Source organism: Pristiophorus japonicus, chromosome 12, assembly GCF_044704955.1.
Source record: "Pristiophorus japonicus isolate sPriJap1 chromosome 12, sPriJap1.hap1, whole genome shotgun sequence".
Lineage (NCBI taxonomy): Eukaryota > Metazoa > Chordata > Chondrichthyes > Pristiophoridae > Pristiophorus > Pristiophorus japonicus.
In genome coordinates, this window is record NC_091988.1 from 203,222,802 (window position 1) to 203,294,286 (window position 71,485).

Below are 71,485 nucleotides of genomic sequence, written 5' to 3' on the forward strand. Positions count from 1 at the left end.
ACTATACCCGGGTGTGTGCTGTGGAGATCCGAGATGAACATCTCCCTGCCCTTTTTTGGTAGCACTACACAGTTACCCCACAACAGGCAGTCTGCCTGAATGGACAGCTCGTCCTTTCGCCGCTGGAACGGCTTGATTGAGCCTTGCATTTCAACGGGGATACTGGCCCAGCTCCCATGCAGTACACAGTTTTTTACTCGGGACGGCAGAGGATCCTGGCTGGTCCAAGTCCTAATCTGGCGGGCCGTGACAGGTGATTTATCATTTTCAAACGCTTCCATGACCATCAACAAGTCTGCGGGCTGCGCCACCATCAACAAGTTTGCAGGCTGTGCCATTGCTACCCCCGTGGTGGGCAATGGTAGCCGATAGAGCATCCGCACAGTTCTCGGTGCCTGGACTGTGGCGGGTGGTATAGTTATACGCTGATAGTGCGAGCGCCCACCTTTGTATGAGAGCTGAGGCATTAGTATTTATCCCCTTGTTTTCAGCGAACAAGGATATGAGTGGCTTGTGATCGGTTTCCAGCTCAAATTTGAGGCCAAACAGGTACTGATGCATTTTCTTTACCCCGAACACACACGTTAATGCCTCTTTCTCAATCATGCTGTCGATCCTCTCGGCTTTAGACAAGCTCCTGGAGGCACAGGCGACAGGTTGCAACTTCCCCGCAACATGAGCTTGTTGTAATACACACCCAACTCCGTACGACGACGCATCACATGCTAGCACAAGTCTTTTACACGGGTTATACAATACAAGCAGCTTGTTGGAGCATAAAATGTTTCTGGCTTTCTCAAAAGCAATTACTTGTTTTTTTCCCCATACCCAGTTCTCACCTTTACGCAATAATACACGTAGGGGCTCCAAGAGGGTGCTTAACCCCGGTAGGAAGTTACCAAAATAGTTGAGGAGTCCCAGGAATGACTGCAGCTCCGTGATGTTCTGTGGCCTGGGCGCGTTCCTGATAGCCTCTGTTTTGGCGTCTGTGGGCCGAATGCCGTCCGCCGCGATCTTTCTCCCCAAAAACCCCAGTCGCTGGAGGACCTCCTCCAGGTTTTGTAGGTGCTCGACGGTGTCCCGACCCATGACCAATATGTCATCCTGAAAAACTACCGTGTGTGGTATCGACTTGAGTAGGCTCTCCATGTTTCTCTGGAAGATCGATGCAGCTGACCGAATTCCAAACGGGCATCTGTTGTAGATGAACAGTCCCTTGTGCGTGTTGATGCAGGTGAGGTCCTTCGAAGACTCCTCCAGCTCTTGCATCATGTAGGCCGAGATCAGGTCGAGCTTGGTGAACGTCTTGCCTCCTGCCAGCATCGCAAATAGGTCATCTGCCTTAGGTAGCGGGTATTGGTCCTGTAGCGAGAAACGATTAATAGTTACTTTATAATCGCCGCAAATCCTGACCGTGCCATCACTTTTGAGTACTGGAACAATCGGGCTGGCCCACTCGCTGAATTCCACTGGGGAGATGATGCCCTCGCGTTGCAGCCTGTCCAGCTCAATTTCCACTCTCTCCCTCATCATGTGAGGTACCGCTCGCGCCTTGTGGTGAATGGGTCGTGCCTCTGGGACCAAGTGGATCCGCACCTTCACCCCGGAAAAGTTTCCAATGCCTGGCTCAAAAAGGGAAGGAAATTTGTGAAGAACCTGAGTACATGAGACCTCATCGACATGTGATAGCGCTCAGATGTCATCCTAGTTCTAGCGGATTTTGCCCAGCCAAGCAGTGTGGGGCCATCGCCCGGGACAATCCAGAGTGGCAATTCATGCACCATGCCCTCGTAGGTAACCTTGACCATGGTGCTGCCCAGGACAGTGATAAGCTCTTTGGTGTATGTTCTCAGCTCTGTGTGGATGTTGGGCTCAGGGCTGGTCTGAGTGCCTTGTTGCATCACATTCTCTCAAACATCTTTTTACTCATGATGGATTGGCTAGCGCCAGTGTCCAGTTCCATGGCTGTGGGGTAGCCATTCAATTTTACATTTAGCATTATAGGTGGACATTTCGTCAAAAATGTGTGCACCCCGTGTACTTCAGCATCTGCCTCCTCTCTCTGAGCTTGTCTGCAAGCTCATTGGAGGTGCCCCAATTTTCCACAGCTCTTGCAAACATACCCTTTGAAGCGGCATGAATAGGCTGAATGGAAGCCTCCACAATGCCAACAAAGTGTGAATTGTCTTGCATTCATCCTTTGTTGTGGACTCTGAGTCATCTGGGTCACCTGAGGCCTGCTGGCAGTTGCAGACTCATGGGTTCTGCCCTGTACATTTCTGCTCACAAACACAGTTCCAGTTAATTTATGAACATTGCTAGCACTTGTGTGCTGAGAGATTTGTTTGGAGTTATCACTGGTGGACATAAACGCCTGTGCTATCGAAATGGCCTTACTGAGGGTCAGTGTCTCTACAGTCAAAAGTTTTCGTAGGATGGTCTCGTGGCAAAAGGCCAGTACAAAAAAGTCTCTGTAATTTGCTCCAGGTAGCCATCTAACTCACATTGTCTTGTAAGGGCCTTAGCTCGGCGACGTAGCTCGCCACTTCCTGACCTTCAGATCGCTGGCACGTGTAGAACCGATACCTCGCCATCAGCACGCTCTCCCTCGGGTTAAGATGCTCCCAAACCAGTGTACACAGCTCCTCATACGACTTATCTGTGGGTTTCACCGGAGCCAGAAGATTCTTCATGAGGCTGTAGGTCGGTGCCCCACAGACTGTGAGGAGGACCACTCTCCTTTTTGCAGCGCTTCCTTCTCCGTCCAGCTCGTTGGCTACAAAGTACTGGTCTAGCCGTTCGACATAGGCTTCCCAATCCTCACCCTCCGAGAACTTCTCCAGGATGCCCACAGTTTGCTGCATCTTTGCGTTGGATTCGTATTCTCGTCGCCAGTTATTGTGTTCCTAACACAGATGAGGCTGCACACAGGGAGGTTAAAGTAACAGTGACCTCAGTCTTTATTAAGACACTCCAGAGTGAGGAACAGACCTTCGTGGCCGGCTTATATACAGTGCTCCCAAGGGATGCTGGGATTCCTTGGGACTTCAGGGGATGCACTCCCTGGTGGCGGAACATGGGAGTGCATGCTTTACAGATAAACAACACCCCCTTCCACGCACCCCCCCCCCGCAGCAATAGCTCCTTGATTATCAATTATTGGGATGTTTTTAGTGTCCTCTACCGTGAAGACTGATAAAAAATAGTTGTTCAAAATCTCTGCCATTTCACTGTTTCCCATTATTATTTCTCCAGTCTCATTTTCTAAGTGACCAACGTTTACTTTAGCTACTCATTTCCTTTTTATATACCTGTAGAAGCTCTTGCTGTCAGTTTTTCTATTTCTTGCTAGTTCACTCTCATATGCTATCTTCTCTGTCTTTATCATTTTCTTAGTCATCCTTTGCTGATTTCTAAAAATTTCCCAATCCTCTGGCCTCCCACTGTCCTTCGCAACATTGCATGCCTTTGTTTCCAATTCGATATCAACCTTTACTTCCTTAGTTAACCACGGATGGTTCATCCTTCTCTTATAGTCTTTCTTTCTCACTGAAATAAATCTTTGCTGAGAGTTATGAAATATCTCCTTAAATATTTGCCACTGCATTTCTAGAGTCTTACCCTGTAATATATTTTCCCAGTCTACTTTAACCAACTCTACCTTCGTAACTTTGTAATTCACTTTATTTTAAGTTCAGGACACTATTTTGAGAACTAGCTTTCTCACCCTCAAACTGAATTTGAAATTCTACCACGTTATGATCACTCTTCCCAAGAGGATCCTTCACTACAAGATCATTAATTAATCCAGATTCTTTATGCATTACCAGATCTAAAATAATTGCACTGCACGAGACAACAGTTATTAATTAATCAGCATTCCTTGGAGGTTGTGGAATTATATATTTAATGATTTGAACAGTGAAACATAAAGGCAAAACCGAGCGGAATACATTGAGAGAAAGACGGCTGGCTGCACATGGCTTGTGCCAAGCATCAAGGGGGTGATTTTCAGCAACGTGTTCAGGCACTAAAGAGCCTCCGAAGTGGCCAAGATGGGGGTCATGAGCTGAAATGGTTCAGCCAGCATTTAATGCAGGCTGCCATCTTGGTAAAGGTGTTGAAGCCTGCGCTCGGAACAGCCGCTCGTAAATTGCCTGCGACTTTTCATGAAGGAGGCATTTTGGTGGCAAGCACTTGTCCTGACACCATCTCCTAACAGCGACTGGCTGTTTGGGTGTAAACGCAGCTTTATTGCCGATTTCAAGCGCTACTTAATGGGATACCTCCCGGAGGCACTAATGGGACTATAAAAAAGGGCAATTTTGCCCCATTGGTACTGTGCTGCTCCACCTTATTGGACACCAGGAGCAAGGACGTGCTTGGTCATGGCCATCTTGCTAGGGGTCTACACAAGGAATGAGAGGAGGAGATGAGGCCAGGCAGAGCAGCATCAACTGCTGTAGCCAAGAGGAACAGGAGGGCCCCACCTCCCCTTCCCTGTGAGTACAGGACATCCCTTCTCTTCTGGATCTCCTCCACCGGGACCTCCAGTCCCGCATTCGAGAATCTGTGCGCCCTCTCACTCGATCCCTGAGCCAACCAGTGGAAGTGGGTGCGAGGAGTCCACATATATTGTTCCACCAAAATTGTGGCTAATCAGCACTTGAGTGCTAAATCTTCAGGTTTCTGGTTTAGCGCCTCCCGGCAAGTTCAAACTATGGTAATCACCAATCATGCGCTAAATCCAGATTTTCAAACTGACGTATCTTATTAGCACAGCCCCCATTTAGCGCCTGTTTTCATCCTTTGACGAAGATAACCCCACAAATATATTGACAGAATTTTTTTTAATTCTATATATTCTCGAGATGGCAAGACCGGCATTTATTGCCCATCCCTAATTGCCCCTTGAGAAGGTGGTGGTGAGCTGCCTTCTTGAACCGCTGCAGTCCGTGTGGTGAAGGTGCTCCCACAGTGCTGTTAGGGAGAGAGTTCCAGGATTGTGACCCAGCGGCGATGAAGGAACGGCCGATATATTTCCCAGTCGGGACGGTGTGTGACTGGGAGGGGAACGTGGAGGTGATGGTGTTCCCATGCGCCTGCTGCCCTTGTCCTTCTCGCTGGTAGAGGTCACGGGTTTCAGAGGCGAGCTGTGTTTTTGGAGATGATCTTACACATGGAACATTATTTATATCATTTGGTTTTAAAATGGGCAATTTGCCATTTGTTGAAAGTGTTTTACAGAGAATTACATTGAATGTAACAGCCCAGAAACAGGCCATTGGGCCCCACACTCCGTGCCGGGGTTTATGCTCCACACCAGCCCCCTCCCACCCCTCTCCATCTCACCCCATCACCATATCCCTCTATTCCTTTCTCCCTCATGTGTTTATCCAGCTTCCCCTTCATTGCATCGATACTATTCGCCTCAACCCCTCCCTGTGGCAGCGAGTTCCACATTCTCACCGCTCTCTGGGTAAAGAAGTTTCTCCTGAATTCCCCATTGGATTTATTAGTGACTGTCTGATATTATTGGCTCCTAGTTCTGGTCTCCCCCACAAATGGAAACATCTTCTCTACATCGACCCTATCGAACCCCTTCCTAATTTTAAAGGTCACCCCTCAGCCATGTCTTTTCTAGAGAAACGAGCCCCAGCCTGTTCAGTCTTGATCGTTATAACCTCGCAGTCCTACTATCATCCTTGTAAATGTTTTAAGTGCTGCATTATAAACTTAATACCACAAGTATGTAGCCCACCTTTTTAAAGAGTAAACTGATATCTCCCTTGCCCTCACAATTCTTGCCTTGACCTGGTGACGATGGTCTCAGAGTACTGGGAGGTGACCTAGTGGTGAAGATGTAGAACAGAGCTGGTCTTTCTTCTGTTGGGTCTGTCGAGGTCCATCCTAGCTCACAGCATTCCCGCCATCCAGGGGGGCAAGAAGAGTCCCAGCGTTCCCAGCAGGCAAATGATAATAAAAATCCACAGGAAGATCCGGTCAATCACCATGGCGACGTACTTCCAGTCTTCCTTCACCTGCAAATCAGAGAACGGCATCAGTCCAGATTACAGGAGCAAGCAATGCTTAACACAAGAACCTCCTCCTATGGAGACAGACAAAACCAGGAATATCCCCAGGTCCTGTCCTCCTCAACCGTGTACTGTCTAATCTGAGCTGTGGCAGTGCCAACAGTGAGCGGGTCTGGGCACCATTGGGCTCGGGAACACGGAGTCAATTGGATCAGGGACAAGGGGAATAGGAGGATAAGTTTCAACTAATTCACCAGCCGCTGTACTAGGGGATAATCTATTCAACGAATTCACCAGCCGCTGTACTAGGGGATAATCTATTCAACGAATTCACCAGCCGCTGTACTAGGGGATAATCTATTCAACGAATTCACCAGCCGCTGTACTAGGGGATAATCTATTCAACTAATTCACCAGCCGCTGTACTAGGGGATAATCTATTCAACGAATTCACCAGCCGCTGTACTAGGGGATAATCTATTCAACTAATTCACCAGCCGCTGTACTAGGGGATAATCTATTCAACTAATTCACCAGCCGCTGTACTAGGGGATAATCTATTCAACTAATTCACCAGCCGCTGTACTAGGGGATAATCTATTCAACTAATTCACCAGCCGCTGTACTAGGGGATAATCTATTCAACTAATTCACCAACCACTCCAAAGAGTGTGAAAATAGAACAACTATGGTGAGACCCAGGCTGGGTTGGTGCAGTCTGTGGGGTCACTGCCCTTACTCAATGATGCATCCTTCATCTTGTAATCATACATTTTGTTTTTAGCACCAGAGTATATAACTGCACAGCAAATACTAAATTCCAGTTATTAAAACATAGTTTTAGCTCTTTTAATTCTGCTTTCCCCAAAATATGCTTGATATTAAGTTGAATAGATTGTCCACTGATAAATCTAATCAAGAATTCAGGAGAAACTTCTTTAACCAGAGAGGGGTGAGAATGTGGAACTTGCTGCCACAGGGAGTGGTTGAGGTGAATAGTATCGATGCATTTAAGGGAAGGCTGGATAAACACATGAGGGAGAAGGGAATAGAAGGATATGGTGATGGGGTGAGATGGAGAGGGGTGGGAGGGGGCTGGTGTGGAGCATAAACCCCGGCACGGAGCAGTTGGGCCAAATGGCCTGTTTCTGTGTTGTAAATACTTTGCGATGTGATTCACAAACTTAGATGTCTGCTTTGAACTCTTTGAGAACTGCAGACGGGAGCAAGTGTCTGAGTGTTGTCGAACTGTTGGGGCAGGAACAAGGGGATGACTGGTGGTGGGGCATTCTGGCTATTACATCACAGCCTGTTTGTATCACTGTTATGAACAGAACTGCACACAATCTGAACTTCATTGATAAAACCGGCCAGTACTGACCCATCCCACCATCAACACTCGAACAAACATCAAAGGTCATCCGTGCAAGGTTGTGTTCAAGTGGCGGTTATACGGCAAATATGATCTGATGTAAAACATTACCTGTGCAAAGGTGGGTCAGCTTCTCGAGGGAGGACTATTTCTGGGCACAGGATAATGCATGTGGTCCCTATAAGCACCAGGATTGATGATGTCTCAGTTACATTTGGAAGTGGTTCAGTCCCCATTGGAGGGCGCAGTGAGATCAGTGGATTTTGCCTGGTATTGAGGACTGTCTTGCTCTGACACACTATTACTTTCCCTGGGGGCTGAAGGAAATCCAATATATCTTGCATCCTGTTTAGCACACCATGTCCCTCAACCATTCCCACCTGCCCCACACCCTTTCCTTCCTCCTCCCAGTCTCAACCAACCAGTTGACTTCATTTGTCCCACAAAGAGGGAACAGAATCAGCCTGGGAAACGAGTGTTCCCCAGGAGTGTTAACATCAGGAGGCGAGACATTCGCTAACTTTTAAAAGTTGAAAAGTTCCAGGCACTAACGATTTTTAACAAAAAAAATGTGGTGTTTGCGCTGGAGGAAGGAAGTGCAGCACTAATTCAAGCACTAAATCAAGTTCTCCACACCCTCCTGGGGCGCAACAGACAGCAGGTGGTACAGTGCAGCGTTGCCGCGATCCTGGGCTCCTGCCCTCCTATTGCTGCCGGCTCGGCAAAAGACATACCTTGCCCCCGATCAGCCCGATGCACTGTGGCACAGAGCCAGGCTGATCGATCTGGAGCGAAGAAAAAGGGAAAAAAAGAGTAAGAGCATTTATCTTTTCACCTACCTCGCCTTTAAGCTCCGCCCCCGACGCTCACGGCCTCCCGGTGAACGCCTCCGGCAGCTGTCGGTGTTGTCGCCCGGCGATGCTGCAGGGGGCGGAACCCAAGTTCGGGTCCGGGCAATGGGCATGGCGATGACATCACGATCAGCAGGCGCCGCAAACCTCTCGCCCAAGTTAGCGGGAGTCGGGCCTTTGGTCACGCCTGGACGGTAAGTGGTTAGCCTTCCGTTACCGCCCCTGCCCCCGCCCAGGCGATAACAGAAGATGCAAAGGAGGCCAATTTCTAGGCACAGTTCTCATTACATTGCTTCCTACTCAAACCTATTCTTTCCCCAGGACTTTAAAACTGTGGAACTCCACATCTCCGTCAAGTTTCCCTTCCAACTTCAATTGACAGGCTTCCAAACCCCAAAGATGGCGACATATGGATGTACGTGGGCAGTGGTTGGCACTGAGGGAGTGCTGAGGGAGTGCAGCACTGTTGGAGGAGCAGTGCTGAGGGAGAGCTGCACTATCGGAGGTTCCGTCTTTCGGATGAGACGTTAAACTGAAGCCCCGTCTGCTCTCTCAGGTGGATGTAAAAGATCCCATGTCACTATTCCCCAATGTCCTGGCCAATATTTATCCCTCAACAAACATCACTAAATTATCAGGTCTTCAAAGAAAGTACTTCTGGCTGTAAAGCACTTTGGGACATCCTGAGGTTGTGAAAGGCACTATAGAAATACAAGCCTTTCTTTTCGGTCATTTACTATTGGAAGAGGTGGGGTATGAATCAACGGTGGGGAAAGCAACCTCGGGTCAAATGGTGACCTCAAATGGTCAATCTGGGACCCCAAGATCACTCGCAGACCCTGCTGGGATCTAACTGCACAAGTGGAGAACGGCAGGTCTGCAGGTCTGAAAGTTGGTCCAGCTCCAACTTTATCGGTTCAGATTCATGTTTATCAAAGCACAAGGTAACCTTTGATTGCACAAAGTACCCCCAGCCCCAAGGTAAGCCATTAAAGCCTGAATATGACAGAGTTTCTTCAATCCAACCGTCCTCTCATTTTACATACTGACATAACCCCTTGGTGTACACCCTCAGCGTGTGTGTTGAACACTGACAAGGGGAACGAAACAGGAGATATAAAAATTCCTCAAAGGATTAAGATTTGAGGAACTGGCTTAAAAACGGTCCCTTTTAAAATGACATTTTACATAATTGCTTTGCAGATCCCTGAGGAACAGATTAAAATGTCGGTTTTGCAGCCATCATGCATGCTCCAGTTCCAGTCCAACAGGCTCAGCGTAAATGTCCTTCAGAACCAAGATGTCAACCTTCATGAGGACGTGTGTGATGCAGCACTCAGTGACATACTTCATTCTTTCATTCTTTCATTCTTCTGACACCCTCATACTGACAAAGGAGAGATGACAGGTTGGGAGCAGAAATGTTTTAAGGGCATTTTAATTTATAGAAGAGGAAATCACCTCAGCTGAGTTAAATCAAAGCAACAATGTCTGTAATGTTTGCACCTGTGGGTATGCTCACAGGTTGGTGTAGCTGTTGCATTGTGAGTGGCTTAGCCAGTCACATGATGGTCACAAGACTCAATAAAACCCCAGCCAGTTGGGTTCGGGGGATCCACGATGGGGCAGGTGGTTGTGAGCCTGGTGGATGAACTGGTAATGTGTAGTGTGATTGTTAAACTTTTGCTAATAAACCAACTAGTTCTTAATAGCAATGTGTTGCTATGAATTCTTAAGCTAAGAACCCATGAAGCAAATACATTACTGTGTCCTTTTACTCATTCGAGCAATGTATTGGAATAAAACACGAGAGATTTCCCGTGGACCTTCTCCCGATCCGCTGCCAGTTTTTATTTATTCACTCCTGCAATGTGGGCATCGCTGGCAAGGCCGGCATTTATTGCCCATTCCAAATTGCCCCTTGAGAAGGTGGTGGTGAGCCGCCTTCTTGAACCGCTGCAGTCCGTGTGGTGAAGGTGCTCCCACAGTGCTGTTAGGGAGGGAGTTCCAGGATTGTGACCCAGCGACGATGAAGGAACGGCCGATATATTTCCCAGTCAGGATGGTGTGTGACTGGGAGGGGAACGGAAGCTCCATTTACACATGTAAACAAGCTCTCCCCGAAATTACAGGGACAAAACAGGGCAGGTCAGGTCGGAATGGAACCCTCTCCCATCACAGCCATCTAACTGATAAAGAAAGATCTGCATTTATATAGCGCCTTTCACAACATCAGGACATCCCAATGGGGTACTAAGGGAATGATCAGCCATGATCTTATTGAATGGTGGTGCAGACTCGAAGGGCTGAATGGCCTACTCCTGCACCTATTTTCTATGTTTCTATATTTACAGCCAATGAAGTAATCACAGTTGTAATGTAGGAAATGTGGTAGCCAATACGTGCACAGCAAGCTCCCACAAACAGCAATGTGATAATAACCGGATAATTACTTTTAGTGATGTTGGTTGAGGGATAAATATTTCCTAGGACACCAGGGAGAACTCCCCTGCTCTTCTTCGAAACAGTGCAATAGGATCGCTTACGTCCACCCAAGAGGGCAGACAGGGTCTCAGTTTAACGTCTCATCCATAAGACGGCACCTCCGACACTGCAGCACTCCCTCAGCACTGCACTGGGAGCGTCGGCCTAAATTCTGTACTCAAGTCCCTGGAGTGGTGAAAAGGTGATTTCATTCTCCACACCAGCCCCCTCCCACCCCTCTCCATCTCACCCCATCACCTTATCCTTCTATTCCTTTCTCTCTCATGTGTTTATCCAGCTTCCCCTTAAATGCATCGATACTATTCACCTCAACCCCTCCCTGTGGCAGTGAGCTCCACATTCTCACCCCTCTCTGGGTAAAGAAGTTTCTCCTGAATTCCCCATTGGATTTATTAGTGACTGTCTTATATTGATGGCCCCCAGTTCTGGTCTCCCCCACAAGTGGAAACATCCTCTCTACATCGACCCTGTCAAACTCCTTCAGAATGTTAAAGACCTTTATCAGGTCACCCCTCGGCCTTCTTTTTGAGGGAAAAGAGCCCCGGCCTGCTCAGTCTTTCCTGAAAGTTATAACCTCTCCGTTCTGGGATCATCCCTGTAAATATTTCTTGCACTGTCTCCACTGCTCCCTGTAACCTTTCGGTAATATGGAGACTGGAACTGTGCACAGTGCTCCAAGTGTGGTCTAACCCAGGATCGATTCAAGTTTAACATAACTTCCCGACTTTTCAATTCCATCCCTCCAGGGATGACCCCCAGTGCTGTTTGCCTTTTTATGGCCTTGTTAACCTGCGTCGCCACTTCTAATAATTTGAGAATGTTCAACCCTGGATCTCTTTCCTCTTCTATCCCATTTAGCCGCTTATTTGCCAAGGGGTATGTGATCTCCTGACCCTCCTACCAAAAGGCACACTTACCTATATTGCATTTTTTGGTTGCCGGTTCTGCATCTGAAATATTCCTGCCTCACTCTGGGACTCTGTTCATTGTAAAGTTAGATTGCAAACTCGATGAGCAAAAACGTGTTTGATTTCATGTCAAAATTCCAACTCAGTAAGGTGACCACTTACCGAGAAATCCGCATTCTCTGCCCGCAGGTGGTCGGCTATGTACTGGACACCTCCCAGCGCCTGCTCCATGGCTGGGGTGAGCGGGGCGGCCTGTCGCTGCCTCCGACCCGTGACCTTGGAATCCCGCTTTGTCCCACCGGCTGTTCTGGTCACTTTGTCCGCACGCTTGCCTTTGGGCCGAGAGGAGCTGGGCTGGGTGGGACCACGTTTCTCCTGGCGGCGTTGGGTGGATGGGCATGTGCAATGCCCATCGGCGTGGGGCAGGTCACAGCACTGGATGGTGCGGACACTGGAGCAGGCACTGGGCGCGGTCAGACCCTCCGGCCCGCGGGGGTAGTGAGGACTCTGCCACCTTCCCTCGGGGCGGGCGCTGGGCTGGGCGTTAGCCAGGTGGTAAGGAAGCTGGCTGGGCGCAGGGCACAGGTCCTTGTGTAAAACGCTGCATTGGGTGGATTGTGACCCGCAAAGTGCTTCAGCGTCCCCTTGGTCTTCCTGAAGACAATATTGGGCAGTGGGCGAGGTGTTGGTACTTTGTGGTGTGTCGGGCCACCAGGCCACGCGGTTGGATTGATGCTCAGCTTCAGCCGAGTAATGTGAAGAGTTTGATGGTCGGTGCGGGGAGCCGGCTAGCTTCGTACAGTTTGTGTCCACAGCCGTGGGGCGTCGCATGAAGAGAACCCGAGGGATGAAATCCAGGAAGGAGCTCCGTACCCAGGCAGGCATGGTGTGGGTGTGCGGGGAGCGGTGATGCACATTTAGTACAAAGACTGTGATCACTATGGACAGAGTGACGAATATCATGGTGAAGAGCAGGTACTCCCCGATCAGGGGGATGACGAGGGACGTGGAGGGAATGATCTCGGTTATGAGCAGGAGGAAGACAGTGAGAGAGAGCAGGACGGAGATACAGAGGGTGATCTTCTCCCCACAATCCGAGGGCAGGTAGAACACCAGCACAGTCAAACATGATATCAGCAGGCAGGGAATGATGAGGTTAATGGTGTAGAACAGCGGGAGTCGCCTGATCAGGAAGGAATAGGTAATATCCGAGTAGACCTCTGTACAACACTCATACTTTTTGATGTTGTAGTTCCCAACTGCGCTGATAATGGCCCATTCTCCACTTTCCCAGTAATCCCGCTGGTCCACTTGTCTGTCCATGCTCACCAGGTCTATCTTGGCTTTGTCAAAGGTCCACGATCCAAACTTCATGGTGCAGTTCTGCTGGTCAAAAGGAAAGAAGGTCACATCAATGCTGCAGGAGCTCTTGTAGATGGCCGGAGGCACCCATCTGATCCTGCCGCTGGAGAACAGGTGGGCCTTGGTCAGGTGAGTGACGGCAAAGTCTCCATCCGCACTGCAGGGGGAGAGAGAAAACCCAGCATTGTCATCAGAAGCGGGAGCCCGCCAACAACAGCACCGAGAACAACATGCATTGATACAGAACCTTGTACGTGGTAGAACAACCCAAGGCGCTCCATAGGAGCAATTACCAAACTCAATTGGACACCGAGCCACATGGGGAGATCGGAGGGCAGGTTGGTCAAAGAGATAGGTTTTAAGGAGAGGCTTGAAGGGAGAGAGAGTCAGAGAGGCGGAGAGGTTTAGGGAGGGAATTCCAGAGCTTGGGGCCCAGGCAGCTGGATTCACAGCCCCCAATAATGGGGTGATTACAATTGGGGGTGCGCAAGAGGCCAGAATTTGAGGAGCGCAAAGATCTCGGAGAGTTCTAGCATCTTATATTTATCCAGCACCATTCCTGTAACAAACCATCCCGAGGTGCTTCACAAAGGGAGCTGCGAGAAGCAAGCGGAAATTGTGGGCAGGTGGACAAAAGACCAGGCACACAGCTGCACATTACAGAAAACTTTGGCCATTCGGCCCAACCAGCCCGTGTTGCTGTTTATCCTCCACACCAGCGGTACCCCAATCCCCTGTGCCCGCCTTCCCCTTTTTAAGAACATGAACAGGAGGAGGCCCATTCAGCCCCTCGAGCCTGTTACACAGGAACAGGAGGAGGCCCATTCAGCCCCTCGAGCTTGTTACACAGGAACAGGAGGAGGCCCATTCAGCCCCTCGAGCCTGTTACACAGGAACAGGAGGAGGCTCATTCAGTCCCTCGAGCTTGTTACACAGAACGTAAGAACATAAGAACATAAGAATTAGGAACAGGAGTAGGCCATCTAGCCCCTCGAGCCTGCTCCGCCATTCAACAAGATCATGGCTGATCTGGCCGTGGACTCAGCTCCACTTACCCGCCCGCTCCCCGTAACCCTTAATTCCCTTATTGCTTAAAAATCTCTCTATCTGTGATTTGAATACATTCAATGAGCTAGCCTCAACTGCTTCCTTGGGCAGAGAATTCCACAGATTCACAACCCTCTGGGAGAAGAAATTCCTTCTCAACTCGGTTTTAAATTGGCTCCCCCGTATTTTGAGGCTGTGCCCCCTAGTTCTAGTCTCCCCTACCAGTGGAAACAACCTCTCTGCCTCTATCTTGTCTATCCCTTTCATGATTTTAAATGTTTCTATAAGATCACCCCTCATCCTTCTGAACTCCAACGAGTAAAGACCCAGTCTACTCAATCTATCATCATAAGGTAACCCCCTCATTTCTCGAATCAGCCCAGTGAATCGTCTCTGTACCCCCTCCAAAGCCAGTATATCCTTCCTTAAGTAAGGTGACCAAAACTGCACGCAGTACTCCAGGTGCAGCCTCACCAATACCCTATACAGTTGCAGCAGGACCTCCTTGCTTTTGTACTCCATCCCTTTCGCAATGAAGGCCCAACATTCCATTCACCTTCCTGATTACCTGCTGCACCTGCAAACTAACCTTTTGGGATTCATGCACAAGGACCCCCAGGTCCCTCTGCACCTCAGCATGTTGTAATTTCTCCCCATTCAAATAATATTCCCTTTTACTGTTTTTTTTTCCCCAAGGTGGATGACCTCACACTTTCCGACATTGTATTCCATCTGCCAAACCTTAGCCCATTCGCTTAACCTATCCAAATCTCCTTGCAGCCTCTCTGAGTCCTCTACACAACCCGCTTTCCCACTAATCTTAGTGTCATCTGCAAATTTTGTTGCACTACACTCTGTCCCCTCCTCTAGGTCATCTATGTATATTGTAAACAGTTGTGGTCCCAGCACTGATCCCTGGGGCACACCACTAACCACTGATTTCCAACCGGAAAAGGACCCATTTATCCCGACTCTCTGCTTTCTGTTCGCCAGCCAATTCTCTATCCATGCTAATACATTTCCTCTGACTCCGCGTACCTTTATCTTCTGCAGTAACCTTTTGTGTGGCACCTTATCGAATGCCTTTTGGAAATCTAAATACACCACATCCATCGGTACACCTCTATCCACCATGCTCGTTATATCCTCAAAAAATTCCAGTAAGTTAGTTAAACATGATTTCCCTTTCATGAATCCATGCTGCGCCTGCTTGATTGCACTATTCCTATCCAGATGTCCCGCTATTTCTTCCTTAATGATAGTTTCAAGCATTTTCCCCACTACAGATGTTAAACTAACCGGCCTATAGTTACCTGCCTTTTGCCTGCCCCCTTTTTTAAACAGAGGCGTTACATTAGCTGCTCTCCAATCCGCTGGTACCTCCCCAGAGTCCAGAGAATTTTGCTAGGTTATAACAAATGCATCTGCTATAACTTCCGCCATCTCTTTTAATACCCTGGGATGCATTTCATCAGGACCAGGGGACTTGTCTACCTTCAGTCCCATTAGTCTGTCCAGCACTACCTCCCTAGTGATAGTGATCATCTCAAGGTCCTCCCTTCCCACATTCCTATGACCAGCAATTTTTGGCATGGTTTTTGTGTCTTCCACTGTGAAGACGGAAGCAAAATAATTGTTTAAGGTCTCAGCCATTTCCACATTTCCCATTATTAAATCCCCCTTCTCATCTTCTAAGGGACCAACATTTACTTTAGTCACTCTTTTCCGTTTTATATATCTGTAAAAGCTTTTACTATCTGTTTTTATGTTTTGCGCAAGTTTACCTTCGTAATCTATCTTCCCTTTCTTTATTGCTTTTTTAGTCATTCTTTGCTGTTGCTTAAAATCTTCCCAATCCTCTAGTTTCCCATTAACCTTGGCCACCTTATATGCATTGGTCTTTGATTTGATACTTTCCTTTATTTCCTTGGTTATCCACGGCTGGTTATCCCTTCTCTTGCCGCCCTTCTTTTTCACTGGAATATATTTTTGTTGAGTACTATGAAAGAGCTCCTTAAAAGTCCTCCACTGTTCCTCAATTGTGCCACCGTTTAGTCCTTGTTTCCAGTCTACTTTAGCCAACTCTACCCTCATCCCACTGTAGTCCCCTTTGTTTAAGCATAGTACGCTCGTTTCTGACACAACTTCCTCATCCTCAATCTGTATTACAAATTCAACCATATTGTGATCACTTATTCCGAGAGGATCTTTTACGAGGAGGTCGTTTATTTTTCCTGTCTCGTTACACAGGACCAGATCCAAAATGGCTTGCTCCTTTGTAGGCTCTGTTACATACTGTTCTAAGAAACAATCCCGTATGCATTCTATGAATTCCTCCTCCAGGCTACCCCCTGCGATTTGATTTGACCAATCGATATGTAGGTTAAAATCCCCCATAACTACTGCCGTTCCTTTTTCACATGCCTCCATTATTCCCTTGATTATTGCCCGCCCCACCGTGAAGTTATTATTTGGGGGCCTATAAACTACGCCGACCAGTGACTTTTTCCCCTTACTATCTCTAATCTCCACCCACAATGATTCAACATTTTGTTCATTGGAGCCAATTTCATCCCTCACAACTGCCCTGATATCATCCCTTATTAACAGAGCTACCCCACCTCCCTTCCCTTCCTGACTATCTTTCCAAATCGTCAGATACCCCTGTACGTTTAATTCCCAGTCCTGGCCACCTTGCAACCATGTCTCTGGAATGGCAACCAAATCATACCCATTTGTAATGATATGTGCCGTCAACTTATTTACTTTATTTCTAATGCTGCGTGCATTTAGGTAGAGTGTTTTCATCCGAGTTTTTAAACCATGATTTTTAGTTTTTACCCCTCCTGCAGCCCTTTTATATTCAGTGGTCCTTTTTGTTTCTTGCCTTTGGTTTCTCTGCCCTCCACTTTTACTCATCTCTTTTCTGTCTTTTGTTTTTGTCTCCTTTTTGTTTCCCTCTGTCTCCCTGTATTGGTTCCCATCCCCCTGCCATATTAGTTTAACTCCTCACCAACAGCACGAGCAAACACTCTCCCTAGGACATTGGTTCCGTTCCTGCCCAAGTGCAGACCACCTCCCCCAGAACCTGTTCCAATGCCCATTCAGCCTCTCGAGCCTGTTACACAGGAACAGGAGGAGGCCATTCAGCCCCTCGAGCCTGTGACACAGGAACAGGAGGAGGCTCATTCAGCCCCTCGAGCCTGTTACACACGAACAGGAGGAGGCCATTCAGCCCCTCGAGCCTGTTACACAGGAACAAGACGAGGCTCATTCAGCCCCTCGAGCCTGTTACACAGGAACAGGAGGAGGCTCATTTAGTCCCTCGAGCCTGTTACACAGGAACAGGAGGAGGCCCATTCAGCCCCTCGAGCTTGTGAAACAGGAACAGGAGGAGGCCCATTCAGCCCCTCGAGCCTGTTACACAGGAACAGGAGGAGGCCCATTCAGCCCCTCGAGCTTGTGAAACAGGAACGGCAGGAGGCCCATTCAGCCCCTCGAGCCTGTTGCACAGAAACAGGAGGAGGCCATTCAGCCCATCGAGCCTGTTTCACAGGAACAGGAGGAAGCCCATTCAGCCCCTCGAGCCTGTAACACAGGAACAGGAGGAGGCCCATTCAGCCCCTCGAGCCTGTTACACAGGAACAGAAGGAGGCCCATTCAGCCTCCCCGAGCCTGTTACACAGGAACAGGAGGAGGCCCAATCAGCCCCTCGAGCCTGTTACACAGGAACAGGAGGAGGCCCATTCAGCCCCTCGAACCTGTTACACAGGAACAGAAGGAGGCCATTCAGCCTCTCGAGCCTGTTACACAGGAACAGGAGGAGGCCCATTCAGCCCCTCGAGCCTGTTAGACAGGAACAGGAGGAGGCCCATTCAGCCGCTCGAGCCTGTTACACAGGAACAGGAGGAGGCCATTCAGCCCCTCGAGCCAGTTACACAGGAACAGGAGGAGCCCATTCAGCACCTCGAGCCTGTTACACAGGAATAGGAGGAGGCCATTCAGTCCATCGAGCCTGTTACAAAGGAACAGGAGGAGGCCATTCAGTCCATCGAGCCTGTCACACAGGAACAGGAGGAGGCCCATTCAGTCCCTCGAGCCTGTTACACAGGAACAGGAGGAGGCCCATTCAGCCCCTCGAGCCTTTACACAGGAACAGGGGGAGGCCATTCAGCCCATCGAGCCTGTTACACAGGAATAAGAGTAGGCCCATTCACCCCCTCAAGCCTGTTACACAGGAACAGGAGGAAGCCCATTCAGCCCCTCGAGCCTGTTATACAGGAACAGGAGGAGGCCCATTCAGCCCTTCAAGCTTGTCACACAGGAACAGGAGGAGGCCCATTCAGCCCCTCGAGCCTGTTGCACAGGAACAGGAGGAGGCTCATTCAGTCTCTCGAGCCTATTACACAGGAACAGGAGGAGGGCCATTCAGCCTCTCGAGCCTGTTACACAGGAACAGGAGGAGGCCCATTCAGCCCCTCGAGCCTGTTACACAGGAACAGGGGGAGGCCATTCAGCCCATCGAGCCTGTTACACAGGATTGAGAGGAGACCCATTCAGCCCCTCGAGCCTGTTAGACAGGAACAGGAGGAGGCCTATTCAGCCCCTTGAGCCTGTTACACAGGAACAGGAGGAGGCCCATTCAGCTCTTCGAGCATGTTACACAGGAACAGGAGGATGCTCATTCAGCCCCTCGAGCATGTTGCACAGGAACAGGAGGAGCCCATTCAGCCCCTCGAGCATGTTACACAGGAACAGGAGGAGGCCCATTTCGCCCCTCGAGCCTGTTACACAGGAACAGGAGGAGGACCATTCAGTCCCTCGAGTCTGTTACACAGGAACAGGAGGAGCCCATTCAGCCGCTCGAGCCTGTTACACAGGAATAAGAGGAGGCCCACTCACCCCGTCGAGCCTGTTACACAGGAACAGGAGGAGGCCATTCATCCCCTTGAGCCTTTTGCACAGGAACAGGAGGAGGCCATTCAGCCCCTTGAGCCTGTTACGCGGGAACAGGAGGAGGCCATTCAGCCCCTCGAGCCTGTTACACAGGAACAGGAGGAGTCCCATTTAGCCACTCGAACCTGTTACACAGGAACAGGAGGAGGCTCATTCAGCCCCTCGAGCCTGTTACACAGGATCAGGAGGAGGCCATTCAGTCCATCGAGCCTGTTGTACAGGAACAGGAGGATGCCATTGAGTCCCTCCAGCCTGTTACACAGGAACAGGAGGAGGCCCATTCAGTCCCTCGAGCCTGTTACACAGGAACAGGAGGAGGCCATTGAGTCCATCGAGCCTGTTACACAGGAACAGGAGGAGGCCCATTCAGTCCCTCGAGCCTGTTACAAAGGAACAGGAGGAGGCCATTCAGTCCCTCGAGCCTGTTACACAGGATCAGGAGGAGGCCATTCAGTCCATCGAGCCTGTTACACAGGAACAGGAGGAGGCCCATTGAGCCCCTCGAACCTGTTACACAGGAACAGGAGAAGGCTCATTCAGTCCATCGATCCTGTTACACAGGAACAGGAGGAGGCCCATTCAGCCCCTCGAGCCTGTTACACAGGAACAGGAGGAGGCGTAATCAGTCCCTCGAGCCTGTTACACAGGAACAGGACGAGGTCATTCAGCCCCTCGAGCCTGTTACACAGGAACAGGAGGAGGCCCATTCAGCCCCTCAAGCCTGTTACACAGGAACAGGAGGAGGCCATTCAGTCCATCGAGCCTGTTACACAGGAACAGGAGGTGGCCTATTCAGTCCCTCGAGCCTGTTACACAGGAACAGGAGATGATCATTCAGCCCCTCAAGCCTGTTACACAGGAACAGGAGGCCCATTCAGCCCCTCATGCCTCTTACACAGGAACAGTAGGAGGCCATTCAGCCCCTCGAGCCTGTTACACAGGAACAGGAGGAGGACCATTCAGCCCCTCGAGCTTGTTACACAGGAACAGGAGGAGGCCTATTCAGTCGCTCGAGCCTGTTACACAGGAACAGGAGGAAGTCATTCAGCCCCTCGAGCCTGTTACGCGGGAACAGGAGGAGGCCATTCAGCCCCACAAGCCTGTTACACAGGAACAGGAGGAGGCCCATTCAGCCCCTCATGCCTCTTACACAGGAACAGGAGAAGGCCATTCAGCCCCTCGAGCCTGTTACACAGGAACAGGAGGAGGCCCATTCAGCCCCTCGAGCCTGTTACACAGGAACAGGAGGAGGCCCATTCAGTCCCTCGAGCCTGTTACACAGGAACAGGAGGAGTCCCATTCAGCCCCTCGAACCTGTTACACAGGAACAGGAGGAGGCTCATTCAGTCCGTCGAGCCTGTTATACAGGAACAGGAGGATGCCATTCAGTCCCTCGAGCCTGTTACACAGGAACCGGAGGAGGGCCATTCAGCCCCTCGAACCTGTTACACAGGAACAGGAGGAGGCCATTCAGCCCCTCGAGCCTGTTACACAGGAACTAGAGGAGGCCCATTCAGCCCCTCGAGCTTGATACACAGGAACAGGAGGAGGCCCATTCAGCCCCTCGAGCCCGTTACACAGGAACAGGAGGAGGCACATTCAGCCCCCTGATCCTGTTACACAGGAACAGGAGGAGGCCCATTCAGCCCCTCAATCCTGTTACACAGGAACAGGAGGAGGCCCATTCAGCCCCTCGAACCTGTTATACAGGAACAAAAGAAGGCCATTCAGCCCCTCGAGCCTGTTACACAGGAACAGGAGGAGCCCATTCAGCCCCTCGAGCCTGTTACACAGGAACAGGAGGAGGCCATTCAGTCCCTCGAGCCTGTTACACAGGATGAGGAGGAGGCCATTCAGTCCATCGAGCCTGTTACACAGGAACAGGAGGAGGCCCATTCAGCCCCTCGAGCCTGTTACACAGGAACAGGAGAAGGCTCATTCAGTCCGTCGATCCTGTTACACAGGAACAGGAGGAGACCCATTCAGCCCCTCGAGCCTGTTACACAGGAACAGGAGGAGGCGTATTCAGTCCTTCGAGCCTGTTACACAGGAACAGGAGGAGGTCATTCAGCCCCTCGAGCCTGTTACACAGGAACAGGAGGAGGCCCATTCACCATCTCGAGCCTGTTACACAGGAACAGGAGGAGGCTCGTTCAGTCGATTGAGCCTGTTACACAGGAACCGGAGGAGGCCCATTCAGCCCCTCGAGCCTGTTACACAGGAACAGGAGGAGGCCCATTCAGCCCCTCTAGCTTGCTACACAGGTACAGGAGGAGGCCCATTCAGCCCCTCGATCCTGTTACACAGGAACAGGAGGAGGCCATTCAGTCCATCGTGCCTGTTACACAGGAACAGGAGGAGGCCCATTCAGCCCCTCGAGCCTGTTACACAGAACAGGAGGAGGCCATTCAACCCCTCGTGCCTGTTACAAAGGAACAGGAGGAGCCCATTCAGCCCCTCGAACCTGTTACACTGTAACAGAAGGAGGCCATTCAGCCTCTCGAGCCTGTTACACAGATACAGGAGGAGGACCATTCAGCCCCTCGAGCCTGTTACACAGGAACAGGAGGAGGCCATTCAGCCCCTCGAGCCTGTTACACAGGAACAGGAGGACGCCCATTCAGCCCCTCGAGCCTGTTACACAGGAACAGGAGGAGGCCATTCAGCCCTTTGAGCCTGTTACACAGGAACAGGAGGAGGCCATTCAGCCCCTTGAGCCTGTTACAAATGAACAGGAGGAGCCCATTCAGCCCCTCGAGCCTGTTACACAGGAACAGGAGGAGGCCATTCAGTCCATCGAGCCTGTTACACAGGAACAGGAGGTGGCCTATTCAGTCCCTCGAGCCTGTTACACAGGAACAGGAGATGATCATTCAGCCCCTCAAGCCTGTTACACAGGAACAGGAGGCCCATTCAGCCCCTCATGCCTCTTACACAGGAACAGTAGGAGGCCATTCAGCCCCTCGAGCCTGTTACACAGGAACAGGAGGAGGACCATTCAGCCCCTCGAGCTTGTTACACAGGAACAGGAGGAGGCCTATTCAGTCGCTCGAGCCTGTTACGCGGGAACAGGAGGAGGCCATTCAGCCCCACAAGCCTGTTACACAGGAACAGGAGGAGGCCCATTCAGCCCCTCATGCCTCTTACACAGGAACAGGAGAAGGCCATTCAGTCCCTCGAGCCTGTTACACAGGAACAGGAGGAGGCTCATTCAGTCCGTCGAGCCTGTTATACAGGAACAGGAGGATGCCATTCAGTCCCTCGAGCCTGTTACACAGGAACCGGAGGAGGGCCATTCAGCCCCTCGAACCTGTTACACAGGAACAGGAGGAGACCATTCAGCCCCTCGAGCCTGTTACACAGGAACTAGAGGAGGCCCATTCAGCCCCTCGAGCTTGATACACAGGAACAGGAGGAGGCCCATTCAGCCCCTCGAGCCCGTTACACAGGAACAGGAGGAGGCACATTCAGCCCCCTGATCCTGTTACACAGGAACAGGAGGAGGCCCATTCAGTCCCTCAATCCTGTTACACAGGAACAGGAGGAGGCCCATTCAGCCCCTCGAACCTGTTATACAGGAACAAAAGAAGGCCATTCAGCCCCTCGAGCCTGTTACACAGGAACAGGAGGAGCCCATTCAGCCCCTCGAGCCTGTTACACAGGAACAGGAGGAGGCCATTCAGTCCATCGAGCCTGTTACACAGGAACAGGAGGAGGCCCATTCAGCCCCTCGAGCCTGTTACACAGGAACAGGAGAAGGCTCATTCAGTCCGTCGATCCTGTTACACAGGAACAGGAGGAGGCCCATTCAGCCCCTCGAGCCTGTTACACAGGAACAGGAGGAGGCCCATTCAGCCTCTCGAGCCTGTTACACAGGAACAGGAGGAGGCTCATTTAGTCGATTGAGCCTGTTACACAGGAACCGGTGGAGGCCCATTCAGCCCCTCGAGCCTGTTACACAGGAATAGGAGGAGGCCCATTCAGCCCCTCTAGCTTGCTGCACAGGAACAGGAGGAGGCCCATTCAGCCCCTCGAGCCTGTTACACAGGAACAGGAGGAGGCCATTCAGTCCATCAAGCCTGTTACACAGGAACAGGAGGAGGCCATTCAACCTCTCGTGCCTGTTACACAGGAACAGGAGGAGCCCATTCAGCCCCTCGAACCTGTTACACTGTAACAGAAGGAGGCCATTCAGCCTCTCGAGCCTGTTACACAGATACAGGAGGAGGACCATTCAGCCCCTCGAGCCTGTTACACAGGAACAGGAGGAGGCCGTTCAGCCCCTCGAGCCTGTTACACAGGAACAGGAGGAGGCCCATTCAGCCTCTCGAGCCTGTTACACAGGAACAGGAGGAGGCCATTCAGCCCCTTGAGCCTGTTACAGAGGAACAGGAGGAGGCCATTCAGTCCATCGAGCCTGTTACACAGGAACAGGAGGAGGCCTATTCAGTCCCTCGAGCCTGTTACACAGGAACAGATGGAGGTCATTCAGCCCCTCGAGCCTGTTACACAGGAACAGGAGGCCCATTCAGCCCCTCATGCCTCTTACACAGGAACAGGAGGATGCCATTCTGTCCCTCGAGCCTGTTACACAGGAACAGGAGGAAGTCATTCAGCCCCTCGAGTCTGTTACGCGGGAACAGGAGGAGGCCATTCAGCCCCACAAGCCTGTTACACAGGAACAGGAGGAGGCCCATTCAGCCCCTCATGCCTCTTACACAGGAACAGGAGAAGGCCATTCAGCCCCTCGAGCCTGTTACACAGGAACAGGAGGAGGCCCATTCAGCCCCTCGAGCCTGTTACACAGGAACAGGAGATGGCCCATTCAGTCCCTCGAGCCTGTTACACAGGAACAGGAGGAGTCCCATTCAGCCCCTCGAACCTGTTACACAGGAACAGGAGGAGGCCCATTCAGCCCCTCGAACCTGTTACACAGGAACAGGAGGAGGCTCATTCAGTCCGTCGAGCCTGTTATACAGGAACAGGAGGATGCCATTCAGTCCCTCGAGCCTGTTACACAGGAACCGGAGGAGGGCCATTCAGCCCCTCGAACCTGTTACACAGGAACAGGAGGAGGCCATTCAGCCCCTCGAGCCTGTTACACAGGAACTAGAGGAGGCCCATTCAGCCCCTCGAGCTTGATACACAGGAACAGGAGGAGGCCCATTCAGCCCCTCGAGCCCGTTACACAGGAACAGGAGGAGGCACATTCAGCCCCCTGATCCTGTTACACAGGAACAGGAGGAGGCCCATTCAGCCCCTCAATCCTGTTACACAGGAACAGGAGGAGGCCCATTCAGCCCCTCGAACCTGTTATACAGGAACAAAAGAAGGCCATTCAGCCCCTCGAGCCTGTTACACAGGAACAGGAGGAGCCCATTCAGCCCCTCGAGCCTGTTACACAGGAACAGGAGGAGGCCATTCAGTCCCTCGAGCCTGTTACACAGGATGAGGAGGAGGCCATTCAGTCCATCGAGCCTGTTACACAGGAACAGGAGGAGGCCCATTCAGCCCCTCGAGCCTGTTACACAGGAACAGGAGAACGCTCATTCAGTCCGTCGATCCTGTTACACAGGAACAGGAGGAGGCCCATTCAGCCCCTCGAGCCTGTTACACAGGAACAGGAGGAGGCGTATTCAGTCCTTCGAGCCTGTTACACAGGAACAGGAGGAGGTCATTCAGCCCCTCGAGCCTGTTACACAGGAACAGGAGGAGGCCCATTCACCATCTCGAGCCTGTTACACAGGAACAGGAGGAGGCTCGTTCAGTCGATTGAGCCTGTTACACAGGAACCGGAGGAGGCCCATTCAGCCCCTCGAGCCTGTTACACAGGAACAGGAGGAGGCCCATTCAGCCCCTCTAGCTTGCTACACAGGTACAGGAGGAGGCCCATTCAGCCCCTCGATCCTGTTACACAGGAACAGGAGGAGGCCATTCAGTCCATCGTGCCTGTTACACAGGAACAGGAGGAGGCCCATTCAGCCCCTCGAGCCTGTTACACAGAACAGGAGGAGGCCATTCAACCCCTCGTGCCTGTTATAAAGGAACAGGAGGAGCCCATTCAGCCCCTCGAACCTGTTACACTGTAACAGAAGGAGGCCATTCAGCCTCTCGAGCCTGTTACACAGATACAGGAGGAGGACCATTCAGCCCCTCGAGCCTGTTACACAGGAACAGGAGGAGGCCATTCAGCCCCTCGAGCCTGTTACACAGGAACAGGAGGACGCCCATTCAGCCCCTCGAGCCTGTTACACAGGAACAGGAGGAGGCCATTCAGCCCTTTGAGCCTGTTACACAGGAACAGGAGGAGGCCATTCAGCCCCTTGAGCCTGTTACAAATGAACAGGAGGAGCCCATTCAGCCCCTCGAGCCTGTTACACAGGAACAGGAGGAGGCCATTCAGTCCATCGAGCCTGTTACACAGGAACAGGAGGTGGCCTATTCAGTCCCTCGAGCCTGTTACACAGGAACAGGAGATGATCATTCAGCCCCACAAGCCTGTTACACAGGAACAGGAGGAGGCCCATTCAGCCCCTCATGCCTCTTACACAGGAACAGGAGAAGGCCATTCAGCCCCTCGAGCCTGTTACACAGGAACAGGAGGAGGCCCATTCAGCCCCTCGAGCCTGTTACACAGGAACAGGAGGAGGCCCATTCAGTCCCTCGAGCCTGTTACACAGGAACAAGAGGAGTCCCATTCAGCCCCTCGAACCTGTTACACAGGAACAGGAGGAGGCTCATTCAGTCCGTCGATCCTGTTACACAGGAACAGGAGGATGCCATTCAGTCCCTCGAGCCTGTTACACAGGAACCGGAGGAGGGCCATTCAGCCCCTCGAACCTGTTACACAGGAACAGGAGGAGACCATTCAGCCCCTCGAGCCTGTTACACAGGAACAGGAGGAGGCCCATTCAGCCCCTCGAGCCTGTTACACAGGAACAGGAGGAGGCCCATTCAGCCCCTCGAGCCTGTTACACAGGAACAGGAGGAGGCCCATTCAGTCCCTCGAGCCTGTTACACAGGAACAAGAGGAGTCCCATTCAGCCCCTCGAACCTGTTACACAGGAACAGGAGGAGGCCCATTCAGCCTCTCGAGCCTGTTACACAGGAACAGGAGGAGGCTCATTTAGTCGATTGAGCCTGTTACACAGGAACCGGAGGAGGCCCATTCAGCCCCTCTAGCTTGCTGCACAGGAACAAGAGGAGTCCCATTCAGCCCCTCGAACCTGTTACACAGGAACAGGAGGAGGCTCATTCAGTCCGTCGAGCCTGTTATACAGGAACAGGAGGATGCCATTCAGTCCCTCGAGCCTGTTACACAGGAACTAGAGGAGGCCCATTCAGCCCCTCGAGCCTGTTACACAGGAACAGGAGGCGGCCCATTCAGCCCCTCGAGCCCGTTACACAGGAACAGGAGGAGGCCAATTCAGTCCCTCAATCCTGTTACACAGGAACAGGAGGAGGCCCATTCAGCCCCTCGAACCTGTTATACAGGAACAAAAGAAGGCCATTCAGCCCCTCGAGCCTGTTACACAGGAACAGGAGGAGGCCATTCAGTCCATCGAGCCTGTTACACAGGAACAGGAGGAGGCCCATTCAGCCCCTCGAGCCTGTTACACAGGAACAGGAGAAGGCTCATTCAGTCCGTCGATCCTGTTACACAGGAACAGGAGGAGGCCCATTCAGCCCCTCGAGCCTGTTACACAGGAACAGGAGGAGGCCCATTCAGCCTCTCGAGCCTGTTACACAGGAACAGGAGGAGGCTCATTTAGTCGATTGAGCCTGTTACACAGGAACCGGAGGAGGCCCATTCAGCCCCTCGAGCCTGTTACACAGGAACAGGAGGAGGCCCATTCAGCCCCTCTAGCTTGCTGCACAGGAACAGGAGGAAGCCCATTCAGCCCCTCGAGCCTGTTACACAGAACAGGAGGAGGCCATTCAGTCCATCAAGCCTGTTACACAGGAACAGGAGGAGGCACATTCAGCCCCTCGAGCCTGTTACACAGGAACAGGAGGAGGCACATTCAGCCCCCCGATTCTGTTACACAGGAACAGGAGGAGGCCCATTCAGCCCGTCAATCCTGTTACACAGGAACAGGAGGAGGCCCATTCAGCCCCTCGAACCTGTTATACAGGAACAGAAGAAGGCCATTCAGCCTCTCGAGCCTGTTACACAGGAACAGGAGGAGCCCATTCAGCCCCTCGATCCTGTTACACAGGAACAGGAGGAGGCCCATTCAGCCCCTCTAGCTTGCTGCACAGGAACAGGAGGAGGCCCATTCAGCCCCTCGAGCCTGTTACACAGGAACAGGAGGAGGCCATTCAGTCCATCAAGCCTGTTACACAGGAACAGGAGGAGGCCATTCAACCTCTCGTGCCTGTTACACAGGAACAGGAGGAGCCCATTCAGCCCCTCGAACCTGTTACACTGTAACAGAAGGAGGCCATTCAGCCTCTCGAGCCTGTTACACAGATACAGGAGGAGGACCATTCAGCCCCTCGAGCCTGTTACACAGGAACAGGAGGAGGCCGTTCAGCCCCTCGAGCCTGTTACACAGGAACAGGAGGAGGCCATTCAGCCCCTTGAGCCTGTTACACAGGAACAGGAGGAGGCCATTCAGTCCGTCGATCCTGTTACACAGGAACAGGAGGAGGCCCATTCAGCCCCTCGAGCCTGTTACACAGGAACAGGAGGAGGCCCATTCAGCCTCTCGAGCCTGTTACACAGGAACAGGAGGAGGCTCATTTAGTCGATTGAGCCTGTTACACAGGAACCGGAGGAGGCCCATTCAGCCCCTCGAGCCTGTTACACAGGAACAGGAGGAGGCCCATTCAGCCCCTCTAGCTTGCTGCACAGGAACAGGAGGAAGCCCATTCAGCCCCTCGAGCCTGTTACACAAAACAGGAGGAGGCCATTCAGTCCATCAAGCCTGTTACACAGGAACAGGAGGAGGCACATTCAGCCCCTCGAGCCTGTTACACAGGAACAGGAGGAGGCACATTCAGCCCCCCGATTCTGTTACACAGGAACAGGAGGAGGCCCATTCAGCCCGTCAATCCTGTTACACAGGAACAGGAGGAGGCCCATTCAGCCCCTCGAACCTGTTATACAGGAACAGAAGAAGGCCATTCAGCCCCTCGAGCCTGTTACACAGGAACAGGAGGAGCCCATTCAGCCCCTCGAGCCTGTTACACAGGAACAGGAGGAGGCCCATTCAGCCCCTCTAGCTTGCTGCACAGGAACAGGAGGAGGCCCATTCAGCCCCTCGAGCCTGTTACACAGGAACAGGAGGAGGCCATTCAGTCCATCAAGCCTGTTACACAGGAACAGGAGGAGGCCATTCAACCTCTCGTGCCTGTTACACAGGAACAGGAGGAGCCCATTCAGCCCCTCGAACCTGTTACACTGTAACAGAAGGAGGCCATTCAGCCTCTCGAGCCTGTTACACAGATACAGGAGGAGGACCATTCAGCCCCTCGAGCCTGTTACACAGGAACAGGAGGAGGCCGTTCAGCCGCTCGAGCCTGTTACACAGGAACAGGAGGAGGCCCATTCAGCCTCTCGAGCCTGTTACACAGGAACAGGAGGAGGCCATTCAGCCCCTTGAGCCTGTTACACAGGAACAGGAGGAGGCCATTCAGTCCATCGAGCCTGTTACACAGGAACAGGAGGAGGCCTATTCAGTCCCTCGAGCCTGTTACACAGGAACAGATGGAGGTCATTCAGCCCCTCGAGCCTGTTACACAGGAACAGGAGGCCCATTCAGCCCCTCATGCCTCTTACACAGGAACAGGAGGATGCCATTCTGTCGCTCGAGCCTGTTACACAGGAACAGGAGGAGGCCCATTCAGCCTTTCGAGCCTGTTACGCAGGAATAGGAGGAGGCTCATTCAGTCCCTTGAGCCTGTTACACAGGAACCGGAGGAGGGCCATTCAGCCCCTCGAACCTGTTACACAGGAACAGGAGGCGGCCCATTCAGCCCCTCGAGCCTGTTACACAGGAACAGGAGGAGGCCATTCAGCCCCTCGAGCCTGTTACACAGGAACAGGAGGAGGCCCATTCAGCCCCTCGAGCCTGTTACACAGGAACAGGAGGAGGCACATTCAGCCCCCCGATTCTGTTACACAGGAACAGGAGGAGGCCCATTCAGCCCGTCAATCCTGTTACACAGGAACAGGAGGAGGCCCATTCAGCCCCTCGAACCTGTTATACAGGAACAGAAGAAGGCCATTCAGCCCCTCGAGCCTGTTACACAGGAACAGGAGGAGCCCATTCAGCCCCTCGAGCCTGTAACACAGGAACAGGAGGAGGCCATTCAGTCCCTCGAGCCTCTTACACAGGATCAGGAGGAGGCCATTCAGTCCATCGAGCCTGTTACACAGGAACAGGAGGAGGCCCATTCAGTCCCTCGAGCCTGTTACACAGGAACAGGAGGAGGCCATTCAGTCCATCGAGCCTGTTACACAGGAATAGGAGGAGTCCCATACAGCCCCTCGAACCTGTTACACAGGAACAGGAGAAGCCCATTCAGCCCCTCTAGCTTGCTACACAGGAACAGGAGGAGGCCCATTCAGCCCCTCGAGCCTGTTACACAGGAACAGGAGGAGGCCCATTCAGCCCCTCTAGCTTGCTACACAGGAACAGGAGGAGGCCCATTCAGCCCCTCGAGCCTGTTACACAGGAACAGGAGGAGGACCATTCAGCCCCTCGAGCCTGTTACACAGGAACAGGAGGAGGCCATTCAGCCCCTCGAGCCTGTTACACAGGAACAGGAGGACGCCCATTCAGCCCCTCGAGCCTGTTACACAGGAACAGGAGGAGGCCATTCAGCCCCTTGAGCCTGTTACAGAGGAACAGGAGGAGGCCATTCAGCCCCTTGAGCCTGTTACACAGGAACAGGAGGAGCCCATTCAGCCCCTCGAGCCTGTTGCACAGGAACAGGAGGAGGCCATTCAGTCCATCGAGCCTGTTACACAGGAACAGGAGGAGGCCTATTCAGTCCCTCGAGCCTGTTACACAGTACAGGAGGAGGTCATTCAGCCACCTCAAGCCTGTTACACAGGAACAGGAGGCCCATTCAGCCCCTCATGCCTCTTACACAGGAACAGGAGAAGGCCATTCAGCCCCTCGAGCCTGTTACACAGGAACAGGAGGCCCATTCAGCCCCTCATGCCTCTTACACAGGAACAGGAGGATGCCATTCTGTCCCTCGAGCCTGTTACACAGGAACAGGAGGAGGCCCATTCAGCCTTTCGAGCCTGTTACGCAGGAATAGGAGGAGGCTCATTCAGTCCCTTGAGCCTGTTACACAGGAACCGGAGGAGGGCCATTCAGCCCCTCGAACCTGTTACACAGGAACAGGAGGCGGCCCATTCAGCCCCTCGAGCCTGTTACACAGGAACAGGAGGAAGCCATTCAGCCCCTCGAGCCTGTTACACAGGAACAGGAGGAGGCCCATTCAGCCCCTCGAGCCTGTTACACAGGAACAGAAGGAGGCCCATTCAGCCCCTCGAGCCTGTTACACAGGAACAGGAGGAGGCACATTCAGCCCCCCGATTCTGTTACACAGGAACAGGAGGAGGCCCATTCAGCCCGTCAATCCTGTTACACAGGAACAGGAGGAGGCCCATTCAGCCCCTCGAACCTGTTATACAGGAACAGAAGAAGGCCATTCAGCCCCTCGAGCCTGTTACACAGGAACAGGAGGAGCCCATTCAGCCCCTCGAGCCTGTAACACAGGAACAGGAGGAGGCCATTCAGTCCCTCGAGCCTCTTACACAGGATCAGGAGGAGGCCCATTCAGTCCATCGAGCCTGTTACACAGGAACAGGAGGAGGCCCATTCAGTCCCTCGAGCCTGTTACACAGGAACAGGAGGAGGCCATTCAGTCCATCGAGCCTGTTACACAGGAATAGGAGGAGTCCCATACAGCCCCTCGAACCTGTTACACAGGAACAGGAGAAGGCTCATTCAGTCCGTCGATCCTGTTACACAGGAACAGGAGGATGCCATTCAGTCCCTCGAGCCTGTTACACAGGAACAGGAGGAGACCCATTCAGCCTCTCGAGCCTGTTGCACAGGAACAGGAGGAGGCTCGTTCAGTCGATTGAGCCTGTTACACAGGAACCGGAGGAGGCCCATTCAGCCCCTCGAGCCTGTTACACAGGAACAGGAGGAGGCCCATTCAGCCCCTCTAGCTTGCTACACAGGAACAGGAGGAGGCCTATTCAGTCCCTCGAGCCTGTTACACAGTACAGGAGGAGGTCATTCAGCCACCTCAAGCCTGTTACACAGGAACAGGAGGCCCATTCAGCCCCTCATGCCTCTTACACAGGAACAGGAGAAGGCCATTCAGCCCCTCGAGCCTGTTACACAGGAACAGGAGGAAGTCATTCAGATCCTCGAGCCTGTTACGCGGGAACAGGAGGAGGCCATTCAACCTCTCGTGCCTGTTACACAGGAACAGGAGGAGCCCATTCAGCCCCTCGAACCTGTTACACTGTAACAGAAGGAGGCCATTCAGCCTCTCGAGCCTGTTACACAGATACAGGAGGAGGGCCATTCAGCCCCTCGAGCCTGTTACACAGGAACAGGAGGAGGCCGTTCAGCCGCTCGAGCCTGTTACACAGGAACAGGAGGAGGCCCATTCAGCCTCTCGAGCCTGTTACACAGGAACAGGAGGAGGCCATTCAGCCCCTTGAGCCTGTTACACAGGAACAGGAGGAGGCCATTCAGTCTTTCGAGCCTGTTACACAGGAACAGGAGGAGGCCTATTCAGTCCCTCGAGCCTGTTACACAGGAACAGATGGAGGTCATTCAGCCCCTCGAGCCTGTTACACAGGAACAGGAGGCCCATTCAGCCCCTCATGCCTCTTACACAGGAACAGGAGGATGCCATTCTGTCCCTCGAGCCTGTTACACAGGAACAGGAGGAGGCCCATTCAGCCTTTCGAGCCTGTTACGCAGGAATAGGAGGAGGCTCATTCAGTCCCTTGAGCCTGTTACACAGGAACCGGAGGAGGGCCATTCAGCCCCTCGAACCTGTTACACAGGAACAGGAGGCGGCCCATTCAGCCCCTCGAGCCTGTTACACAGGAACAGGAGGAGGCCATTCAGCCCCTCGAGCCTGTTACACAGGAACAGGAGGAGGCCCATTCAGCCCCTCGAGCCTGTTACACAGGAACAGGAGGAGGCACATTCAGCCCCCCGATTCTGTTACACAGGAACAGGAGGAGGCCCATTCAGCCCGTCAATCCTGTTACACAGGAACAGGAGGAGGCCCATTCAGCCCCTCGAACCTGTTATACAGGAACAGAAGAAGGCCATTCAGCCCCTCGAGCCTGTTACACAGGAACAGGAGGAGCCCATTCAGCCCCTCGAGCCTGTAACACAGGAACAGGAGGAGGCCATTCAGTCCCTCGAGCCTCTTACACAGGATCAGGAGGAGGCCATTCAGTCCATCGAGCCTGTTACACAGGAACAGGAGGAGGCCCATTCAGTCCCTCGAGCCTGTTACACAGGAACAGGAGGAGGCCATTCAGTCCATCGAGCCTGTTACACAGGAATAGGAGGAGTCCCATACAGCCCCTCGAACCTGTTACACAGGAACAGGAGAAGGCTCATTCAGTCCGTCGATCCTGTTACACAGGAACAGGAGGATGCCATTCTGTCCCTCGAGCCTGTTACACAGGAACAGGAGGAGGCCCATTCAGCCTTTCGAGCCTGTTACGCAGGAATAGGAGGAGGATCATTCAGTCCCTTGAGCCTGTTACACAGGAACCGGAGGAGGGCCATTCAGCCCCTCGAACCTGTTACACAGGAACAGGAGGAGGCCCATTCAGGCCCTCGAGCCTGTTACACAGGAACAGGAGGAGGCCATTCAGCCCCTCGAGCCTGTTACACAGGAACAGGAGGAGGCCCATTCAGCCCCTCGAGCCTGTTACACAGGAACAGGAGGAGGCACATTCAGCCCCCCGATTCTGTTACACAGGAACAGGAGGAGGCCCATTCAGCCCGTCAATCCTGTTACACAGGAACAGGAGGAGGCCCATTCAGCCCCTCGAACCTGTTATACAGGAACAGAAGAAGGCCATTCAGCCCCTCGAGCCTGTTACACAGGAACAGGAGGAGCCCATTCAGCCCCTCGAGCCTGTAACACAGGAACAGGAGGAGGCCATTCAGTCCCTCGAGCCTCTTACACAGGATCAGGAGGAGGCCATTCAGTCCATCGAGCCTGTTACACAGGAACAGGAGGAGGCCCATTCAGTCCCTCGAGCCTGTTACACAGGAACAGGAGGAGGCCATTCAGTCCATCGAGCCTGTTACACAGGAATAGGAGGAGTCCCATACAGCCCCTCGAACCTGTTACACAGGAACAGGAGGAGGCCCATTCAGCCCCTCGAGCCTGTTGCACAGGAACAGGAGGAGGCTCGTTCAGTCGATTGAGCCTGTTACACAGGAACCGGAGGAGGCCCATTCAGCCCCTCGAGCCTGTTACACAGGAACAGGAGGAGGCCCATTCAGCCCCTCTAGCTTGCTACACAGGAACAGGAGGAGGCCCATTCAGCCCCTCGAGCCTGTTACACAGGAACAGGAGGAGGACCATTCAGCCCCTCGAGCCTGTTACACAGGAACAGGAGGAGGCCATTCAGCCCCTCGAGCCTGTTACACAGGAACAGGAGGACGCCCATTCAGCCCCTCGAGCCTGTTACACAGGAACAGGAGGAGGCCATTCAGCCCCTTGAGCCTGTTACAGAGGAACAGGAGGAGGCCATTCAGCCCCTTGAGCCTGTTACACAGGAACAGGAGGAGCCCATTCAGCCCCTCGAGCCTGTTGCACAGGAACAGGAGGAGGCCATTCAGTCCATCGAGCCTGTTACACAGGAACAGGAGGAGGCCTATTCAGTCCCTCGAGCCTGTTACACAGTACAGGAGGAGGTCATTCAGCCACCTCAAGCCTGTTACACAGGAACAGGAGGCCCATTCAGCCCCTCATGCCTCTTACACAGGAACAGGAGAAGGCCATTCAGCCCCTCGAGCCTGTTACACAGGAACAGGAGGCCCATTCAGCCCCTCATGCCTCTTACACAGGAACAGGAGGATGCCATTCTGTCCCTCGAGCCTGTTACGCAGGAATAGGAGGAGGCTCATTCAGTCCCTTGAGCCTGTTACACAGGAACCGGAGGAGGGCCATTCAGCCCCTCGAACCTGTTACACAGGAACAGGAGGCGGCCCATTCAGCCCCTCGAGCCTGTTACACAGGAACAGGAGGAAGCCATTCAGCCCCTCGAGCCTGTTACACAGGAACAGGAGGAGGCCCATTCAGCCCCTCGAGCCTGTTACACAGGAACAGAAGGAGGCCCATTCAGCCCCTCGAGCCTGTTACACAGGAACAGGAGGAGGCACATTCAGCCCCCCGATTCTGTTACACAGGAACAGGAGGAGGCCCATTCAGCCCGTCAATCCTGTTACACAGGAACAGGAGGAGGCCCATTCAGCCCCTCGAACCTGTTATACAGGAACAGAAGAAGGCCATTCAGCCCCTCGAGCCTGTTACACAGGAACAGGAGGAGCCCATTCAGCCCCTCGAGCCTGTAACACAGGAACAGGAGGAGGCCATTCAGTCCCTCGAGCCTCTTACACAGGATCAGGAGGAGGCCCATTCAGTCCATCGAGCCTGTTACACAGGAACAGGAGGAGGCCCATTCAGTCCCTCGAGCCTGTTACACAGGAACAGGAGGAGGCCATTCAGTCCATCGAGCCTGTTACACAGGAATAGGAGGAGTCCCATACAGCCCCTCGAACCTGTTACACAGGAACAGGAGAAGGCTCATTCAGTCCGTCGATCCTGTTACACAGGAACAGGAGGATGCCATTCAGTCCCTCGAGCCTGTTACACAGGAACAGGAGGAGACCCATTCAGCCTCTCGAGCCTGTTGCACAGGAACAGGAGGAGGCTCGTTCAGTCGATTGAGCCTGTTACACAGGAACCGGAGGAGGCCCATTCAGCCCCTCGAGCCTGTTACACAGGAACAGGAGGAGGCCCATTCAGCCCCTCTAGCTTGCTACACAGGAACAGGAGGAGGCCCATTCAGCCCCTCGAGCCTGTTACACAGGAACAGGAGGAGGACCATTCAGCCCCTCGAGCCTGTTACACAGGAACAGGAGGAGGCCATTCAGCCCCTCGAGCCTGTTACACAGGAACAGGAGGACGCCCATTCAGCTCCTCGAGCCTGTTACACAGGAACAGGAGGAGGCCATTCAGCCCCTTGAGCCTGTTACAGAGGAACAGGAGGAGGCCATTCAGCCCCTTGAGCCTGTTACACAGGAACAGGAGGAGCCCATTCAGCCCCTCGAGCCTGTTACGCGGGAACAGGAGGAGGCCATTCAGCCCCTCAAGCCTGTTACACAGGAACAGGAGGAGGCCCATTCAGCCCCTCATGCCTCTTACACAGGAACAGGAGGAGGCCATTCAGCCCCTCAAGCCTGTTACACAGGAACAGGAGGAGGCCCATTCAGACCCTCATGCCTCATACACAGGAACAGGAGAAGGCCATTCAGCCCCTCATGCCTCTTACACAGGAACAGGAGGAGGCCCGTTCAGCCTTTCGAGCCTGTTACACAGGAATAGGAGGAGGACCATTCAGCCCCTCGAGCCTGTTACACAGGAACAGGAGGAGGCTCATTCAGTCCCTCGAGCCTGTTACACAGGAACAGGAGGAGGCCATTCAGCCCCTCGAGCTTGATACACAGGAACAGGTGGAGGCCCATTCAGCCCCTCAATCCTGTTACACAGGAACAGGAGGAGGCCCATTCAGCCCCTCGAATCTGTTATACAGGAACAAAAGAAGGCCATTCAGCCCCTCGAGCCAGTTACACAGGAACAGGAGGAGCCCATTCAGCCCCTCGAGCCTGTTACACAGAACAGGAGGAGGCCATTCAACCTCTCGTGCCTGTTACACAGGAACAGGAGGAGCCCATTCAGCCCCTCGAACCTGTTACACTGTAACAGAAGGAGGCCATTCAGCCTCTCGAGCCTGTTACACAGATACAGGACCATTCAGCCCCTCGAGCCTGTTACACAGGAACAGGAGGAGGCCGTTCAGCCCCTCGAGCCTGTTACACAGGAACAGGAGGAGGCCCATTCAGCCTCTCGAGCCTGTTACACAGGAACAGGAGGAGGCCATTCAGCCCCTTGAGCCTGTTACACAGGAACAGGAGGAGGCCATTCAGTCCATCGAGCCTGTTACACAGGAACAGGAGGAGGCCTATTCAATCCCTCGAGCCTGTTACACAGGAACAGATGGAGGTCATTCAGCCCCTCGAGCCTGTTACACAGGAACAGGAGGCCCATTCAGCCCCTCATGCCTCTTACACAGGAACAGGAGGATGCCATTCTGTCCCTCGAGCCTGTTACACAGGAACAGGAGGAGGCCCATTCAGCCTTTCGAGCCTGTTACGCAGGAATAGGAGGAGGCTCATTCAGTCCCTTGAGCCTGTTACACAGGAACCGGAGGAGGGCCATTCAGCCCCTCGAACCTGTTACACAGGAACAGGAGGCGGCCCATTCAGCCCCTCGAGCCTGTTACACAGGAACAGGAGGAGGCCATTCAGCCCCTCGAGCCTGTTACACAGGAACAGGAGGAGGCCCATTCATCCCCTCGAGCCTGTTACACAGGAACAGGAGGAGGCCCATTCAGCCCGTCAATCCTGTTACACAGGAACAGGAGGAGGCCCATTCAGCCCCTCGAACCTGTTATACAGGAACAGAAGAAGGCCATTCAGCCCCTCGAGCCTGTTACACAGGAACAGGAGGAGCCCATTCAGCTCCTCGAGCCTGTAACACAGGAACAGGAGGAGGCCATTCAGTCCCTCGAGCCTGTTACACAGTACAGGAGGAGGTCATTCAGCCACCTCAAGCCTGTTACACAGGAACAGGAGGCCCATTCAGCCCCTCATGCCTCTTACACAGGAACAGGAGGAGGCCATTCAGCCCCTCGAGCCTGTTACACAGGAACAGGAGGATGCCATTCAGTCCCTCGAGCCTGTTACACAGGAACAGGAGGAGGCCCGTTCAGCCTTTCGAGCCTGTTACACAGGAACAGGAGAAGGCCATTCAGCCCCTCGAGCCTGTTACACAGGAACAGGAGGAGGCTCATTCAGTCCCTCGAGCCTGTTACACAGGAACAGGAGGAGGCCATTCAGCCCCTCGAGCTTGATACACAGGAACAGGAGGAGGCCCATTCAGCCCCTCGAACCTGTTACACAGGAACAGGAGGAGGCCATTCAGCCCCTCGAGCTTGATACACAGGAACAGGAGGAGGCCCATTCAGCCCCTCGAGCCCGTTACACAGGAACAGGAGGAGGCACATTCAGCCCCCCGATTCTGTTGCACAGGAACAGGAGGAGGCCCATTCAGCCCCTCAATCCTGTTACACAGGAACAGGAGGAGGCCCATTCAGCCCCTCGAATCTGTTATACAGAAACAAAAGAAGGCCATTCAGCCCCTCGAGCCTGTTACACAGCACAGGAGGAGCCCATTCAACCTCTCGTGCCTGTTACACAGGAACAGGAGGAGCCCATTCAGCCCCTCGAACCTGTTACACTGTAGCAGAAGGAGGCCATTCAGCCTCTCGAGCCTGTTACACAGATACAGGAGGAGGACCATTCAGCCCCTCGAGCCTGTTACACAGGAACAGGAGGAGGCCGTTCAGCCCCTCGAGCCTGTTACACAGGAACAGGAGGAGGCCCATTCAGCCTCTCGAGCCTGTTACACAGGAACAGATGGAGGTCATTCAGCCCCTCGAGCCTGTTACACAGGAACAGGAGGCCCATTCAGCCCCTCATGCCTCTTACACAGGAACAGGAGGATGCCATTCTGTCCCTCGAGCCTGTTACACAGGAACAGGAGGAGGCCCATTCAGCCTTTCGAGCCTGTTACGCAGGAATAGGAGGAGGCTCATTCAGTCCCTTGAGCCTGTTAGACAGGAACCGGAGGAGGGCCATTCAGCCCCTCGAACCTGTTACACAGGAACAGGAGGCGACCCATTCAGCCCCTCGAGCCTGTTACACAGGAACAGGAGGAGGCCATTCAGCCCCTCGAGCCTGTTACACAGGAACAGGAGGAGGCCCATTCAGCCCCTCGAGCCTGTTACACAGGAACAGGAGGCGGCCCATTCAGCCCCTCGAGCCTGTTACACAGGAACAGGAGGAGGCACATTCAGCCCCCCGATTCTGTTACACAGGAACAGGAGGAGGCCCATTCAGCCCGTCAATCCTGTTACACAGGAACAGGAGGAGGCCCATTCAGCCCCTCGAACCTGTTATACAGGAACAGAAGAAGGCCATTCAGCCCCTCGAGCCTGTTACACAGGAACAGGAGGAGCCCATTCAGCTCCTCGAGCCTGTTACACAGGAACAGGAGGAGGCCATTCAGTCCATGGAGCCTGTTACACAGGAATAGGAGGAGTCCCATACAGCCCCTCGAACCTGTTACACAGGAACAGGAGAAGGCTCATTCAGTCCGTCGATCCTGTTACACAGGAACAGGAGGATGCCATTCAGTCCCTCGAGCCTGTTACACAGGAACAGGAGGAGGCCCATTCAGCCTCTCGAGCCTGTTACACAGGAACAGGAGGAGGCTCGTTCAGTCGATTGAGCCTGTTACACAGGAACAGGAGGAGGCCCATTCAGCCCCTCGAGCCTGTTACACAGGAACAGGAGGAGGCCCATTCAGCCCCTCTAGCTTGCTACACAGGAACAGGAGGAGGCCTATTCAGCCCCTCGAGCCTGTTACACAGGAACAGGAGGAGGCCATTCAGTCCATCGAGCCTCTTACACAGGAACAGGAGGAGGCCCATTCAGCCCCTCGAGCCTGTTACACAGAACAGGAGGAGGCCATTCAACCCCTCGTGCCTGTTACAAAGGAACAGGAGGAGCCCATTCAGCCCCTCGAACCTGTTACACTGTAACAGAAGGAGGCCATTCAGCCTCTCGAGTCTGTTACACAGATACAGGAGGAGGACCATTCAGCCCCTCGAGCCTGTTACACAGGAACAGGAGGAGGCCATTCAGCCCCTCGAGCCTGTTACACAGGAACAGGAGGAGGCCATTCAGCCCCTCGAGCCTGTTACACAGGAACAGGAGGAGGCCATTCAGCCCCTTGAGCCTGTTACACAGGAACAGGAGGAGGCCATTCAGCCCCTTGAGCCTGTTACACAGGAACAGGAGGAGCCCATTCAGCCCCTCGAGCCTGTTACACAGGAACAGGAGGAGGCCATTCAGTCCATCGAGCCTGTTACACAGGAACAGGAGGAGGCCCATTCAGCCCCTCGAACCTGTTATACAGGAACAGAAGAAGGCCATTCAGCCCCTCGAGCCTGTTACACAGGAACAGGAGGAGCCCATTCAGCTCCTCGAGCCTGTAACACAGGAACAGGAGGAGGCCATTCAGTCCCTCGAGCCTGTTACACAGTACAGGAGGAGGTCATTCAGCCACCTCAAGCCTGTTACACAGGAACAGGAGGCCCATTCAGCCCCTCATGTCTCTTACACAGGAACAGGAGGAGGCCATTCAGCCCCTCGAGCCTGTTGCACAGGAACAGGAGGAGGACCATTCAGCCCCTCGAGCTTGTTACACAGGAACAGGAGGAGGCCTATTCAGTCGCTCGAGCCTGTTACACAGGAACAGGAGGAAGTCATTCAGATCCTCGAGCCTGTCACGCGGGAACAGGAGGAGGCCATTCAGCCCCTCAAGCCTGTTACACAGGAACAGGAGGAGGCCCATTCAGCCCCTCATGCCTCTTACACAGGAACAGGAGAAGGCCATTCAGCCCCTCGAGCCTGTTACACAGGAACAGGAGGATGCCATTCAGTCCCTCGAGCCTGTTACACAGGAACAGGAGGAGGCCCGTTCAGCCTTTCGAGCCTGTTACACAGGAATAGGAGGAGGCTCATTCAGCCCCTCGAGCCTGTTACACAGGAACAGGAGGAGGCTCATTCAGTCCCTCGAGCCTGTTACACAGTAACAGGAGGAGGCCATTCAGCCCCTCGAGCTTGATACACAGGAACAGGAGGAGGCCCATTCAGCCCCTCGAACCTGTTACACAGGAACAGGAGGAGGCCATTCTGCCCCTCGAGCCTGTTACACAGGAACAGGAGGAGGCCATTCAGCCCCTCGAGCTTGATACACAGGAACAGGAGGAGGCCCATTCAGCCCCTCGAGCCCGTTACACAGGAACAGGAGGAGGCACATTCAGCCCCCCGATCCTGTTGCACAGGAACAGGAGGAGGCCCATTCAGCCCCTCAATCCTGTTACACAGGAACAGGAGGAGGCCCATTCAGCCCCTCGAATCTGTTATACAGAAACAAAAGAAGGCCATTCAGCCCCTCGAGCCTGTTACACAGGAACAGGAGGAGCCCATTCAGCCCCTCGAGCCTGTTACACAGAACAGGAGGAGGCCATTCAACCTCTCGTGCCTGTTACACAGGAACAGGAGGAGCCCATTCAGCCCCTCGAACCTGTTACACTGTAGCAGAAGGAGACCATTCAGCCTCTCGAGCCTGTTACACAGATACAGGAGGAGGACCATTCAGCCCCTCGAGCCTGTTACACAGGAACAGGAGGAAGCCGTTCAGCCCCTCGAGTCTGTTACACAGGAACAGGAGGAGGCCCATTCAGCCTCTCGAGCCTGTTACACAGGAACAGATGGAGGTCATTCAGCCCCTCGAGCCTGTTACACAGGAACAGGAGGCCCATTCAGCCCCTCATGCCTCTTACACAGGAACAGGAGGATGCCATTCTGTCCCTCGAGCCTGTTACACAGGAACAGGAGGAGGCCCATTCAGCCTTTCGAGCCTGTTACGCAGGAATAGGAGGAGGCTCATTCAGTCCCTTGAGCCTGTTACACAGGAACCGGAGGAGGGCCATTCAGCCCCTCGAACCTGTTACACAGGAACAGGAGGCGGCCCATTCAGACCCTCGAGCCTGTTACACAGGAACAGGAGGAGGCCATTCAGCCCCTCGAGCCTGTTACACAGGAACAGGAGGAGGCCCATTCAGCCCCTCGAGCCTGTTACACAGGAACAGGAGGCGGCCCATTCAGCCCCTCGAGCCTGTTACACAGGAACAGGAGGAGGCACATTCAGCCCCCCGATTCTGTTACACAGGAACAGGAGGAGGCCCATTCAGCCCGTCAATCCTGTTACACAGGAACAGGAGGAGGCCCATTCAGCCCCTCGAACCTGTTATACAGGAACAGAAGAAGGCCATTCAGCCCCTCGAGCCTGTTACACAGGAACAGGAGGAGCCCATTCAGCTCCTCGAGCCTGTTACACAGGAACAGGAGGAGGCCATTCAGTCCATCGAGCCTGTTACACAGGAATAGGAGGAGTCCCATACAGCCCCTCGAACCTGTTACACAGGAACAGGAGAAGGCTCATTCAGTCCGTCGATCCTGTTACACAGGAACAGGAGGATGCCATTCAGTCCCTCGAGCCTGTTACACAGGAACAGGAGGAGGCCCATTCAGCCTCTCGAGCCTGTTACACAGGAACAGGAGGAGGCTCGTTCAGTCGATTGAGCCTGTTACACAGGAACCGGAGGAGGCCCATTCAGCCCCTCGAGCCTGTTACACAGGAACAGGAGGAGGCCCATTCAGCCCCTCTAGCTTGCTACACAGGAACAGGAGGAGGCCTATTCAGCCCCTCGAGCCTGTTACACAGGAACAGGAGGAGGCCATTCAGTCCATCGAGCCTCTTACACAGGAACAGGAGGAGGCCCATTCAGCCCCTCGAGCCTGTTACACAGAACAGGAGGAGGCCATTCAACCCCTCGTGCCTGTTACAAAGGAACAGGAGGAGCCCATTCAGCCCCTCGAACCTGTTACACTGTAACAGAAGGAGGCCATTCAGCCTCTCGAGTCTGTTACACAGATACAGGAGGAGGACCATTCAGCCCCTCGAGCCTGTTACACAGGAACAGGAGGAGGCCATTCAGCCCCTCGAGCCTGTTACACAGGAACAGGAGGAGGCCATTCAGCCCCTCGAGCCTGTTACACAGGAACAGGAGGAGGCCATTCAGCCCCTTGAGCCTGTTACACAGGAACAGGAGGAGGCCATTCAGCCCCTTGAGCCTGTTACACAGGAACAGGAGGAGCCCATTCAGCCCCTCGAGCCTGTTACACAGGAACAGGAGGAGGCCATTCAGTCCATCGAGCCTGTTACACAGGAACAGGAGGAGGCCTATTCAGTCCCTCGAGCCTGTTACACAGGAACAGGAGGAGGTCATTCAGCCCCTCAAGCCTGTTACACAGGAACTGGAGGCCCATTCAGCCCCTCATGCCTCTTACACAGGAACAGGAGGAGGCCATTCAGCCCCTAGAGCCTGTTACACGGGAACAGGAGGCGGACCATTCAGCCCCTCGAGCTTGTTACACAGGAACAGGAGGAGGCCTATTCAGCCCCTCGAGCCTGTTACACAGGAACAGGAGGAAGTCATTCAGATCCTCGAGCCTGTTACGCGGAAACAGGAGGAGGCCATTCAGCCCCTCAAGCCTGTTACACAGAAACAGGAGGAGGCCCATTCAGCCCCTCATGCCTCTTACACAGGAACAGGAGAAGGCCATTCAGCCCCTCGAGCCTGTTAGACAGGAACAGGAGGATGCCATTCAGTCCCTCGATGCTGTTACACAGGAACAGGAGGAGGCCCATTCAGCCTTTCGAGCCTGTTAGACAGGAACAGGAGGATGCCATTCAGTCCCTCGAGCCTGTTACACAGGAACAGGAGGAGGCCCATTCAGCCTTTCGAGCCTGTTACACAGGAACAGGAGGAGGCCCATTCAGCCCCTCAATCCTGTTACACAGGAACAGGAGGAGGCCCATTCAGCCCCTCGAATCTGTTATACAGGAACAAAAGAAGGCCATTCAGCCCCTCGAGCCTGTTACACAGGAACAGGAGGAGCCCATTCAGCCCATCAAGCCTGTTACACAGGAACAGGAGGAGGCCATTCAGTCGCTCGAGCCTGTTACACAGGATCAGGAGGAGGCCATTCAGTCCATCGAGCCTGTTACACAGGAACAGGAGGAGGCCCATTCAGCCCCTCGAGCCTGTTACACAGGAACAGGAGGAGGCCCATTCAGTCCCTCGAGCCTGTTACACAGGAACAGGAGGAGGCCATTCAGTCCATCGAGCCTGTTACACAGGAACAGGAGGAGTTCCATCCAGCCCCTCGAACCTGTTACACAGGAACAGGAGGAGGCCCATTCAGCCTTTCGAGCCTGTTACGCAGGAATAGGAGGAGGCTCATTCAGTCCCTTGAGCCTGTTACACAGGAACCGGAGGAGGGCCATTCAGCCCCTCGAGCCTGTTACACAGGAACAGGAGGAGGCCATTCAGCCCCTCGAGCCTGTTACACAGGAATAGGAGGAGTCCCATACAGCCCCTCGAACCTGTTGCACAGGAACAGGAGGAGGCTCATTCAGTCCGTCGATCCTGTTACACAGGAACAGGAGGAGGCCATTCAGCCACTCGAGCCTGTTACATAGGAACAGGAGGAGGCGTATTCAGTCCCTCGAGCCTGTTACACAGGAACAGGAGGAGGCCATTCAGCCCCTCGAGCTTGATACACAGGAACAGGAGGAGGCCCATTCAGCCCCTCGAACCTGTTACACAGGAACAGGAGGAGGCCATTCAGCCCCTCGAGCTTGATACACAGGAACAGGAGGAGGCCCATTCAGCCCCTCGAGCCCGTTACACAGGAACAGGAGGAGGCACATTCAGCCCCCCGATCCTGTTGCACAGGAACAGGAGGAGGCCCATTCAGCCCCTCAATCCTGTTACACAGGAACAGGAGGAGGCCCATTCAGCCCCTCGAATCTGTTATACAGAAACAAAAGAAGGCCATTCAGCCCCTCGAGCCTGTTACACAGAACAGGAGGAGGCCATTCAACCTCTCGTGCCTGTTACACAGGAACAGGAGGAGCCCATTCAGCCCCTCGAACCTGTTACACTGTAACAGAAGGAGGCCATTCAGCCTCTCGAGCCTGTTACACAGATACAGGAGGAGGACCATTCAGCCCCTCAATCCTGTTACACAGGAACAGGAGGAGGCCCATTCAGCCCCTCGAGCCCGTTACACAGGAACAGGAGGAGCCCATTCAGCCCCTCGAGCCTGTTACACAGAACAGGAGGAGGCCATTCAACCTCTCGTGCCTGTTACACAGGAACAGGAGGAGCCCATTCAGCCCCTCGAACCTGTTACACTGTAACAGAAGGAGGCCATTCAGCCTCTCGAGCCTGTTACACAGATACAGGAGGAGGACCATTCAGCCCCTCGAGCCTGTTACACAGGAACAGGAGGAGGCCGTTCAGCCCCTCGAGCCTGTTACACAGGAACAGGAGGAGGCCCATTCAGCCTCTCGAGCCTGTTACACAGGAACAGATGGAGGTCATTCAGCCCCTCGAGCCTGTTACACAGGAACAGGAGGCCCATTCAGCCCCTCATGCCTCTTACACAGGAACAGGAGGATGCCATTCTGTCCCTCGAGCCTGTTACACAGGAACAGGAGGAGGCCCATTCAGCCGTTCGAGCCTGTTACGCAGGAATAGGAGGAGGCTCATTCAGTCCCTTGAGCCTGTTACACAGGAACCGGAGGAGGGCCATTCAGCCCCTCGAACCTGTTACACAGGAACAGGAGGCGGCCCATTCAGCCCCTCGAGCCTGTTACACAGGAACAGGAGGAGGCCATTCAGCCCCTCGAGCCTGTTACACAGGAACAGGAGGAGGCCCATTCAGCCCCTCGAGCCTGTTACACAGGAACAGGAGGCGGCCCATTCAGCCCCTCGAGCCTGTTACACAGGAACAGGAGGAGGCACATTCAGCCCCCCGATTCTGTTACACAGGAACAGGAGGAGGCCCATTCAGCCCGTCAATCCTGTTACACAGGAACAGGAGGAGGCCCATTCAGCCCCTCGAACCTGTTATACAGGAACAGAAGAAGGCCATTCAGCCCCTCGAGCCTGTTACACAGGAACAGGAGGAGCCCATTCAGCTCCTCGAGCCTGTTACACAGGAACAGGAGGAGGCCATTCAGTCCATCGAGCCTGTTACACAGGAATAGGAGGAGTCCCATACAGCCCCTCGAACCTGTTACACAGGAACAGGAGAAGGCTCATTCAGTCCGTCGATCCTGTTACACAGGAACAGGAGGATGCCATTCAGTCCCTCGAGCCTGTTGCACAGGAACAGGAGGAGGCCCATTCAGCCTCTCGAGCCTGTTACACAGGAACAGGAGGAGGCTCGTTCAGTCGATTGAGCCTGTTACACAGGAACCGGAGGAGGCCCATTCAGCCCCTCGAGCCTGTTACACAGGAACAGGAGGAGGCCCATTCAGCCCCTCTAGCTTGCTACACAGGAACAGGAGGAGGCCTATTCAGCCCCTCGAGCCTGTTACACAGGAATAGGAGGAGGCCATTCAGTCCATCGAGCCTCTTACACAGGAACAGGAGGAGGCCCATTCAGCCCCTCGAGCCTGTTACACAGAACAGGAGGAGGCCATTCAACCCCTCGTGCCTGTTACAAAGGAACAGGAGGAGCCCATTCAGCCCCTCGAACCTGTTACACTGTAACAGAAGGAGGCCATTCAGCCTCTCGAGTCTGTTACACAGATACAGGAGCAGGACCATTCAGCCCCTCGAGCCTGTTACACAGGAACAGGAGGAGGCCATTCAGCCCCTCGAGCCTGTTACACAGGAACAGGAGGAGGCCATTCAGCCCCTCGAGCCTGTTACACAGAAACAGGAGGAGGCCATTCAGCCCCTTGAGCCTGTTACACAGGAACAGGAGGAGGCCATTCAGCCCCTTGAGCCTGTTACACAGGAACAGGAGGAGCCCATTCAGCCCCTCGAGCCTGTTACACAGGAACAGGAGGTGGCCATTCAGTCCATCGAGCCTGTTACACAGGAACAGGAGGAGGCCTATTCAGTCCCTCGAGCCTGTTACACAGGAACAGGAGGAGGTCATTCAGCCCCTCAAGCCTGTTACACAGGAACAGGAGGCCCATTCAGCCCCTCATGCCTCTTACACAGGAACAGGAGGAGGCCATTCAGCCCCTAGAGCCTGTTACACAGGAACAGGAGGCGGACCATTCAGCCCCTCGAGCTTGTTACACAGGAACAGGAGGAGGCCTATTCAGCCCCTCGAGCCTGTTACACAGGAACAGGAGGAAGTCATTCAGATCCTCGAGCCTGTTACGCGGAAACAGGAGGAGGCCATTCAGCCCCTCAAGCCTGTTACACAGAAACAGGAGGAGGCCCATTCAGCCCCTCATGCCTCTTACACAGGAACAGGAGAAGGCCATTCAGCCCCTCGAGCCTGTTAGACAGGAACAGGAGGATGCCATTCAGTCCCTCGATGCTGTTACACAGGAACAGGAGGAGGCCCATTCAGCCTTTCGAGCCTGTTAGACAGGAACAGGAGGATGCCATTCAGTCCCTCGAGCCTGTTACACAGGAACAGGAGGAGGCCCATTCAGCCTTTCGAGCCTGTTACACAGGAACAGGAGGAGGCCCATTCAGCCCCTCAATCCTGTTACACAGGAACAGGAGGAGGCCCATTCAGCCCCTCGAATCTGTTATACAGGAACAAAAGAAGGCCATTCAGCCCCTCGAGCCTGTTACACAGGAACAGGAGGAGCCCATTCAGCCCATCAAGCCTGTTACACAGGAACAGGAGGAGGCCATTCAGTCGCTCGAGCCTGTTACACAGGATCAGGAGGAGGCCATTCAGTCCATCGAGCCTGTTACACAGGAACAGGAGGAGGCCCATTCAGCCCCTCGAGCCTGTTACACAGGAACAGGAGGAGGCCCATTCAGTCCCTCGAGCCTGTTACACAGGAACAGGAGGAGGCCATTCAGTCCATCGAGCCTGTTACACAGGAACAGGAGGAGTTCCATCCAGCCCCTCGAACCTGTTACACAGGAACAGGAGGAGGCCCATTCAGCCTTTCGAGCCTGTTACGCAGGAATAGGAGGAGGCTCATTCAGTCCCTTGAGCCTGTTACACAGGAACCGGAGGAGGGCCATTCAGCCCCTCGAGCCTGTTACACAGGAACAGGAGGAGGCCATTCAGCCCCTCGAGCTTGATACACAGGAACAGGAGGAGGCCCATTCAGCCCCTCGAGCCTGTTACACAGGAACAGGAGGAGGCACATTCAGCCCCCCGGTCCTGTTACACAGGAACAGGAGGAGGCCATTCAGTCCATCGAGCCTGTTACACAGGAATAGGAGGAGTCCCATACAGCCCCTCGAACCTGTTGCACAGGAACAGGAGGAGGCTCATTCAGTCCGTCGATCCTGTTACACAGGAACAGGAGGAGGCCCATTCAGCCACTCGAGCCTGTTACATAGGAACAGGAGGAGGCGTATTCAGTCCCTCGAGCCTGTTACACAGGAACAGGAGGAGGTCATTCAGCCCCTCGAGCCTGTTACACAGGAACAGGAGGAGGCCCATTCAGCCCCTCAAGCCTGTTACACAGGAACAGGAGGAGGCCATTCAGCCCCTCGAGCCTGTTACACAGGAACAGGAGGATGCCCATTCAGTCCCTCGAGCCTGTTACACAGGAACAGGAGGAGCCCATTCAGCCCCTCGAGCCTGTTACACAGGAACAGGAGGAGGCCATTCAGTCCCTCGAGCCTGTTACACAGGAACAGGAGGAGGCCCATTCAGCCCTCGAGCCTGTTACACAGGAACAGGAGGAGGCCCATTCAGTCCCTCGAGCCTGTTACACAGGAACAGAAGGAGGCCATTCAGTCCATCGAGCCTGTTACACAGGAACAGGAGGAGGCCATTCAGTCCATCGAGCCTGTTACACAGGAACAGGAGGAGGCCCATTCAGCCCCTTGAGCCTGTTACACAGGAACTGGAGGAGACCATTCAGCCCCTCGAGCCTGTCCCACTATTCAATGAGATCATGGCTGATCTGTACCTCAACCCTTGATACCCTTACCCAAAAAACATCTGTCGATCTCACTCTTGTAAGCTCCAATTGACCCCCAGCCTCAACTGCTTTTTTTTGGAGGGGGGCGGGGGCCGGGAGAGAGTACCAGATTCCCACTGCCCTTTGTGTGAAAAAGTGCTTCCTAATATCCCCCCTGAACGGCCTGGCTCTAATGTTAAGGTTCTGCCCCTTGTTCTGGACTCCCCCTCCAGAGGGAATAGTTTCTCTCGATCCACCGCATCGAATCCTTTAATCATCTTAAACCCCTCGATTACTCCTCAACCTTCTACACTGAAGGTAACACAAGGCAAGTTTCTGCAACGTGTCCTCATAATTTAACCCGCTCAGCCCTGGTATCATTCTGGGGAATCTGGTGAACATAGGAGTGTTTTTATTTTTCGGTGAAATTGTATTTTTAATGTTTCTTATAGTTTGGGAATTATCAACATCGAATCACACGTCAGAGAGGGGGGCATTCGACCCATCGTGCCTGTGCCGGTTCTGTGAAGAGCTATTCAATCAGTTCCACTCCCCCCGCTCTTTCCCCACAGCCCGGCACATTTTCCCTTTTCAACTCTTTATCCGATTCCCGTTTGAAAGTTACTATTGAATCTGCTCCTACCGCCCTTTCAGGCAGTGTGTTCCCGATCACAACAACTCACTGGTAAAAAATGATCTGTGATAAATGATGTTTGAGTAGGATTTATTCATAGAAACATCGAAACATAGAAAATAGGTGCAGGAGTAGGCCATTCGGCCCTTCTAGCCTGCACCGCCATTCAATGAGTTCATGGCTGAACATGCAACTTCAGTACCCCATTCCTGCTTTCTCACCATACCCCTTGATTCCCCTAGTAGTAAGGACTTCATCTAACTCCTTTTTGAATATATTTAGTGAATTGGCCTCAACAACTTTCTGTGGTAGAGAATTCCACAGTTTCACCACTCTCTGGGTGAAGAAGTTTCTCCTCATCTCAGTCCTAAATGGCTTACCCCTTATCCTTAGACTGTGTCCCCTGGTTCTGGACTGCCCCAACATTGGGAACATTCTTCCTGCATCTAACCTGTCTAAACCCATCAGAATTTGAAACGTTTCTATGAGGTCCCCTCTCATTCTTCTGAACTCCAGTGAATACAAGCCCAGTTGATCCAGTCTTTCTTGATAGGTCAGTCCCGCCATCCCAGGAATCAGTCTGGTGAACCTTCGCTGCACTCCCTCAATAGCAAGAATGTCCTTCCTCAGGTTAGGAGACCAAAACTGTACACAATACTCCAGGTGTGGCCTCACCAAGGCCCTGTACAACTGTAGCAACACCTCCCTGCCTCTGTACTCAAATCCCCTCACTATGAAGGCCAACATGCCATTTTCCTTCTTAACCGCCTGCTGTACCTGCATGCCAACCTTCAATGACTGATGTACCATGACACCCAGGTCTTGTTGCACCTCCCCTTTTCCTAATCTGTCACCATTCAGATAATAGTCTGTCTCTCTGTTTTTACCACCAAAGTGAACAACCTCACATTTATCCACATTATACTTCATCTGCCATGCATTTGCCCACTCACCTAATCTATCCAAGTCGCTCTGCAGCCTCATAGCATTCTCCTCACAGCTCACACTGCCACCCAACTTAGTGCCATCCGCAAATTTGGAGATACTACATTTAATCCCCTCGTCTAAATCATTAATGTACAGTGTAAACAGCTGGGGCCCAGCACAGAACCTTGCGGTACCCCACTAGTCACTGCCTGCCATTCTGAAAAGTACCCGTTTACTCCTACTCTTTGCTTCCTGTCTGTCAACCAGTTCTCAATCCATGTCAGCACACTACCCCCAATCCCATGTGCTTTAACTTTGCACATTAATCTCTTGTGTGGGACCTTGTCGAAAGCCTTCTGAAAGTCCAAATATACCACATCAACTGGTTCTCTCTTGTCCACTCTACTGGAAACATCCTCAAAGAATTCCAGAAGATTTGTCAAGCATGATTTCCCTTTCACAAATCCATGCTGACTTGGACATATTATGTCACCTCTTTCCAAATGCGCTGCTATGACATCCTTAATAATTGATTCCATCATTTTACCCACTACCGATGTCAGGCTGACTGGTCTATAATTCCCTGTTTTCTCTCTCCCTCCTTTTTTAAAAAGTGGGGTTACATTGGCTACCCTCCACTCCATAGGAACTGATCCAGAGTCAATGGAATGTTGGAAAATGATTGTCAATGCATCCGCTATTTCCAAGGCCACCTCCTTAAGTACTCTGGGATGCAGTCCATCAGGCCCTGGGGATTTATCGGCCTTCAATCCCATCAATTTCCCCAACACAATTTCCCAACTAATAAAGATTTCCCTCAGTTCCTCCTCCTTACTAGACCCTCTGACCCCTTTTATATCCGGAAGGTTGTTAGTGTCCTCCTTAGTGAATACCGAACCAAAGTACTTGTTCAATTGGTCTGCCATTTCTTTGTTCCCCGTTATGACTTCCCCTGATTCTGACTGCAGGGGACCTACATTTGTCTTTACGAACCTTTTTCTCTTTACATATCTATAGAAACTTTTGCAATCCGTCTTAATGTTCCCTGCAAGCTTCTGCTCGTGCTCCATTTTCCCTGCCCTAATCAAACCCTTTGTCCTCCTCTGCTGAGTTCTAAATTTCTCCCAGTCTCCAGGTTCGCTGCTACTTCTGGCCAATTTGTATGCCATTTCCTTGGCTTTAATACTATCCCTGATTTCCCTTGATAGCCACGGTTGAGCCACCTTCCCTTTTTTATTTTTACGTCAGACAGGAATGTACAATTGTTGATGTTCATCCATGCAGTCTCTAAATGTCTGCCATTGCCCATCCACAGTCAACCCCTTAAGTATCATTCGCCAATCTATCCTAGCCAATTCACATCTCATACCTTCAAAGTTATCCTTCTTTAAGTTCTGGACCATTAACTGAATTAACTGTTTCATTCACCATCCTAATGCAGAATTCCACCATATTATGGTCACTCTTCCCCAAGGGGCCTCGCACAACGAGATTGCTAATTAACCCTCTCTCATTACACAACACCCAGTCTAAGATGGCCTCCCCCCGAGTTGGTTCCTCGACATATTGGTCGAGAAAACCATTCCTTATGCACTCCAGGAAATCCTCCTCCACCGTATTGCTTCCAGTTTGGTTAGCCCAATCTATGTGCATATTAAAGTCACCCATTATAACTGCTGCACCCTTATTGCATGCACCCCTAATTTCCTGTTTGATGCCCTCCCCAACATCACTACTGCTGTTTGGAGGTCTGTACACAACTGTACACATTCCTATAATGTTCGTGTTTTTTCCATGTCAAAGTGTAGGAGCTGAAAACCAGTCAGTCTCAGCACAGGAACAGGAGGAGGCCCATTCAGCCCCTCGAGCCTGTTACACGGGAACAGGCAGAGGCCATTCAGCCCCTTGAGCCTGTCCAGTGACAGGAAAGGGTTCAAAGTTGTGCCAATTTGGGATATGATCAGGCCATTCAGAGGTGTCCCGATGAGCTGCAGATTTGAACGTGAGATTTGTAGCTGGGTATCCAGAAACAGAGAATTTCACAGAATGTAGAGCAGAGACACAGGCCATTCGGCCCAACAAGACCCTGCTCCAAACAAGCCTCCTCCCACTCCTCTTCATCTCACTCTATCAGCACAGGGTGGTGGAGGCAGACTCAATCTTATCTTTCAAAAGGCAGTTGGATAAGTATCTCAAGGAAATAAATTTGCAGGGTTAAGGGGAAAGGGCGGGGGTGTGGGACTAGCTGAGAGTCGGCACGAGCTCGATGAGCCGAATGGTCATCTCCCGTGCAGTAACCATTCTATGATCTTATTGGTCAAAGCCAAGGCCCGCCCAAGTTCCACCCAGAGGACTGCCGATGGCTGCCGAGAGACCAGGCGGTAATTTGCCGGGGAAATCCCTCTAACAGTACCGCCCAGTGGCCACATAACGGCTTACGCCGTCAATCTGGGTGGCAGCAAGCGGGAGCTCCCAATCTCGACAGCAAATGCATTCCTCGGCAAAGCACCGCCAAGGATTGAGTCGGGGCCCAGGGAGGGGTTGGGTGGGGAGGGGGGGGGAAATCTAAAAATAAAAATCTTCACAAAAGAAAAGCACTGGAACACCTTCAGGGGACCCCATACAGATAAATCGCTGGGACAAAAAACATTAAAGGAGGTTCACTAACCTTTTTTTGCAGGTCTTCCTACTTACCGTCAGGGTTAGACCTGCCTCCATGCAACGGTCTTTCCCCCTGCTGCCGCTGACTCCTGCCCGGAGGATTCTGCCAGCTCGGTGGGCAGGAGGTCACTTCCACGACTTGCGCGCCAGAGGCCGTCAGCAGGCAGTTCCCGGCGGTACTCCCCTCCCACCGGCGGCAGACCTAGAGGAATCTGTCACCGAGGGGAGACCGCCAAAAAAACTCGGCGGCAGTTAGCGGCACTGGGCGGTAAGGTCACCAATTTTGGCCACTATGATTCTAACCTTCTATTCCTTTCTCCCCCATGTGTTTATCCAGCTTCCCCTTAAATACATCGATACTATTCGCCTCAACCATTCCCTGTGGCAGCGAGTTCCACATTCTCACCGCTCTCTGGGTAAAGAAGTTTCTCCTGAATTCCCCATTGGATTTATCAATGACTGTCTGATATCGATGGCCCCTAGTTCTGGTCTCCCCCACAAGTCGAAACATCTCTTCATCGATCCTATCAAACCCTTTCATATAATCTTAAAGATCTTGATCAAGTCACCCTTAACCTTCTCTTTTCGAGACAAAAGAGTTCCAGCCTGTTCAATTGTTGATGATAGGTTAGTAGTTCTGCTATCATATTTCTAGTGCCTTGATATTCTTTTTTATAAAATAGAGACCAGAGTTGTGCACAGTGCTCCAAGTGTGGTCTAACCCAGGTATATGGAGACCAGAACTGTGCACAGTGCTCCAAGTGTGGTCTAACCCAGGTATATGGAGACCAGAACTGTGCACAGTGTTCCAAGTGTGGTCTAACCAAGGTATATGGAGACCAGAACTGTGCACAATGCTCCAAATGTGGTCTAACCCAGGTATATGGAGACCAGAACTGTGCACAGTGCTCCAAGTGTGGTCTAACCCAGGTATATGGAGACCAGAACTGTGCACAGTGCTCCAAGTGTGGTCTAACCAAGGTATATGGAGACCAGAACTGTGCACAATGCTCCAAATGTGGTCTAACCCAGGTATATGGAGACCAGAACTGTGCACAGTACTCCAAGTGTGGTCTAACCCAGGTATATGGAGACCAGAACTGTGCACAGTGCTCCAAGTGTGGTCTAACCCAGGTATATGGAGACCAGAACTGTGCACAGTGCTCCAAGTGTGGTCTAACCAAGGTATATGGAGACCAGAACTGTGCACAATGCTCCAAATGTGGTCTAACCCAGGTATATGGAGACCAGAACTGTGCACAGTGCTCCAAGTGTGGTCTAACCCAGGTATATGGAGACCAGAACTGTGCACAATGCTCCAAGTGTGGTCTAACCAAGGTTCGATACAAGTTTAACATAACCTCTCTGCTCTTCGATTCAATCCCTCTGGAAATGAACCCCAGTGCTTGGCTAGCTTTTTGAATTGGCCTTATTAACCTGTGTCACTACACTTGGTGATTTGTGTAGCTGGAAACTCAGGAACCTGACTGTAAAACAAGGCCATTAAATTCACGCCCTGTGACCCACTTGTTGTACAGGACGATGTCGGGTCTCCAGAGAAGCTCTGATGGGATTCTGATTGATGTCACATTCTCGTATTCCAAGGGATTCCAGCAGAGCTTAAAATCATACCATTCCTGAAAACAGAAAAAGCACGAGACAAGTAAAGAGGAGAGGCGTTTTGTAGAAACTAACGGAAGAAATAATCGAATGTCGAATTTGTCCAAAACTCCAACAGACCTGTTTGACCCAGACATTGGTGGTCATCATTTGATTCTTCTCATCCTGTGGGGAGAACAAGGTGTCTTACATTTGGAAAAGCAGCAAATTTTAAATATGAACTAATCACAGAAACACTGTAAAGAAACTCCCCTATACAGCATTGAGAGAATTCCCAGAGCACTCCTTAACCAAAACATAAAATCTGTTCTGTTACTTTATCTTTTTCACACACTCGCCTCTGGGTCAGAAGGTCGTGGATTCCAGTCCCACTCCAGAGACTTGTGCACAAAATCCAGCCTGACATTCCCAATGCAGCACTGAGGGAGTGCTGCACTGTCGGAGGTGCCGTCTTTCGGATGTGACGTTAAACCGAGGCCCCGTCTGCTCTCTCATGACATCTCAGAGCACTTTACAGCCAATGAAGTACTTTTCAAGTGTAGCTACTGTTATAATGTAGCAAAAGTGGGAGCCAAATTGTGCAGAGCAAGCTCCCACAACCAACCTTCAAATAAATGACCAGATCTTCAGTTTTTACGTTAGTTGAGGTAAAATTATTGGCCAAGACACCTGCCCCAATCTTCTAATAGTGTCATGGGACCCTTTACATATCGAGAAGGGCAGAAAGGGCCCTGGTTTAATGTCTCATCTGAAAGATGGCACCTCCAACAGTGCAGCACTCCCTCAGTACTGCCTCTCCGACAGTGTGCCGCTCCCTCAGTACTGCCTCTCCGACAGTGCAGCGCTCCCTCATTACTGCCCCTCCGACAGTGCAGCACTCCCTCAGTACTGCCTCTCCGACAGTGCACCGCTCCCTCAGTACTGCCTCTCCGACAGTGCAGCGCTCCCTCATTACTGCCCCTCCGACAGTGCAGTGCTCCCTCAGTACTGCCTCTCCGACAGTGCAGCGCTCCCTCATTACTGCCCCTCCGACAGTGCAGTGCTCCCTCAGTACTGCCCCTCCGACAGTGCACCGCTCCCTCAGTACTGCCCCTCCGACAGTGCGCCACTCCTTCAGTACTGCCTCTCCGACAGTGCGCTGCTCCCTCAGTACTGTCACTCCAATAGTGCAGCGCTCCCTCAGTACCGCCTCTCCGACAATGCAGCGCTCCCTCAGTACTGCCCCTCCGACAGTGCAGCGCTCCCTCAGTACTGCCTCTCCGACAGTGCAGCGCTCCCTCATTACTGCCTCTCCGACAGTGCGCCGCTCCCTCAGTACTGCCCTTCCGACAGTGCGGCGCTCCCTCAGTACTGCCCCTCCGACAGTGCGGCGCTCCCTCAGTACTGCCCCTCCGACAGTGCGGCGCTCCCTCAGTACTGCCCCTCCGACAGTGCGGCGCTCTCTCAGTACTGCCCCTCCGACAGTGTGGCGCTCCCTCAGTGCTGCCCCTCCGACAGTGCGACGCTCCCTCAGTACTGCCCCTCCGACAGTGCGACGCTCCCTCAGTACTGCACTGGGGGTGTCAGCCTGGATTATGTCCCTGGAGTGGGACTGGAATCCATGACCCTGTGACTCAGAGGCGAGAGTGCTGCCCAGTGAGTGCTGACACTCGGCCTGGCCAGAATTGGAGCAGGAATCACAGAGTTGAAATGACAGAGTTTAACACACTGCACCATCCAGCCCAGACGACATGAATATTAAGGCAGATTAACAATATAATGTGTTCCGCGATAGACAGTCGAAAAGCTCCAATATTGACACTCAGTGTAATGGATTGAGTGAAAAGCCTATTCGGGTTTACACAGACACAGAAATAGACCCGGGAGCACTTCGAGTCTGAGTCACGGCAGATGAACCTGTTCTTTTAAATATTTTAGATCAAATATAAATGGTAAATTATAGGAAATGTCAAAACATATTAAAACAAAGATTGACATGTCCATGTAGGTTCACAGGTGATGTTGGTGCTGGGTGGGGTGATGGGCTGAATGGCCGTTTCTTATCACTGTATGTTACCTTGGAACAAAGCAGGGATCGCTCCGTCCTTACAGAACTATTAAATGGTAACGCCACAACATATTTTAGCAGCCTATCGCTCTGGGTTCTGCAGTGTTTTGGCAAGAACATTAAGCATTAGTTAAGAAAGTTGAAGCTATGAGACAGGCTGCCGTGGTTGGTCCTGGGATCCCCCACATACCACGTCTACGAGTTGTGCGATGGACAATCCAAAGCGGACAAGGACCGCGTCCGAAGAGTTGACCACGGGCCGGGACAACTTGTTGTAGTCGGTGAAGAGTGTTTTCAGTAGACGCTCCTCAGCTTGGGCCTGAGCATACACCTTGCAACAAACTGACAGACAAAAGGTAATTAAATCCAGGAGAATGCCCCCACATCCCAGCTCCGAGCATGGACACAGGTACCAGTGGTTTCCTCAAAATCTAGAAGTACTTTGCAGGAACATCCTCCCCTTGCTTTCCGTCTCTTGCCCCTCCAAACCATATACCAACTGGAACAGAAAAGAAGACTTGCATTTCTATAGCGCCTTTCACGACCTCAGGACGTCCCAATGAGCTTCACAGACAAAGAAGTACTTACACAGATGGGTGGGAGAGTAAGCTGTGAGGAGGACGCAAAGAATCTTCAAAGGGATATAGACAGGCTAAGTGAGTGGGCAAAAATTTGGCAGATGGAGCATAATGTGGGAAACTGTGAGGTTATCCACTTGGGTAGGAAAAATAAAAAAGCAAATTATTATTTAAATGGGGAGCGATTACAAAGTGCTGCAGTACAGCGGGATCTGGGGGTCCTTGTGCATGAAACACAAAAAGTTAGTATGCAGATACAGCAAGTAATCAGGAAGGCAAATGGAATGTTGGCCTTTATTGTAAGGGGCATAGAGTATAAAAGCAGAGAAGTCCTGCTACAAACTGTACAGGGTATTGGTGAGGCCGCACCTGGAGTACTGCGTACAGTTTTGGTCTCCGTATTCAAGGAAGGATATACTTGCATTGGAGGCTGTTCAGAGAAGGTTCACTAGGTTGATTCCAGAGATGAGGGGGTTGACTTATGAAGATAGGTTGAGGAGGTTGGACCTACTCATTGGAGTTCAGAAGAATGAGAGGTGATCTTATTGAAACACATAAGATTCTAAGGGGGCTTGACAAGGTGGATGCAGAGAGGATATTTCAACTGATGGGGGAGGCTAGAAATAGGGGGCATAGTTTCAGAATAAGGGGTCACGCATTTAAAACAAAAATGAGGAGGGATTTCTTCTCTCAGAAGGTTGTAAATCTGTGGAATTCTCTACCCCAGAGAGCTGTGGAGGCTGGGTCATTGAATATATTTAAGGCGGAGATAGACAGATTTTTGAATGATAAGTGAGTAAAGGGTTATGGGGACTGGGCAGGGAAATGGAGTTGAGGCCAAGATCGTATTGAATGGCAGAGCAGGCTCAAGGTGGCCAAATGTCCTACTCCTGCTCCTATTTCTTATGTTCTTATGAAGTGTTGTCACCATCTCTAACAAGCGAGAGTCTAACCACCGCCCATTGCCATTATATGACATCACCATCACCGAATCCCCCACCATCAACATCCTGGGGGTCACCATTGACCAGAAACTTAACTGGACCAGACACATAAATACTGAGGCAACAAGAGCGGGTCAGAGGCTGGGTATTCTGCGGTGAGTGTCTCACCTCCTGACTCCCCAAAGCCTTTCCACCATCTGCAAGGCACAAGTCGGGAGTGTGATAGAATACTCTGCACTTGCCTGGATGAGTGCAGCTCCAACATTCAGAAGCTCGACACCATCCAGGACAAAGCAGCCGCTTGATTGGCCCCCCATCCACCACCTTCAACATTCACTCCCTCCACCACCGGCGCACCGTGGCTGCAGTGTGCACCATCTACAAGATGCACTGCAGCAACTCGCCAAGGCTTCTTCAGCAGCACCTCCCAAACCCGCGACCTCTACCACCTAGAAGGACAAGGGCAGCAGGCGGATGGGAACACCACCACCTCCACGTTCCCCTCCCAGTCACACACCATCCTGACTGGGAAATATATCGGCCGTTCCTTCATTGTCGCTGGGTCACAATCCTGGAACTCCCTCCCTAACAGCACTGTGGGAGCACCTTCACTGCACGGACTGCAGCGGTTCAAGAAGGCGGCTCACCACCACCTTCTCAAAGGCAATTAGGGATGGGCAATAAATGCCGGCCTTGCCAGCGACGCCCACATCCCAGGAATGGATATTTTTTAAAAGAACTGTTGTAATGTAGGAATTGCGGCAGCAAATTTGTGCACAGCAAGCTCCCACAGACAGCAATGTGATAATGAGCAGATAATCGCTGGCATAATACTGTCAGCCCTGGTCTGTCACTGAATGTCAGTGGGCTATTTGAGCATAGTGGAGGCAGGAATCAGCTAACTCACCACTCACACATAAGGGGTAAGCCATTTAGGGCTAAGATGAGGAGAAACTTCTTCACTCAGAGAGTTGTGAACCTGTGGAATTCCCTACTGCAGAGAGTTGTTGAGGCCAGTCCATTGGATATATTTAAGAGGGAGTTAGATGTGGCCCTTACGGCTAAAGGGATCAAGGGGTATGGAGAGAAAGCAGGAAACGGGTACTGAGGTGAATGATCAGCCATGATCTTATTGAACGGTGGTGCAGGCTCAAAGGGGCGAATGGCCTACTCCTGCACCTATTTTCTATGTTTCTACACCAGGGGGTCCCATCTGGGACCTTGATTGCACGTGTGACTCAGTGCCACACATATAGGTGCACTTACCAACTCAACCACTGGGGGAGCCCTGGAGAAAGATTTTAACATTCACTTGAATGAAAAAAAAATCCATTATCCCATATTAATATCGGAAGGAGACATTTCAGAAACATATCTGTTTGCCGGAATCTCCAGTACAATCAGTAGGTGCGAGTAACCTCCAAGAACTCAGCCTTGCTTCAGTGGCTAGCATTCTCGCCTCTGAATCAGATGGTTGTGGGTTCAAGTCCTACTCCAGATACTTGAGCACATAATCTCGCTGACACTCCAGTGCAGTACTGAGGGAACGCTGCACTGTCGGAGGGGCAGTACTAAGGGAGCACCGCACTGTCGGAGGGGTAGTACTGAGGGAGTGCCGCACTGTCGGAGGGGCAGTACTGAGGGAGTGCCGCACTGTCAGAGGGGCAGTGCTAAGGGAGCACTGCACTGTCAGAGGGGCAGTACTGAGGTAGTGCTGCACTGTCAGAGGGGCAGTACTGAGGGAGTGCTGCACTGTCGGAGGGGCAGTACTGAGGGAGTGCTGCTCTGTCAGAGGGGCAGTACTGAGGGAGTGCTGCACTGTCGGAGGGGCAGTACTGAGGGAGTGCTGCTCTGTCAAAGGGGCAGTACTGAGGGAGTGCTGCACTGTCGGAGGGGCAGTACTGAGGGAGTGCTGCACTGTCGGAGGGGCAGTACTGAGGGAGTGCTGCTCTGTCAGAGGGGCAGTACTGAGGGAGTGCTGCACTGTCGGATGCGATGTTAAAACTGAGGCCCGTGTGGTCTCTCTGTTGGATATAAAATATGGCTAGTTTGAAGAAGTGCAGCGAGTTCTCCCCGGTGCCCTGGACAATATTTACCCCTTAACCAACATCACAAAAACAGATTATCTGGTCATTATCACAGTGTTGTTTGTGGGAGCTTGCTGTGCGCAAAGTGGCTTCCGCGTTTCCCACGTTACAACAATGACTACACTTCATTGACTGTAAAGCGCTTTGGGACGTCCTGAAGTTGTGAAAGGCGCTATATAAATGCAAGTCTTTCTTTTTTTAAATTGTGTTCTATTGAGAAAAAAAAAATTGGAACTGGAAACGATCATTTTTAATCGATCAATTACAGCAAAAAGATTCTGCTAAAGTGCAACATATTTATGTCTCATCAACGTGATTGAGGTTTTAATCAGGGGAAGATACAGATAAATCCTCTCCCCCACACACGGTGGTAAAGCTGGGCATTGTCGCTATACCGGGCCGTTCAGACCCTTACATTGGGTGCGGGTGGAACTTGCAACGCTCGCTGCCCAGTCTCAGGGCAAGGCTGCCCCGCATTGTAAGGGTAACATCGTACTACTCCCTCAGCTCAACCATCATCCAATCATATCCTGTTAGAGTCTGCTCGCTGGCTTTTAAATGTTAAATCTCCAGTGCAACTAACTTGTTTGAATAATTGATTTGAGGTTTCCTGTTGAGGAATTTTCGGTCCTTGTGCTCAGTCTGGGTATTTGTGCAGTTTTCCCCGCGCTCCTCGCAAGATGCAAGTCAGTGAAGCTTAGAATGTGTCCAGTCTGATCACACTGCTGTCACACAGAGAATGCTGAATAACCCCGATACAGGCTACACGGCCCACAATCCAAACTCCCAACTTTAGGTTTGGGGATGGTGCAGAATGAGCGCTGATCGCCAGATACTCTGTCCGGTCAGCGGTCTCGCCGCTCGGTCCGGCAGGTCAGGGCAAACACAGATTTCTGCATTCATTCTATGTTCCGGACAGGAAAAGGCAGATGTGTTGGACATTAGAAGGGTATGGGTGTGTGAGAGTGAGGAAATGAGTGAGAAAGGGTGTGAGCAGGACAGGGAGACTGAATGTGGGAGTGTGTGAAAGTGAGCGAGTGTGAGTGAGAGAGAGGGCGTGTGAGAGAGTGAATGAGAGACAATATGTGTGGGCGAGGATGTGAGAGAGAGAGAGTGAGTTGGAGTGATTGTTAGTGAATGTGTGTGAGGGTGTGAATGTTAGTGAGAGTAAATGAGTGTGTGAGTGAGACAGAGTGTGAGCGAGAGAGTAAGTGAGAGTAAGAGTGTGAGAGAGTGAGTGAATGTGAAAGAGTGTGAGTGAATGTGAAAGAGTGTGAGAGTGTGTGAGTGAGTGTGAATGAGTGTGTGTGTGAGTGAATGATAGTGAGTGTGTGAGTGTGAGTGAGAGAGAGTGTGAGTGAGTGAGAATGTGAGAGTGTGAGTGAATGAGTGTGAGAGAAGTGTGTGTGTGTGAATGAGTGAGAAAGTGTAAGTGAAAGTGAGAATGTGAGTGAAGTGAGAGTGTGTGAGTGAATGGGTGTGAGTGAGTGAGACGGAGTGAGAGAGAGTGAGTGTGTGAGAGTGAATGTTAGTGAGAGTGTGTGAGTGAGAGTGAGTGAGACGGAGTGTGAGAGAGTGAGTGTGTGAGAGTGAATGTTAGTGAGAGTGTGTGAGAGAGTGAGAGTGAGTGAGACGGAATGTGGGAGAGTGAGTGTGTGAGGGTGAGAGTGTGTGAGTGAGTGAGTGAGTGAGAGTGAATGTTAGTGAGAGTGTGTGCGTGAGTGAGACGGAGTGTGAGAGTGAGTGAGTGAGTGAGTGAGTGAGTGTGAGAGAGTGAGAGTGAGTGAGAGTGAGTGAGTGAGAGTGAGTGAGAGTGAGTGAGTATGTGTGAGAGAGAGTGAGTATGTGTGAGTGAGAGTGAGTATGTGTGAGTGAGTGAGTGAGAGAGTGAGAGTGAGTGAGAGTGAGTATGTGTGAGTGAGAGAGTGAGTGAGAGTGAGTATGTGTGAGTGAGAGAGTGAGTGAGAGTGAGTATGTGTGAGTGAGTGAGAGAGTGAGAGTGAGTGAGAGAGTGAGTGTGAGTATGTGTGAGTGAGAGAGTGAGTGAGAGTGAGTATGTGTGAGTGAGTGAGAGAGTGAGAGTGAGTGAGAGAGTGAGAGTGAGTGAGAGAGTGAGTGTGAGTGAGAGAGTGAGTGAGAGTGAGTGAGAGTGAGTATGTGTGAGTGAGTGAGAGAGTGAGAGTGAGTGAGAGAGTGAGAGAGTGAGAGTGAGTGAGAGAGTGAGTGAGAGTGTGTGAGTGTGTGTGAGTGAGAGAGTGAGTGAGAGTGAATGTTAGTGAGAGTGTGTGCGTGAGTGAGACGGAGTGTGAGAGTGAGTGAGTGAGTGAGTGAGTGTGAGAGAGTGAGAGTGAGTGAGAGTGAGTGAGTGAGAGTGAGTGAGAGTGAGTGAGTATGTGTGAGAGAGAGTGAGTATGTGTGAGTGAGAGTGACTATGAGTGAGTGAGAGAGTGAGAGTGAGTGAGAGTGAGTATGTGTGAGTGAGAGAGTGAGTGAGAGTGAGTATGTGTGAGTGAGAGAGTGAGTGAGAGTGAGTATGTGTGAGTGAGTGAGAGAGTGAGAGTGAGTGAGAGAGTGAGTGTGAGTATGTGTGAGTGAGAGAGTGAGTGAGAGTGAGTATGTGTGAGTGAGTGAGAGAGTGAGAGTGAGTGAGAGAGTGAGAGTGAGTGAGAGAGTGAGTGTGAGTGAGAGAGTGAGTGAGAGTGAGTGAGAGTGAGTATGTGTGAGTGAGTGAGAGAGTGAGAGTGAGTGAGAGAGTGAGAGAGTGAGAGTGAGTGAGAGAGTGAGTGAGAGTGTGTGAGTGTGTGTGAGTGAGAGAGTGAGTGAGAGTGAATGTTAGTGAGAGTGTGTGCGTGAGTGAGACGGAGTGTGAGAGTGAGTGAGTGAGTGAGTGAGTGTGAGAGAGTGAGAGTGAGTGAGAGTGAGTGAGTGAGAGTGAGTGAGAGTGAGTGAGTATGTGTGAGAGAGAGTGAGTATGTGTGAGTGAGAGTGAGTATGTGTGAGTGAGTGAGTGAGAGAGTGAGAGTGAGTGAGAGTGAGTATGTGTGAGTGAGAGAGTGAGTGAGAGTGAGTATGTGTGAGTGAGAGAGTGAGTGAGAGTGAGTATGTGTGAGTGAGTGAGAGAGTGAGAGTGAGTGAGAGAGTGAGTGTGAGTATGTGTGAGTGAGAGAGTGAGTGAGAGTGAGTATGTGTGAGTGAGTGAGAGAGTGAGAGTGAGTGAGAGAGTGAGAGTGAGTGAGAGAGTGAGTGTGAGTGAGAGAGTGAGTGAGAGTGAGTGAGAGTGAGTATGTGTGAGTGAGTGAGAGAGTGAGAGTGAGTGAGAGAGTGAGAGAGTGAGAGTGAGTGAGAGAGTGAGTGAGAGTGTGTGAGTGTGTGTGAGTGAGAGAGTGAGTGAGAGTGAATGTTAGTGAGAGTGTGTGCGTGAGTGAGACGGAGTGTGTGAGTGAGAGTGAGTGTGTGTGAGTGAGAGAGTGAGTGAGAGTGAGTATGTGTGAGTGAGAGAGTGAGTGAGAGTGAGTATGTGTGAGTGAGTGAGAGAGTGAGAGTGAGTGAGAGAGTGAGTGTGAGTATGTGTGAGTGAGAGAGTGAGTGAGAGTGAGTATGTGTGAGTGAGTGAGAGAGTGAGAGTGAGTGAGAGAGTGAGAGTGAGTGAGAGAGTGAGTGTGAGTGAGAGAGTGAGTGAGAGTGAGTGAGAGTGAGTATGTGTGAGTGAGTGAGAGAGTGAGAGTGAGTGAGAGAGTGAGTGAGAGTGTGTGAGTGTGTGTGAGTGAGAGAGTGAGTGAGAGTGAGTGAGAGTGAGTATGTGTGAGTGAGTGAGAGAGTGAGAGTGAGTGAGAGAGTGAGAGAGTGAGAGTGAGTGAGAGAGTGAGTGAGAGTGTGTGAGTGTGTGTGAGTGAGAGAGTGAGTGAGAGTGAATGTTAGTGAGAGTGTGTGCGTGAGTGAGACGGAGTGTGTGAGTGAGAGAGTGAGTGAGAGTGAGTGTGTGTGAGAGTGAGTGTGAGAGGCAGCATGTCTTGCCCTGGGGTGTGGAGACCGGGGTTGGTGTCAGTGTGCTGGGAGTCAGTCTCGGGACCGTGTACCTTGTTCCCCCACACCCCCGGTCCTGCCCCGGACGATGCTCCTCCAGTTGAGGTTGTGTGCAGTCGTTGTGAGTGAAACAGGAGGAGGTGATTACCTGGGCAGAGGTCCAGGAGGATCAGGAGCAGCAGAGCAGAGTCAGCCCATGGGGAGAGCTTTATCCTCGGCAGCGGCATCTTCAGAGTCCTTCCTCGCCTCCTGCCCTTCTCTCTGTCTCTCCTGGTCCTTCACTCTATTTTCCCTTTCTCTCACTCTGCAGTTTCCCCGTTCTGTCCCATCGCTGGTCTCCTGACCGGACTGCACCCCCTCTGCCCCGGGTTAAGCCAACACTCTGGGCTGCGGGCCATTCACCATCAGGTCCTCAATCAGAAGAGTGGGAGAATGTCCCAGCCTCTCAGTCTGTCTGCCTGTCCTGTATACGCTGAGACTCGGAGTTCCTGGCAGTAATCCCTTCCTTTGCCATCAGGCTCTGCTCCTCCTCGCTCTCAGCTGGACCAGTCTCTTGGAGCAATGTTGGTGATTACCTTCCCGGAACAGTCTATGTGCAGCCTGACAGGAGGGAGAGGCTGACCCAGATTCTCAGCATGTCCAGGAACCCGCCCCACCAGTGAAACCCCCCCAAAACACACTTCCACTCATCCAAACCCCACCATCGAGACCTCTCGCTCTGTGTTCGCGTCGCTAACTCCACACTCAGACCCACTCAATGCATCGGGAGTGGACTCCGTGTTCGAGCAAATGCAATCAGACATACCACATCATTAACAATGCAATACTTTCATGAATAATGCCATGAAGTACACGAGGGAGCCTGAACCGAGGAAGGGATGGACTTAGTGAGAGAGAGAGAGAGAAAGAGCTGCAAGTGGAGTTGGTGCATCTGTGAGATCAAACACTGAAAGATGTGGGTCACCCTCATCATCATAGGCAGTCCCTCAGAATCGAGGAAGACTTGCTTCCACTGGAGTCCTCGGGTGACTGAACAGTCCAATACGAGAACCACAGTCCCTGTCACAGGTGGGGCAGACAGTGATTGAGGGAAGGGGTGGGTGGGGCAGGTTTGCTGCACGCTCTGTCCTTGAAACGTTTCCTCTGCCCACATTTGGCTCGTTTGCCCATGCTTTCGTACACCTCAGTAACTACATTGACTTGGAGTTCAGCCTCTGTATGTGCCTGGACCAAGACCTTGCTCAGCTAAGCCCGTGTGGTACCCGATGTGCAACAACCACGCCACGTTAAAAGAACTCACACACAGGCATCTTCTACTCCTTTAACTTGAGGTTCGGGACCTGGAACATCAGGACTCTCATGGACAACTCCAACAGTGACAGGCCGGAACGCTGCACTGCCTTAGTTGCCTGGGAACTTAGACGCTTTGATGTCGGCATCACTGCCCTAAGCGAGACCCGGCGGGCAAGGGACAAGGTGGAGGTTACACCTTCTTCTGGAAAGGGAAACCAGAGAAAGAATGCCACCTCCACTGAGTCGGTCTCCCCATCAAAAACGAGCTGGTCGACCGCCTCAAAGACTCCCCCTGTGGGGTTAACGAACGTCTCTTGACTCTCCGACTCACCCTATCCCGGAATCAATGCGCCACAGTCATCAGTGCGTACACCCCAACACTCGATGAGACCAAAAAGGGCTTTTATTCCAACCTCGAAAAATCCCTGTCCTGCGTCCATGCGGGCGATAAACTGATTCTCCGCGGTGACTTCAGGGTCGGCAAGGACACAGCCCTCTGGGGAAGCGTGATTGCCAGAGAGCGGGTAGGGAAAGCCAACTCCAGCAGTACCTTACTCCTGACAAAATGCCCCATTCTACAGATCGAACAATGGCATTAAACGGTGACGTGAACTAGTCCTGACTGATTCCCGATCACACCGAACAGGATTGGGTTTAAGGTTCCACTGGGCTATGTATCCAAAGATACCACGTTGGGAATCACACAACGTCATCAGGAAACTGCAAACTGGCCACCTGAAAACCCAAGTATTGGAGCTGAGGAACAGGCAGAGAGCAACTCTCCCCCATCACCTCCTCACTGTGCAGTTCTGCACAAACATTTAATATCATTTTAGAGGTTCAGACTCACAATAAACTGCGTAAAAATGACCTCTTCGTACAGACAGCTGGACTCAATTAAATCTTTAAATACAGAGCAGGGCCCAATTACCTCCTCATATAGTATCACTAGGGGGGTAGTGCTGGACAGGCTAATGGGACTCAAGGTAGACAAGTCCCCTGGTCCTGATGAAATGCATCCCAGGGTATTAAAAGAGATGGTGGAAGTTATAGCAGATGCATTTGTTATAATCTACCAAAATTCTCTGGACTCTGGGGAGGTACCATCGGATTGGAAAGCAGCTAATGTAACTCCTCTGTTTAAAAAAGGGGGCAGACAAAAGGCAGGTAACTATAGGCCGGTTAGTTTAACATCTGTAGTGGGGAAAATGCTTGAAACTATCATTAAGGAAGAAATAGCAGGACATCTAGATAGGAATAGTGCAATCAAGCAGACGCAGCATGGATTCATGAAGGGGAAATCATGTTTAACTAATTTACTGGAATTCTTTGAGGATATAACGAGCATGGTGGATAGAGGTGTACCGATGGATGTGGTGTATTTAGATTTCCAAAAGGCATTCGATAAGGTGCCACACAAAAGGTTACTGCAGAAGATAGAGGTACGCGGAGTCAGAGGAAATGTATTAGCATGGATAGAGAATTGGCTGACTAACAGAAAGCAGAGAGTCGGGATAAATGGGTTCTTTTCGGGTTGGAAATCGGTGGTTAGTGGTGTGCCACAGGGATCGGTGCTGGGACCACAACTGTTTACAATATACATAGATGACCTGGAAGAGGGGACAGAGTGTAGTGTAACAAAATTTGCAGATGACACAAAGATTAGTGGGAAAGTGGGTTGTGTAGAAGACACAGAGAGGCTGCAAAGAGATTTAGATAGGTTAAGCGAATGGGCTAAGGTTTGACAGATGGAATACAATGTCGGAAAATGTGAGGTCATCCACCTTGGAAAAAAAAACAGTAAAAGGGAATATTATTTGAATGGGGAGAAATTACAACATGCTGCAGTGCAGAGGGACCTGGGGGTCCTTGTGCATGAATCCCAAAAAGTTAGTTTGCAGGTGCAGCAGGTAATCAGGAAGGCGAATGGAATGTTGGCCTTCATTGCGATAGGGATGGAGTACAAAAGCAGGGAGGTCCTGCTGCAACTATACAGGGTATTGGTAAGGCCGCACCTGGAATACTGCGTGCAGTTTTGGTCACCTTACTTAAGGAAGGATATAGTAGCTTTGGAGGGGGTACAGAGACGATTCACTAGGCTGATTCCGGAGATGAGGGGGTTACCTTATGATGATAGATTGAGTAGACTGGGTCTTTACTCGTTGGAGTTCAGAAGGATGAGGGGTGATCTTATAGAAACATTTAAAATAATGAAAGGGATAGACAAGATAGAGGCAGAGAGGTTGTTTCCACTGGTCGGGGAGACTAGAACTAGGGGGCACAGCCTCAAAATACGGGGGAGCCAATTTAAAACCGAGTTGAGAAGGAATTTCTTCTCCCAGAGGGTTGTGAATCTGTGGAATTCTCTGCCCAAGGAAGCAGCTGAGGCTAGCTCATTGAGTGTATTCAAATCACAGATAGATAGATTTTTAACCAATAAGCGAATTAAGGGTTATGGGGAGCGGGCGGGTAAGTGGAGTTGAGTCCACGGCCAGATCAGCCATGATCTTGTTGAATGGCGGAGCAGGCTCGAGGGGCTAGATGGCCTACTCCTGTTCCTAATTCTTATGTTCTTATGTTGTTATGAGAGAGCTGGGCCCCAGTACCTCCTCATATACAGAGAGAGCTGGGCCCAATGAATTCTTCATGGAGAAACGATTCTCATATTTTCCATCTCAGTCTATTTGACTCTCACCCTTCCCATTTCTGTTTGTATTTTATAACTGATATAATCAGCATATCATTAATTCCATGTCTCATTCCCTTTTTACCCTGCCTCTCTCTCCCTCTCTCCCTCTCTCTGTGCCCCTATCTCTCCCTTCCTTTCTCCCTCTTTCTCTATACTTTCCTCTACTCTCAGGTGCTGGTAATCTGGTGCGTAACAATGATTTGGTCAGACACTTTTAGCCGAGTTTGCAAGCACTCACATCCTAGCCCCACTCTCTCTCCCTTGCTTCATTTAAAATGCAATGCTTAGGCCCCAACGTTACTTAAATTAGAAAACCATGTAATTCTACCCGGTGACTGTGGAGTGTGTGAGAGGTGATTGTGCAAATGTCCTTGCTTGTGGCTCAGTCACCTCCAGCTCCATCGATAAAGGTTTGAAATGAATCAGAAGGCGAGGGAGAGTTTGCCACAGTTTTTGATATACTTAAGGCGGAGATAGACAGATTTTTGAGCAATAAGGGAATAAAGGGTTATGGGGAGCGGGCAGGGAAGTGGAGCTGAGTCCATGATCAGATCAGCCATGATCTTATTGAATGGCGGAGCAGGCTCAAGGGGCCGAATGGCCTACTCCTGCTCCAATTTGTTATGTTCTTAATGACCTGAGGGGTTAAATGTCAAAGACTGTTTGACGGGATGGAGCCTCCGTCAATTCGCATCAAAACAATAGCGTGATTCAACACTAATTCAATTAACTTCACACAACGTCTGCATATTATAACTGATTTAGTGTCTTTCCTCTCAATATTATGCCATTTGATTTTAATCCAATTATTCTAAGAAATAAAATCCACTTGTGTTTACATCACACCTCATCACAGCTCAGGAGAGATGTCTCGAAGCCCATCACAATATTCTGACCTTTTGTCGCTGACCCAGCCTGTGATTTGGAGGCTCCGGCCTCATTTACATTCGCCAGACCAGCTGCAGGCGCTAAATGGGCACCCCCGGTACAGCTTGCCGGATACGGCACAGGAAAACTGGGCGGTGCTCGTGCCAGGAAGGGAAATCCCGGGGGAGGGCCGCGATCGCGGAGGGAGGCGATCCCGGGGCAGCAGGGGCCCAGAACTTGTTTTGTGCGCACTCCTGCTCCCCATTACCGATGCTCACAAAAGTAATTTGACACTGACCTTTGGCTGGGTCCCTTCGGCCCATCGCCCATGAGGCTGGTCACAGCGAGCTGATAATGACTGAGATGAGAGAACCGAGTGTAATGTATTCACTGCTGACGATACAAAGCTAGGTAGGATCCTGCAAATCCCCTGAGAGGACAGACGCACCAACGTCAGTGTTCTCAATCAGGCCAACATTCCCCAGCATCGAAACACTGACCACACTCGACCAGCTCTGTTGGGCGGGCCACATTGTTCGCATATCCGACACAAGACTCCCAAAGCAAGCGCTCTACTCGGAGCTTTGACGTAGCAAGTGAGCCCCAAATGGGCAAAGGAAACGTTTCAAAAGCCTCCTTGATAAGATGCAACATCCCCACCGACACCTAAGTGGAGGAAGAGCATCTGGGAGGTCGCTGAGCACTTCGAGTCTCGTCGCCGAGAGCATGCAGAAACCAAGCGCAGGCAGCGGAAGGAGCGTGCGGCAAACCAGACTCCCCACCCACCCTTTCCTTCAACCACTGTCTGTCCCACCTGTGACAGAGACTGTAATTCCCGTATTGGACTGTTCAGTCACCTGAGAACTCACTTTTAGAGTGGAAGCAAGTCTTCCTCGATTTCGAGGGACTGCCTATGATGATGATGAAGTGGGAAAGTAAGCGGTGAGATGGACACAAAGAGGCTGCAAAGGGATATAGACCAGTTAAGTGATTGAGTGAGAAGGTGGCAGATGGAGTATAATGTGGGGCAGTGTGAAATTAGTAGGATGAATATTTTTTAAATGATGAGAGACCAGTAAATGTTGGTGTTCGGAGGGATTTGTGTGTCCTTGCACAAGAATCACAGAACGTTAATGTTGTGTATGTATAATATATGTATATACCCTGTACATCAATGTACAGTTACATAAGACCACTGAATGTACCTTCACACTGTATACACTATACCTGTACCACCAGAGGGTGCAACTGGTGGAGACCTAGGGGTCACCTGCATACTGCAGGTAACCAGGTATAAAAGGGAGTTCACCATGCTGTACTCTCACACAGGAGCTGCAATAAAGGGACTAAGGTTATAACAGTTCAAGGGCAATACCTTATCTCATGGAGTCATTGCTAGAGTGCTTACAGATACAACAACTGGCGACGAGATTACGAATTTCCACGCAAAAATAGCTAACCTTGGCACGTTTCAACAATTTGCCGATGGGGAAGATTGGGAGGCCTTTGTGGAAAGGCTCGAACACTTCTTTATGCCAACAACCTGGCGGGAGACGACCCGACCTCGCTGGCTGATAAACGCAGAGCTATCCTGCTCAGCATTTGTGGGTCCACCGTTTATTGCCTTGTCATGGACTTGCTAGCCACAGAGCAGACGACAACCAAAACATACACGGAGCTCGTAACGATGATGCAGGAACAGCTCAAATCTAAAGAGAGCATCCTCACAGCCAGACACCGGTTCTACACACACTGGCGGCCCGAAGGCCAAGAAATCGTGTGATTTTGGCGACCACCTCACCGAAGCACTGAGGGGCATCTTCGTTATTGTAATCGACCACGAGGGCCTCCTCCACAGGCTGCTCTCTGCGGACACCACGGTCACCCTGCAGAAGGCAATTAACATCAGCCAGGCATTCATGGCCTCGGCCTGCGATTCCAAGAGGATGATGACTCACCCCCAGGACTCTAACACGGCAAGTACCATGACCGGCTGGCACCCTTTAGAGGCAAGGCTGCTACCCCAAGTCCCGCAACCCTGAGTCCGCCACATGGGGCCAACCGGTCAGCCCTATGCTGGTGCTGTGGAGAAAACCACAGGGCCCACCAGTGCCGATACAAGGACTATACTTGCAAAGGCTGTAACGCGAAAGGCCATTTCCAGAGAATGTGTAAGAGAAATTTTACTCACCGAGTCGCTGAAGAGTTGGCCAATCACCCGGGCTCCAGCGCTGATGAAGAGGAAGAGAGAGTCCGGGAGATGGTTCAGCCCCTGGAAGAGGTGTACGGAGTGTATACCTGCTCCACTGAGAGTTCCCCCTGGAAAATGGAAGTAGAAATCAACGGTGTTCCAGTCTCGATGGAGGTCGACACAGAGGCGAGCCAATCGCTGATGAATCAGACGGCCTGCGAGAAACTCTGGGACAATCCCGCCGAACGACCCAAAATGCTCCCGATCCAGGTGAAGCTGCTCACTTACACAAACGGCACCATCCCAGTTGTTGGCAGCGTGGATGTCCAGGTGTCCCATGGCGACACGATGCACAAGTTACCTTTGTGGTCGTTGCTGGTGATGGTCCAATGCTGCTGGGAAGAAGATGGATGAAGCAAATCCAAATCTGTTGGAGCTGGGAAAGCCTCCAGGCCCCGGCGATCGACGTCCTACGCGGCCCCAAATTTGGATCCATCACAGCTCCTGGAAATCCTACCGTCCAACTCGACTGTGCGGCGACGACACAGACCACACAACCCAACGGCGAGGTGATCCACCCCAAACGACCAGGCCTCACCTTCCGGGCTCCAGTGGCAGGACTCCGGGGGAAGAAGATCGGCGCAGAAGGTAAATTCCCGGCTTTAGCGGCAGAACCTGGGGAGAGAAGGATCACCGCAGCCTACCTCGTGGAGAGAAAGAAGATGGCGCCCGCACCACGAGGTGAAGCACCTGGAATCAAGATGGCCGCGACCAGACCACGAGGGGCAGCGCTGAGGGAGCAACATGTGATGCCGAGCAGCGAACCGGATTGGGGTAAAGATTGCAAGGCCCTTTTAAAGGAGACCGGCAACCCAGCACAATTAAAGGGACAGTTCCACTCTTTGTACAGC

At 52.2% G+C, this 71,485-nt stretch overlaps 1 protein-coding gene across 2 annotated transcripts; it reads right to left on the reverse strand.

The window, feature by feature from the left end:
- Positions 1 to 5,915: 5,915 nt before the first annotated feature.
- On the reverse strand, positions 5,916 to 56,490 carry LOC139277121 (neuronal acetylcholine receptor subunit alpha-4). Of its 2 annotated transcripts, XM_070895138.1 has the most exons (7): positions 56,473 to 56,490; positions 56,093 to 56,221; positions 53,976 to 54,020; positions 53,763 to 53,872; positions 12,334 to 13,190; positions 11,834 to 11,985; positions 5,916 to 6,041 (listed from the first exon to the last, which is right to left on the reverse strand). In XM_070895138.1, the coding sequence occupies exons 3-7, from the start codon at positions 54,003 to 54,005 to the stop codon at positions 5,916 to 5,918; spliced, it is 1,275 nt and encodes a 424-aa protein (XP_070751239.1). In that variant the 5' UTR covers positions 54,006 to 54,020; positions 56,093 to 56,221; positions 56,473 to 56,490. The 2 variants fall into 2 exon arrangements, with proteins under 2 accessions (XP_070751239.1, XP_070751240.1); XM_070895139.1 differs by lacking the exon at positions 56,473 to 56,490 and having other exon boundaries at positions 56,138 to 56,206.
- Positions 56,491 to 71,485: the final 14,995 nt, after the last annotated feature.

Bases quoted from the DNA above. Each gene is read 5' to 3' on its own strand.
- LOC139277121 (XM_070895138.1), bottom strand. From the start codon at position 54,005: ATGATGACCACCAATGTCTGGGTCAAACAG. The intron at 53,873-53,975 runs GTCTGTTGGAGT...TTCTGTTTTCAG, and splicing joins CCAATGTCTGGGTCAAACAG to GAATGGTATGATTTTAAGCT. The intron at 11,986-12,333 runs GTCTTCAGGAAG...GTGCGGACAAAG, and splicing joins CTCGCCCACTGCCCAATATT to TGACCAGAACAGCCGGTGGG.